At 43.0% G+C, this 71830-nt stretch overlaps 2 protein-coding genes, 1 non-coding gene and 1 pseudogene across 4 annotated transcripts in view; all 4 read right to left on the reverse strand.

Moving 5' to 3' along the window:
* Positions 1 to 3426: 3426 nt before the first annotated feature.
* Positions 3427 to 3592, reverse strand: LOC115068232. Its single transcript, XR_003847600.1, has one exon. It is a non-coding gene; the product is annotated as a U1 spliceosomal RNA (small nuclear RNA).
* A 21314-nt stretch (positions 3593 to 24906) lies between these two features.
* On the reverse strand, positions 24907 to 26248 carry LOC103724759 (annotated as a pseudogene).
* A 476-nt stretch (positions 26249 to 26724) lies between these two features.
* Mettl2a (methyltransferase like 2A) lies at positions 26725 to 41576 on the reverse strand. 2 transcript variants are annotated; one of them, XM_008821885.3, is made up of 9 exons: positions 41421 to 41576; positions 41194 to 41285; positions 38632 to 38840; positions 37213 to 37262; positions 35316 to 35376; positions 34016 to 34155; positions 31030 to 31136; positions 28754 to 28819; positions 26725 to 27439 (listed from the first exon to the last, which is right to left on the reverse strand). In XM_008821885.3, exons 1-9 carry the CDS (start codon positions 41528 to 41530, stop codon positions 27285 to 27287), a joined length of 990 nt encoding a protein of 329 aa, XP_008820107.1. In that variant the 5' UTR covers positions 41531 to 41576; the 3' UTR covers positions 26725 to 27284. The 2 variants fall into 2 exon arrangements, with proteins under 2 accessions (XP_008820107.1, XP_008820106.1); XM_008821884.3 differs by having other exon boundaries at positions 38632 to 38990.
* A 9847-nt stretch (positions 41577 to 51423) lies between these two features.
* The window catches only part of Efcab3 (EF-hand calcium binding domain 3), a 25833-nt gene continuing 5426 nt past the window's right edge, over positions 51424 to 71830 (reverse strand). The window contains exons 3-9 of the mRNA XM_017795304.1: positions 69396 to 69539; positions 66936 to 67007; positions 65807 to 65927; positions 62527 to 62708; positions 62009 to 62193; positions 55017 to 55139; positions 51424 to 51750 (exon numbers count right to left, since the gene is read on the reverse strand). Coding sequence (XP_017650793.1) covers positions 51424 to 51750; positions 55017 to 55139; positions 62009 to 62193; positions 62527 to 62708; positions 65807 to 65927; positions 66936 to 67007; positions 69396 to 69539 — 1154 coding nt within the window. The remainder of the gene's footprint in view (positions 51751 to 55016; positions 55140 to 62008; positions 62194 to 62526; positions 62709 to 65806; positions 65928 to 66935; positions 67008 to 69395; positions 69540 to 71830) is intronic.

Here is a 71830-nt window from a genome sequence, read left to right on the forward strand (position 1 = left end):
AGCACAAGCTGCTCTTGCAAAGAACCCAGGTTCAGGTCCCAGCACCCATACTGTGACTAACAACCATCTGAAACTCCAGTTCCATGGTATTCAATGCTCTCTTCTGGCCTTTTGGGGTATTGCATGACACAGGTACACTTACATATATGCAGGCAAAATACTCATACATATAAAGTTAAATAAATTTAAAAATAGGGTATAGGGGACTGGAGAGATGGCTCAGTGTTTAAGAGAAGTTACTGTTATTCCAGAGGACCTGAGTTCAGTTCCCGGAACCTATGATGGGTAGTTCACAGCAACCTGCAACTTCGGTTCCAGGGGAGCAAATGTCCTCTTCTGGCCTCTGTGGACACACACGCATACATGTCATACATACATACATAATTTTTAAAAGATTTTATTTGACTTAGCATGGTGGTGTAAGCCTTTAATCCCAGTACCCAGGAGGTAGAGACAGGCAGATCTGTATGAGTTGGAAGCCATCCTGGTCTACAGAGTTAGTTCTAGGCAAGCCAGTGCTACATAGTGAAATCCCATCTCAAAAAAAAAATAAAGTGGAGAGTGATAGAGGAAAACATCTGACATCAACCCAATTCTGGTCTCTGCACCTGCACACATTGGCAGGTGCCCCTCCTCACCATGTGTGCCACACACAAAGGGTAGGCCATATAGTCCCTATTATAACTACCAGCTTTGGGGCCTACAAGCAAAATAGCCAGAGATAAAACGTAAATGTGTGAGTAGAGCTGTGTTGCAATAAAACTTTATTTGTGGGCTGGAGAGATGGCTCAGCGGTTAAGAGCACTGACTGCTTTTGCAGAGGACCCAGGATCAGTTCCCAGCACCCACATGGCGGCTACAAACCTTCCTTAACTCCAGTTCCAGGGGTATCTGAAGCTCTCTTCTGACCTCCACGGGATTGCATGACACAGTGCTCTCACATACATGCAGGTAATACACTCATACACATAAAATAAAAATAATAAATAAGCAGAGTATGGGGCCGCATACCTGTGATCTCAGCACTCAAGGAGGGCAAAGCAGAAAGACTGAGAGTTCCAGCCAATGTGGGCTACAAAGTGAGACCCTGTTCAGGGGCTCTGAGAATTTATACGAAGATAATGGTTGATGGCAGAGGGGGAGACTTTTTCTTCAGTGGTGTAGCCACTGGTAAGGTGCCCATGCTCCTGTAAACAACTCTAATGCAACCCATTGGGTCACTACAAAAACATGAAAGTTGAAAGGAGATTAATTGGGAAGAGGAAGGGGATTAACAGGAATGAGTAAGGGACAAGAGAGGGTAAAGGGGTGAAGATGATGGAAATACACTATGTACGTGTATGGAAGTGTCACAAAGAAACCCATTATTATGTAAAATACATGCTAAAAACATTTTTAAAATGTTTTTAAACAAAGCTGCTAGCCTCAAACTTTAGTTTTAGCTTGCATCAGAATCATCTGGAAGAAGCCAGGCATGGTGGCCCACACTTGTAATCCCAGTACTTTGGAGGTGACTCCTGAGTTCAAGGTCATCTTCAGCTATATAGTCAGTTCAAGGACAATGTGGGCTACAGGAGGCCCTGTCTCAAAAAACAAACAAAATCACTTTGAGGACTTTTTCAAAAGCCAATCTCAGAGTTGAGGAGCATGGCTCAATAAGCAGAATGTTTACGATGTAAGCATGCGCACCTGATTTCTGATCTCCAGCACCCAGGAAAAGCCAGGCGTGGTGGCACACACCTGTAATCCCAGGCCTGGGGAGGCAGAGAAAGGAGGGGGGCTTGCTCAGGAGCTAGTCTAGCAGAATCTGCAAACTCCAGGTTCCCTGAGAGATCTATTTCAAAAAATAAGGCGGAGAAGTGACTGAAGCAGATACCTAACACCCCAACACATGCAAACACAACACACACACACACACACACACACACACACCCCACAAAAGCCAAGTGCAAGTGTTGGACAGCATCCCAGAGCCTCCAATTCAGCAAGGTGGACTCTGCATTTCCATCTTTTCAGGTATAGCTAAGAATGCGGTTCCAGAAACTACTTAATTTGGGGGTTTTGTTTTGATTTGATTTATCTTCCCATGTTAATGATGGAACCAGAGCCATGTGAATTCTAGACCAGCACCTTACAACTGATGTGTAATCACTGATGCAGCCTCAGCCCTGGAAGCCTCTCTGACTGTCACTGAAGTCCTTCCCAGCTCTTTTCTTCCTCTGCACACCCAAACTCCTTGTTCCTTCTGTGAACACAGTGCCTATCCTGTTCGATGATTCTAGGGCCTGGTCAATGTGAGGGTGTCCGGTCCTTTCCCTAGCAATTTACTCATGATTCATTCACAGAGCTCCAGGGGAGGAAGGTCATGGGTCATCATCCTTCTAGGAAGATAAAGAAACCATTCAAGTTCAAAGAGTTTGTGAGAGTAAAAGGACTGGATCCAGCCAGTCTCTGCAGTGTCAGCTTTCTGGAGCTCTGTGTAACCTAAGCCCAGCCCAGCCAGGAGTAAAGGGGAAAGGGACTTTGCCCCCTGCCTGCCCAGAAACATACCTGGAGAGGAGACAGTCCCTGCTCCAACTGGACCTTGAACCTGGACTGTCTCCCAAGAAAATACAAGGGGGGGTAAGAAGGGATTTGGTTTGTCTAATCTTGTTATTTTTTGCTTCTAAATGGATTATTTTACTTTGAGGTTTTTGTTTGTCTTGTTTTGGGGCCTTTTGAGATAATGTCTCATTATGTATGTAACACAGGTTAACCTCAAACTCGTGGCTTCAGCCTTCACAGTGCTGGGATTATACAGGTGAGCCACCATGCCTGGCTGCTTGAAGGGCTTAAATCCTGATAGCTGTCCAATGTGGAAACCACTATTTTTGGGTTACAAGGACCAAGAGGGCATTTGAAATGACCTTGGGTGCCTTTCTTAGATCAGGCAGAATCAGGTTTGGTCCTGATAGAAAAGAATAATGTTGAATCCTTTCCCATCTCAAGGACATGAGGCACAATTCCTGGGTCTGCCTCTCTCCCCTAGAACTAACTGCCATCTTCATGTGGTTTTCTTGTTTTGCTTATTTATTTAAGAGAGGGTCTCATTGGCCCAGGTTAGCCTAGGTAGCAAAAACTAGCCTTGAACTCCTGATCCTCCTGCCTCAGCTCTCTCAGTCGCCTCCCCCCCCCCCGCCCCCGGAGAACCACACAAAAAGAGCCAGGGGTGTAATCCACAAATCCTCTGGTGGGCCCAGAGGAGGCAGATGTTGCCTAGTGATGGGCAAGCTGCAAGATGCACATTACCTTCCAGAGTCTGTCTGATCCAGCCTTAGGTTGGAGTTTCTTTCGTTTGGGAAGTTTCAAAACCATCTCACTTAACTTTCTATGCCCCACTCTTTCCAAATTAACAGATAACGCCTTCCTTTCTGTCATTTTTTTCCAACAGGGAGAGAGCTGGTACACAGTTCCCTGCTACCACAAATTATGCAGTCCATTTTCCTGCATTTGGGAAAATTAAGGGGTCAACACACAGGAGAGCAATGGATGAGCCTCACCTTGTGAAAATGGCCTTTGTGATCACAGCATCACAACTGCCCAGGGTGAGTTGGCGTCTGTCACTCAATTTTAGTACAAAAGTTGTGACCCAGCAACCTAGAGCATGGAGAAGTCTGTCCAGAAAGAAGTGGTCTGAACGACAGTAGCTTAGAACTCTGATGTTCCCTGGCCCCAGCACCTTGTGACCCTGCCTGTCAGTCTGTTTTGCATCAATAGATTTTATGTTCTTCACTTTGCCAGATGAATGAGAGGAGAGCAGCTAAAGACTGATCTCTGACCTTGGCACATAAACAGCCTACAGACTGGACTTGACAGTTTATAAAGGACAGACCAGTGATTCTCCAGTGCCTTGTTTGCCTTAATTACAGTGAGCATTCAAAGGCCTTGGAGGAAGTCTTCCATTTGAAGTAAAAGCCCACAAGGCAGAAGTCAAGTTTCCACTTCATTCACTCATTCACTCATTCATTCATTCATTCAGTCACCAGCATTGACAGCCATCCATGCCCTATTTCTTATGCCCAAGCATAGTGCCCACCACTTTCAAGTAAGGTGGCTCTGAGAATTCCCAAAGCCTGCCACCCCCCAGCCCCCTCCCACCCCATCCTCCATGCACTATGGGAAAACAGCAGACAGCCACATGGTCAAAGGCATGAGCTTCAGTTCTAAGAAAGTTGAGCTTGAATCCTGTTTCTGCTATGTGACCTTTGGCACACTATTTAACCTCTCAGCCCTGTTTTCCTCTTGAGGTTGATAATACCAACCTCCAGAGGCTTCCATCAAGTGTAAGTGAGACCATCTGCCTCTCCCTCCCTCCTTCCTCCTGGCACTCTGCCAGTCTTGGGGAGCCACAGGATGACTCACACATAATCCCTGCCCCCAGTACTGCTGTGACCGGTTGCTAACAATGCTGTTTCTCCATCTATAAAATGGGTGGCCATGGTAATCCTCCAGAAAGAGCCTCAAAGTCAGCGGGCCACTCTACCTGAGAAAATGGGCCGGGACATTGCCTTACAGTGTGGAAAGGGGCGGGGACATTACCTCGCTGTGGCAGCCTCTGGTTTGCCAACACATATCCCTTCATCCCTGGGAGCTGCTGTCTTTAATAAATAGATACTTCAAAATTCATGCCGTATTTGTTCACACATGGAAGTCTAGTCAGTGTTAATCACACTGATTCGTGTTCTATTTCATGCTGTTCGGAAAGTTCAATGAGAGCTAGGAGGGCGGAAGTCATCCACAGAAGATCCCATCCTGTGCTCACCCCCAGCCTTGTCAAAGCTTTCCCTCCTCCCAGCCCTCTCCAGGCCACTCGCTGGCTCTGCTCCTGAGGATGCTCTGAAGCCTTCTAAGTGCCCTTTTGTAGTTATTGGGTTTTTTTTTGTTTTTTGGTTTTTTTTTTTTTTCGGTCTTTTTGAAACAGGGTTTCCCTGTAGTCCCAGCAGGCCTGGAACTCACTATGTAGACCAGGCTGGCCTTGAACCCATAGAGATCTGCCTGCCTCTGCCCCTGAAGTGCTGGGATTATTCAGATCTTAAACACACACAAAAATTAATTCCACCAGCTTTTCTTGGCCCTGGGCCCCAAGCTACCATGGCAGACTGACCCTCCCATGGCCTTCCTAATCCCCTGTCAGCAGAGCTTCAGGTTCTACTTTGCCTGAAGAAAGTCACCAGGCACCCACTACCAAGCAACCCGTCTGAAGTGTGGCCATCTCTTCCCTGAACCTCTCTTCTACCTTCTTCCCTTCTTCCCACCCCCATCAGGGATTGAACCTCAGTAAGCCCTTTACCACTAGGCTCTATCTCCAGTCCCCTCCCTCCTTCCCTCCCCTCTCTCTCGTTTTCTTTCTTCCTTCCTTCCTTCCTTCCTTCCTTCCTTCCTTCCTTTCTTTCTTTCTTTCTTTCTTTCTTCTTTCTTCTTTCTTTCTTTCTTTCTTTTTCTTTCTTTCCTTCTGTGTGCAGGCATGATCCTATGTATGCAGGCATGTTCCTATGTGTGCAGGTGTGCATTCACATGCCTGTGGAGGCTGGAAGTTAACCTCAGGTTTTGTTCTTAGGTGCTGTCTACCTTGTTTTTTTGAGACAGCGTCTCTCATTGGAGTCCTTGATGAGGCTGGGCTGGCAGGCCAGCAAGTCTCCAGGTCTGCTGGTCTCTGCTTCCTTATCACACCACCATGCCCAGCTTTTCACATGGGTTCTGGGGTCAAGCTCAGGTTCTCATGCTTGTGTGGCAGGCACTTCATAGCCTGTGCTATCTCCCCTACCATTTTTTTTTAGCAAAGACTTTTTAAAAAATATTTTATTATTTTTATTTTATGTGTATGAGTGTATCGTCTGCAGGTAGTAGAGTGCGCCCATGTTGTACAATGCCCTTGGAGGACAATGCTCGTGGAGGACAGAAGAGGCCGTTGGATGCCCTGGAACTGGAGTTATGGACAGTTGTTAGCTGCCATGTGGGTGCTGGGATCCGAACCCAGGTCTTCTGCAAGAACAACCAGTGTTCTTAACCACTAAGCCATGTCTCTAGCCCCCTTAGCAGACTTTTTAGTGAGCATTATATTTCACAAATACACTGGAGAATCACACCCTGCTGTTTGCACTGAATGCATTCCTGGTTCTGCACACTCCTTTGCAACTGGACCTGTGATGGCAGAACCTTTTATCCTCCCGTTATTATTTCCTATGACGTCTGATCATCTTCAAAATAAAGAAACAGCCCTCTTTTCTTCATATGACTTTTGGTGTCTAATTTCTACTGCCGGATGGACCTTCTTTCTTAGCTCTGGTTTACCATTCTTCCCTGTGGGCATCACAAGGCCATCCACCCCAATGATCTGTTCAGTTGTACCTTGTGAGACCCTTCACAGACATGATACACAGACTTTTGGTGCCTATGTTGTCAGCACGGTTGATTGCAGTTGATCATAGTAGTTGATCACAACTCATAGAAAACCCAGGGAAATTTCTCATCTGAAGTCTCACCATGTCCTCACTTTGACATTTCGAACACTTAGAGCTAGTCAAAAAGCCTCAGCTTATTATTATTATTATTATTATTATTATTATTATTACTACTATTGGTCTTTTTGAGACAGGGTCTCCCTGAGGCCACAGCTGATCTGGAACTCACTTTGTAGACCAGGTTGGCCTTGAACTCACAGAGATCCGCCTGTCTCTGCCTCTCAAGTTCTGGGACTAAAGGTGTGTGTCACTACCCCCGACCTAACCTCAGCCTCATTTTTTACTTTTTAAATTTTGAGACACGCTTTAAGTTGCCCATACTACATTTTATTTATTTTTACTTTTTATTTTATGCGTATGAATGTTTTGCATGCATGTATGTAACTACGCCATGTACATGCAAACCTGTAAAGGTCAGAAGATGGCAACTGGTTTCACAGTTGCTGGGAACTGAACCTGGGCCCTCTCAAAGAGCATCCAGTGTTCTTAACTGGCTGAGCCATTGCTCTAGTCCCTGAGCAAGTTAACTTTAAATTTACCCTGTGGCCTAGTCAAGCTTTGAACTTATGATGGCCCTGCTGGGATCTCCTAACTAGATTACATGTCTGTGCCACCAGGTTCTGCACCCTTTTTCTCACGCACACAGACACACAGACACACACACGTCGATCTTTTCTTTTTTAGATAGGGTCTCATTCGTAGCTCTAGCTGGCCTTAAACTCAGAGAGATCCTCTGCCTCCTGAGTGCTGGAATTAAAGGCATGCACCACCACACCTGGCCTATATTGGTCCTTTTGAGAAATCTTGCTTTGCAGTATTCATTGGTTTGGCACTTGCTAGTCCAGGCTGGTTCCAAACTCATAGCAATCCTCCTGCCTCACCCTCCCAAGTGCTAAGATTACAGGCATGTATTAGCACATTCAATTATAATTTATGTTCTTTTTTCCTCAACTTGTTCTTTTAGGAAAGAAATTAAACCTACAGAAAATTTGAAAAAAATATTAGGCTGTTTCGCTGAGCCCTCCTTGGGCCTCTGCTGAGGCCACCTGACTAGCTGGGACAGGTGCACCTTTCTGCTGTCATCAAACAAGCTTCTTCTTGCAGGAGATGGAGACTATTACAGAGTTCCAGAATTTGTCAAATGCAGAAATAAGTGTCTGTGAGATGCTTAACCCTAAGTGACACATCTTCAATGCAACCTCTACACATGGGATGAATGCATCGCTCAACTCTCACCGGAGAAGTTTCTTTATGAAGCAGATGGTGATTAATACAGAAACGCACGATTGACCAGTGTGCAGAGAACAAGAGGCCACAGAGTACTTATCCCTGACTAGGGCAGCTATTTCAAACTCTGCCTCCCAAGGCTCAGGGATCATTGAAGAAGAGGAGGTGGAAAGGCTGTAAGGACCAGAGGGGGTGGATGACCACAAGGAAACAGAGTCTCCAGGCAGCTGGTTGGTTACTCATATGAACTCACAGCAATGGTGGCAGCATGCACAAGTCCTATGCAAGCTCAAACCAGACAAAATCCCAGCATAGACATGGGAAAGTGGGTAAGAAATCCCAACCAACCTAAGGAATAATTAATTGATGGCTGCTGGGATGGGGAAAGATAGTGTCTTACAGGGATGGGACTCTTGGTAGGCCTAGTGGATAGTCCTACACTGAAGGACATTTGGGGACACAAATCAGACTCTATGAGCTGTTTTATATATATGAGAGTATATTAAGTTGTGGGGGGAGTATCGGGGGTAGGGTAGGGGATCTAAATACTATCAAACTATATTGTATGAGCATTGCAAAAATTCAATTAGAAATAAAATTTAAAAAGAAATGATTCAGATATATGAAATAAAATTAATGTTATACATAGTCATTCTAAATCACTATGCATCACCTTTGTCAGACTTTGACCAAAATTTGTTGATAAAGGAAGCAGGCATATTTAAAACAAGCATATTAAAATAGCCTCCACCTAGCTTTTTCAAGCTAGCATTTTGCAACACTCTCTTCCTCTCTCTTCATATGTATATATAGTATGTGTTCATATACAGGTACATACATACAAACATACAAACATGTACGTATGTACATGTTTATCATTGTTGAGCTGCTGAGACGTTTCAAACACCCACTCTTTCACCCTTAAAAGCAGCCCACTTTGCTCACCATACAATGTATCAATCACTGAAATGCAAGGTTTGCAAGACAGAGCTTGTTCTATAGGCAGCCAGATGTAAGGAGGGAGCCCCAAGTCTTAAATCCACCTTCCCGAAGATAAAGTTTAAGGGTCCTTTCGTAGAGAGAAGCAAGGCAGTCTGACAGAAGGAACAGGGCGATTTGAGGTTAGGGAAAGTGACAGTGGTCCATGGACTGTGCATGGGTGACCTTAACAGCTCCTCTTGGGATTGGCATCCAGGAAGGGCAGTGTCAGTGCTCTGAGGGCTGTGTGGGCCTGCTGAGGAAATGGGGTGCCCATCTGACGTGCTCACAGGCCCCACTGAAAGGGTTGTGTACTCAACTGGTTTGAGCTATTGCTAAGTTCCACATCCACTGTGACCCACAGCTCAGAGGTGCTGTCTACAGCTAGTGAGAGTCACCTCTAAAGTTGGTAACTGGACCCTATGTGGTGGTGCAGGCCTTTAATCCCAGTACTCAGGGGGCAGAGGCAGATGGATCTCTGAGACTGAGACCAGCTTGGTGTATGTAGTGAGTTCCAGGCCAGCAGGGACTACAAGGAGACCCTGTCTTCAAGAAAAAAAAAGTAACTAAGAAAGTGAAGCCAAAGGGTTTACTCAGTTTCCCTTGGAGTCAAAGGTGCAGAACTGTGTCTTTTGACCAGGACTCTCTCTTATTACACACAGGTCATATCACACACGAGAAACTGAACTATAGAGAATCTACTATACGGTATTACTTATTATCTAATACAATGTCCACCAATCCTCCCTCTCTCCCTCCCTTCCTTTTGCTGGGCATGGACCCAGGGCCTCATACATGCTAGGGAGGCATACTTCCACCAGCCATACCTCCAGCCCCATGGCTATTTTTCACTTCTGATTCCAGTTAAGGACTAGGATCTGATGACAAGCTGACTACTCTTCACCCATCCCAGGGATTGGTCCATCACTCAGTCCTCAGCAGCGGTGGGAGAAGTGGGTGTGGGTTGAGGAGGTAGGCCAGGAGATATCAACAAGGATAGTTTCCCCAGGGTTTCTGGGTCACAGCACTTTCCAATTTCCTCCCAGGTACAGCCATCCAGGCCTACAACTTTGAACATCAATGGTACTCTGAGGGCATCCATATTTTAAGCATCCAGGAGCATCCAGCACTGCCCTGTTTCTCACCTCCAGGCTAATGTAGCCCCTGCCTTTAAGACATTTCCATTTGGGGGTACATTTGGCACTCAGGGTGTCAGGACAGAAGTTCCAAAGAACAGCAGCACCATCATCTGCCTCTTTTCCTGACTCCCCATCATCACCGCCATCTCTGGAGTCTGCAGACTACGGGTGCTCTACACTGCTCCCACAGTGCATTCCCCAGCTCTGCTGCTCTTCAAATGTAACCAGGTCACTCTTAAAACCCTTCAACAGCTTCTCACTGTAATAAGTGTCTCAACTCAGAAGTCCAACCTTGTCCTTTCTCCCCAACTTGCTCAGGTGTGTTGGCCACCTACACTGGCCTCCCTTTAGCCTTGAATAGACATTCTCCACTTACGGGCCATTTGAGCTCAAGTTTCTATCTCAGCCTGCACTCTTCCACCCCACTGGAAATGGCTGCCCTGGCCTCAATCTCCTGGCACTGTACAGAGCCTGACACTCAGAACTGGATTCCTCCTAATTCAGAGTACTGGGAAAGAGCTCTGACCAGCCAGAAAGCAGGTCACAGGCAGAAACATGGCCACTAGGAACGCCACCCTTGATCCCTTGCTGGAGCCTGGGGAGAAGAAACTACTGGAGAAGGTGGGCTGGCGAAGGACCCCAGGCAAGGCACTGCATCTCTTCCCTGTCTTCACTGTGCTTGGCTTTTCGGAAGCACTTAATCTGTTGGGACTACCCTTTCATTTTTTCCAATAAAGGGTGGTATTTTTTTTTTTACATAAAAATGGCAATATATCATTACTATGAAAGTAAAAAGCACAGAAAATAGGAATGCTTGTTAAATGTGTATTAAGGCCCTGAGCTCCACACCCATCAAGAGAAGAACAAAAGGAAGAGAAAGGAGAAGAGAGGAGGGGAGATGGGAGGTAAGAGGGTCAGAGAAGAGGGGAGAAGAGGGGAGGGGAGAGAACGGGGCGGGGAAGAGGAGGGGAGAAAAAGAGAAAAGGAGAGGAAAAGGACCCCTCTTCTTTCCACAAGTCCCCCATCTGATCATAACCACTGTTGGTTTGGTCCTGGTGCCCCTCTCTCAGGACAGCCCTCAGGCTCGGCTCTTGTCCTATTGCTCTCCCCATGGATTCCCCAAGCCAGTGAACTCTCTGATCTCACCAAGAGCAGAGGCTTCAGCCACGGCTTCATGCTGGTGACTCCTTCACTGAAACCCTCCCTTGTCAGTTCTTAGCTTGCAGGCTGTGTCTCAGACCACGGCGTGTCCCCACATGATGTCTGTGGGTGGCTGGAACCACAGAGCTCACTATTCTTCTTCCAAGCCTTCAAATCTCTTCTTCTATTGGTTGAAGCCCTAATTAGACATCAGTTTCCCTGGTGGTTAAAGCTAGAAACCTCAAGGCTGTTCTTAAGTTTTTCTCACCTCCTGCCTCCCTTGTGCACCAGTCCTACCTGTTGTACTGGTTAGATGTGTCTCGCTCTGTCCCCGCCTTTCTGTGGCTCCTGCTGCTTAGCATCGTCCATCCTGTCCTGCTGGCCCTGGTGGAAGCTCTTCTTGGTGTCTTCTTTCTGATTTCTGCACACCCCACCCTCCTCCATCCTCTACCGTGCCATGCCTTTCTCTTTCCAGAGAGGTACATTTCTTTTCCTTTCCTTTTCTTCCCTCTCCCCCTTCCCTTCCCCTCCTCCTTTTTCTTTTTGGTGGTTGTTGTTGAGACAAGGTCTCTGTAGCCTAAGCTGAACCTGAGTGTGTGACAATTCTCTTGCTTTAGCCTCCTGAGTGCTGGGATTACAGCACAGTGTAAGGCAACAAGCTTGGCTAGAGGTCCCTTCCTTCCTTCCTTCCCCCTCCCTCCCTTTCTTTTAAATAATAAATCTGCCAGGCAAGGTGGTACATGCTTTTTTATATTTTTTATTATTTTTTTTATTTTATGTGTATGAGTGTATTGCCTGCCTGTAGGTAAGTGCACCCATGTTGCGCAATGCCTGTGGAGGACAGAAGAGGCTGTTGGAGACCCTGGAACTGGAGTTTCAGACAGTTGTTATCTGCCATGTGGATGCTGGGATTCGAAACTGGGTCTTCTGCAAGAACAACCAGTGTTCTTAACTGCTGAGTCACTTCTCTAGCCCTGAGGTCACTTTCTTAAACATCCAGTGAGTCTACATTTTCTTCTTTTCAGTTTCCTAAGTGAGCTTTTCTATCAGTGGGCTAAAATCCCTCTCCACTCCCCGACGCCCCCACCCTCACCCCATCTTCTCAGCTCAGCATCTGAGGCTTCCCTAGCCTATTAGGGAGGATCAGACTAAAGACATTTCTTTTTATAAAAAAATATTTATTATTTTTATTTTACGTGTATTCATGTATTACCTGCATGTAGGTAAGTGCACCTGTGTTGTGCAGTGCCTGCAGAGGACAGAAGAGACTGTTGGATTCCCTGGAACTGGAGTTATGGACAGTTGTTAGCTGCCATGTGGATGCTGGGATTTGAACCTGGGTCTTCTGCAAGAACAGTGTTCTTAACCGCTGATCTACCTCTCCAGCCCCAAGACATTTCTTTTTTTGAGACAGGATTTCATTTAGCCGAGGCTGCCCTCAAACTCATTATGTAGCCAAGGATGACTTTGGAGTTTGGATTCGTCTACCTCCACCTCCCAAGTGCTGGGATCACAAGCATACTCCAGATTTATGGGGTACTGGGGCTCGAACCCAGTGCTCCATGAATGCTGGGCAAGCACTCTTCCATTGAACAATATCCCTAGCTCCTAGAAGGCATTTCTAGTTATCATGAGATGTTTCTAGAACCACCCTATGCATTGTTCTATTGTACAAATGAGACCCCTGTCCAGGTGCTGCTCTGTCATGGGGACAGCTTTGAAAACTCCATTCCTTTGACCAAGCACTGTCACCTCTATCTCTGCCATTCAGAGAAATGCTCCATCCTCCACGAGCCTGCCTGAAAATTGTCTGCTAGGCAACAAACTCCCGAAGTCACTCTCTTTTGCACTCCAGGAAGATGCAATTTATAGTACCAAGAGGGCAAGAGATGGCAACTCACATTGGCAATGCCAGAATTTGGGAGACTATGGCAGGAGGATTGCCCAAGTTCAAGGCCAGCTTGGACTACATAGTGAGTTCCAGCCTGTGTTATAATGTGAGATTGTCTCAAAAACAAAACAAAAACAAAAAACAAAAAAACTCTCAAAACCCCCAAAAATGTGGGTTGGGGAAGAGGGCCCAGTCACATGGCAACCTGAATTTAGATTTCTAGCACCCCCACAAAAAGTCAGGCACAGCAGCATACACCTGTAATTTAGTACTGAAGAGGAGGAGAAAGGAGGATCCCTGGGGCTTGCTGGCCAGTCAGCCTAGCTAATCAGTGAGCTCCAGGTTCAGTGAGAGACCCTATCTCAAAAATTAAGGTACGGGGACCAGGGAGATGGCTCAGTGGGTAAAGGTACTTCCTGACAGGTTGGACAACCTGAGTTTTATCCCTGGGACCACATGGTTGAAAGAGAGAACCAACTCCCACAAGGTATCCTCTGATCACACACACACACATACACATATGTGCATGTGTGCCCCCTCATACACATGAATATGTACACACATACACATACACACACATGCACGCAAATCCAAGACAATGAATATGTACACACATACACATACACACACTCATGCACACAAATCCAAGACAAAACAAAACAAAATGAAAAAAACTCCCAATACAAAGAGACATGAAATTGAAATGATTTCCATAAGAATAAATATTAAAATCTGCCTTTGGCTCCATAGTACCCCAGAGGCCCTCATTCAAAGCTCCCCTGTTACCAGCAGTTCTCCCTGTCCCCACACCATACATACACATTATACGTTACACACCAGTTCTTTCCCACACGTATATGTTTCTGAGACAGCAGGAGTTTGGCAGAGAGGAGAGGGAGTGAAGGGTTCACCCTTACCAGCCCTGTTGTCTACTGGGAAGGAACACGTTGTGACCTGGGTGCTTTTACTTTAATAGGCCTCTCTCTCTGTTAACAACAACAACAACAACAACAAAAAATACACATATATTTTTTACAATTTTATTGATAGCAAAACAAATAGAGGGGCTGGAGAGATGATGGTGGTTAAGAGCTGAGGACCTAGGTTGGGTTCCCAGCACCCACATGGTGGCTAACAACTGTTTGTAACTCCAGTTCCAGGGGAATCTGACACCCTCTTCTGATCCCTGTGGGCATTGCAGGACATGGGTGCATCTACCTACATGCAGGCAATACATTCATATAAGTAAAATTAAAATAATGAATAAGATATTAAAAAAACAAATACAATGGAGAATCTGAGTGCAGCTCAGTGGTAGAGCACTTGCCTAACACGTGCAAGGCCTTGAGTTCAATTCCCAGCACTTCAAAAAAGAAAAACACCTCCTCCAAAACACCCCATAATCTATAATCTAGAGTTATTTTTTTTATTACTTTATGTGTAGGAGTGTATTACCTGCATGTATGTAAGTGCACCTGTGTCATGCAATGTCCATGGATGTCAGAAGAAGGCATTGGATCCCCTGGAACTGGAGTTTTGGGCAGTTGTTAGCAGCTATGTGGGGTGCTGGGAATCAAACCCAGGTCCTCTGCAAGAGCAGCCAGTGCTCTTAACCGCTGAGCTATCTCTCCAGCCCCCTAGTCTAGATTTATTAATGTATTTATTACCATCTCTTTTCTTTTCTTCTAGCTTTACTTGGTGCTGGGGATAGAGTACAGGGTCTCCCACATGGGAAGCAAATTCTCTACCACTGACTGATTCACCCCAAGTTTAAATTTTAAAATAAGTGAAAGCTAAACCAATTTCCAAAGTCTCTAAAAAGTATTTGGGCTCTGTTGCAAAAGGAGCTGCTGTCTCTCTGCCTGAAGGCAAAAACTGAAACTCTTTGAAAGGTGGGACTGAGCCCTGGTTATTCTCTCCAGGTCAAAGTTCCCAAGGGACGACCTCCACTACCAACTGCTAAACACCCGTACAATGGGGCTTGTCCGGGTTGGATTCTGAGTAATCCAGAGACTGGCAGTGTTCTCTGTATGACATGGGCCTCTCAGGCTATGGAATTTGTTGTATACTATTGTTGATGCCAGATTTCCAATTGAAGAAAAATCATAGGAATTCAGTAATCTGAGGAAAAACACACAGAGAACACAGGGTGATTTGGGAACTTTAATGAGGTTTGCACACTCATGAATTGTTTTAGACAGGTTGATTTTGAGGTTCTAGGGAGCCTTGGGGTACGGGAGGATATCCAGGAGGTATTTGGATAAACTAAAAGGCTCAAGAGAGGCAAGGGCTCGGACTCACATCTAGGAATCCCTAGTTACAGTGACGCTAAAAGATCTACTGCCTTGCTCCTGGGGCTGCAAACTGACCTCTGACCTCCTCTTTGGCAGTTGTTGTTGCCCCTTGCCCAGGTGTGCCCTTCCTAGATGCTCTGGAAGCCCCTTTTAGGCAGAGCCTGGGCTGCCATCTCCAGCCCCACTATCCCCACTGGGCTGTTCCACAGAACTTGATTTCCTGACATTCTCTAGGGACCCAGCTCCTAGACATCCTGAGCACTCATCCGTGCAATAAATACTGAGCGCCAGTTGCCATTCTAGGTGCTGAGGTTTAGCTAGAGCAAAGGATGCAGCCCGACTCAAGCAGCTTATGATGGTCTAGAGGGGACAACTGTGAACCTGTCAGAGGAGTGCAGCTGTCCAAGGAAGACAGAGCTGCAGTCACAGGACACAGGGAATGGAGAAGGTGGTCCCTGGTCAGAGGTCAGGAAGGATTCTTACAGTGGCCAGTTGTGGCGGTGGAGGGGTGCCCGCTCCAGGTGATGGGTACCCAGGAGCAAGTGGAGGCAATGCAGGCGGAACAGGGCAAAAGGAGCCTGATGGGTGGAGATACTCAACTAAGATGACCTCCTAGGTGACCATGTAACCATGACTCAGCAAATTGGTGAAAAGTGAACCGGTGGTAAAAGTCAAAAGTGTCAGCCTGGTGTGGTTGGTGCAGGCTTGTAATCTCAGCATTCAGGAAGTGGAGGCAGGAAGGTTAATAGTTCAAGGCCAGCCTGGGCCACATGAGATCCTGTCTCAAAAAGTAAAAAATAAATAAGAGCTGCTTTAAGAGAAGACAGCTCTTAGAAAGATGACGCAGTGGGGAAGAGCACTTCCTGTGTAAACATGAGGACCTGAGCTTGGATCCCAGCACCCACAAGAAGAAAACAAAAAAATCAACTAAGTGGCATCATCTCAGGCTGTAACCCCAGCCCTGTGGAAGGTGGAGACAGGATGATCACTGGGGCTTTCATGAAGCCAAGTTTCAGCCCTATTGCAACTACCAGGCCATGGCTAGAACCACAGTGGCTCCTGCCCTTCAAGGGGAGGACTCTGAGAATCCTGTCCTGCATGGTCCTGGCTGGCCAGGGTCAAAGGGTGCTCTCCATTTCTCCATCTGTTTTCATCAAAGCATTACATTTTGGATATATATTTCTTTGTGTGTATTTTTTTACAATTATTTATTATTTATGGGTCTTAAGGTCAGCTAATGGTGTGAGTACATGAACATGCATTCAGCAGGGCCTTTGTTTATTTAGATAAGAGATCTGGAGGCTGTCTCAGCTTGACAACCTTTCCTTGGCCCCACCTAGTAGCCTGGGCTCTGATGTATTAACCATCAACTTCTGATCTAAATTCAGTCTCACGGTAGCCTTTCTTCCTGGGGAGATCCCTTCCACCTTGTCACATTTGAGATCACAGATCAATAATGCTAACTTGAAAACAAGACTCTGGCTTCTTAGTTTAAGGGTCCCTAGGTGAACTAAGAACCCATGTTCTGGATGTGAGGGGGAATGAGAAACAGGCAACTATTCTCATTCATTCTTGACATATAATGCACTTGGGTAATACTCTTATAACATGCTAAAGGCACATGCATTTGGTATAAGAGCAAGCAATGGTCATAAGCTTATACTGACATGCATGGGGCTACAGAGCATGAGTCTGCCATGAGCCCCAGACCCTTGCACTGTCTGGAGGATGTTCCATGAGGGAGTGACCTTTCAGCCTTATTTGCTGTGCTTTTCTGGTCTGTGGGTGTTTAGAATTACCCCAAGGAACTCATATCCTAGTGAGTGCAATGGAGGGTCAGTCTTGGTCAGCCAATAAATACTGACAATAATGGTGAGCAAAGCTGCAAGGGGGTTGGAGGGCTTGTTGATAGTGGGCTACGTTGGGGCTTTCTCCAGCCTACTCACCCTTTTGAGGTGTTTCTCTAATATGCTATTTTTGATAAATGTTTAAACTAGGACTCCTTCTAATCAATATTCTCCTGCCTCAGCTTCCCAAATGCTGGGATTACAGGTAGGTACCCAGCTCTTTTAAGAGAGAGAGGGAGAGGGAGAGAGAGAGAGAGAGAGAGAGAGAGAGAGACCATGTAGCCCTAGGCTGCTCTCAATCTCACAGAAATCCACTGTCCACTGCCTCTGCTTTCAAGTGCTGGGACCAAGGTGCACCACACCTGGCCATTAAGGATATTTCAAAAAAACACATCCACTCCCAGGATAGGCTTACCACACCAGATTATTTATTTTTTGCAGTGCTGGGGATCAAACTCATGGTGTTATGCATGCAAGGCAAATCCCTACCACTGAACTATACCCCAGACTGGATTTTTTATATTTTAATTTTTAAAATTTTGTTTAGTATGTGTGTCATACATACTATTTTTATTTGTTTAGTATGTGGGCATATACAGGGGTCAGAAGACAACTTGTGGGAGTTGGTTCTCTCATTTTTACCATAGAAGTTCTGAGGACTGAACTCAGGTCATCAGGATTGGAGGCAAGCATCTTTACCCACTGAGCCATCTCACTGGTATTTTACATTTTAATGGTGAAATCCTAGTTCACAGAAAGGAAGGTAGAGAATGAATGAATGTGAGATTCGGGCTGATCTCAGGGTGAATATACTGGCTGTGGTGTCTCAGGGTCTCTCAGCGGAACATGTAATTAGACTGTGGCTGTTTGTCCCCAAATGTGGTCATGCAGTGTGTTCCACTGATTACAGCCAAGAGATGGTCCTAGTTATGAACCCCAACATTCACTGCAACAAAAAGCAGCAGATGGGGTGCTGTGTCACAGTTTTACCTGGGAATTCACCAAGCACTTCTACCCCATCTTGGCTGAGGCTTCCACATCACAACCTGCGGACCAAACAGAGCAGTATATACAAATCTGCAAGAACTTGGTGCAGTTGGGCTCTGAAAATAGCAGCTGCAGCACACACCAAAGAACAGGCCTTTGTGAACAGCATGAAAGAAACTGTTTGTCCTGCACTCATCTTTTACGCCACAGAGAACTCCTCAATGTTGCTAATATCTCCAAGCAAGGATAGGAATCAATTATATGAATGTGGGGTGGCTCACTAAGCTTTCTTTTTCCTGTTAAATTTCCAGGACCCTAATTTTCCAACCAAGTCTAGGGAAGAATGAAGCTCCATGAAAGGGGACAGGAGTCAAAGTGTTGTGGGAGGCCAGGTTCAGGATGTACCACGCAAGACCAGGAGATAAATCACCTTTGTACCACAGAACCCATGTCCGGAGAGCACTCAGGATATACCCTGACTGGGCATGCCTTTCAGGAACATGGCTTCACTCTAACAGCTCTACTGCACCTGCCTCAAATTAAAGAACATTGAATTTATCTCCCCAGCTGAATTGCCACTGCTTGACTTAGGAAGATAAGACATTTTCAGAAAAAACTTCTGTTAGACTCAGGTCTGAACCATACTACTTCCTGAGCAGGTTCATACCTGGAGATACCTTCTCAGCTCAACATAGGACCTTCTGACATACTATGGCCAGGGCTGGGGGCTTGGCTTAGTGGTAGAGTCTGTGTGCCCTTGTCCAGCACATGCAAAGCCCTGAGGTTCAGCCCTCAGCACTGGAAAAAATAAATAAAAATGATAAGATTCAGAACTAGATTGAATGGCACTCTCCCAAGCCCTCAGAGGACAGGTTGTTTACTGTGAAGAAAGGGAGCTATAAGTACAGAAGAGAAGCAGAGTAGATGTTCGTGTTGAATTGGAATAAAAGGTATTGATTCGAACCAAGTAGATACATATTAATATAGAGGTAAATGTGTATAACCATAGATATCCCTCGTGCCTTCCTTTTCTTTTGGAACATGCTCTCAAGTAGCCCACTCTGGTCTTGAACTTGCCATGTAGCCAAAGATGACCCTGACCTCCTGGTCTTCCTAAATCTACCTCTCAAGTGCTAGGATTACAGGCATGTACCACCATGCTCAGCTTATCCCACATGACTTAATGAGTGAGCTTTACATATTGAGGGTACCTGGAAATAAAACAAACAGCTACACACACACTTAGTGCTCAGCTCTTAGCATCTAAAAGAAATCAGAAGTACAAGATGAGCCTGGAACAACTACTTTTTTTTCCATGAGAGGTCTTGCTAGGTAGCCCATGCTGGCTTGGAACTTACTTACTTGGTCAAGGCTGGCCTGAAACTCACCATCTTCCTGCCTCAGTCTCTCTAGTGTTGGGATTATAGGTGTGAACTACCATGTCAGGTTTCAAACTGGCCTCTTGAGATGTCATTTTTATTTTGTTTTGTACTAGGGACTGAACCTAGATTCTCACACATGCTATGGTCATACATCCTTAGCCCTCTTTTTGCTCTGTGACAGTCTCACTAATTTCCTCAGGCTCACCTTAAACTTTTAGCAGTCCTTCTGCCTCAGCCTCTAGAGTGCTTGGATTACAGGTATCCCATTACATCTGACATGCCACTTTGAATGCTTCAAATACTAGCTGTAGCTGGATATGGTGGTGCACACCTGTAATCCCAGCATTTGGGAGGCTGAGGCATGGGGATAGTGAATTGGAGGCCAGCCTGAGCTACACAGTGAGTCCCTCTTTCAAAATAACCCTAATAATAATGGCAATGGATCATTGACTAAAACAAAGCTGAGTCCACACTAAAGTATGTATGAGGAAGAACAAAAAGCTTTTCCCTAGGGTCTGGGATGTATTGGTATAGTGCTTCGTAGTATGCTGGAAGCCCTGAGTTCCATCCCCAGCACTGCACAAAAAGGGTGTGGTGTCATAGTCCTGTAATACCATCACTCAGGAGCTGGAAGCAGGGCAATTAGATGGCTCAGGATCATCCCAGCTACATAGTGAATTCAATACCAGATGGGCATATATGAAATTGCCTTGGAAAAAAACCCCAAACCAGAAACGACACACACACACACACACACACACACACACACACAATTAAAAAAAAAATCAAAAGTGCCTACCAATAAGGAATAGTGAGATTAGAAATCACTGTTTGGGGGGCGAGGGAGAAGACAGCTCAGTCAGTAAAGTACTTGCCATGAAAGCATGAAGACCCAAGCTCAAACCCCCAGCACTCACATAAAAAAGCAGGGCACAGGCCTGTAAGCCTAGTGGTGGGGAAGTGGAGACAGGAGGATCTCTAGGGAGTGTTGGCCAGCTTGTCTAGATGAATTAGGGAGTTCAAGGTTCAGTGAGAGACTGTTTCCGAAGACATGAGATACCTGATGTTGACCTCTGGCCCCCACATGTGCACACACATGGACATGTACACATGCCCCCCCCCCGAAATTTGGCAGCTAGCAGAGTAATGAGTCATCCAAGAAACTAGTGATGTACTGAGACCATAGGGGAAATGTGTATTGAGAAGCAGATTGTCTCAAAGGCCTTCCCTACACAATACTTCGTAATAACAGTGCAGGGACCGAGCAGATGCCTCCTCAATTAAGTGACCTCCACTAATGGAAATTTTTCTAAAATTTGTTTTTATGCGTATTTTACCCGCATGCCAGTGTACCATGTGTGCAACGCCCATGGAGGCAAGAAGAGGATGTTGGATTCCCTGGAACTGGAGTTACAGATGATTGTTAGCTGCCATGTGGGTGCTGGGAACCAAACCCAGGTCCTCTGCAAAGCAGCTAGTGCTCTTAACCGCTGAGCCATCTCTCCAGTCCTGATGGAGATATTTTAAATTGTGTGTTTGTGTGTGTGTGCACGCACTTGTCAGTTCTTTTCTTTCTTCATGTGGGCCCTGGAGATTGAACTAAGGCTGTCAAACTTGGCAGAAAGTGCCTAACCTGCCTGCTGAGCCATCTTGTCAGTCCAAGTAATAGCTATTAAAAGGCACCTATGACCTGACAGAATACAATGGAACACAGTGCCACTTCTAGTCCTGTCTAAATAAGTAACCCAGCATAGAACTGGGAAAACGAACAGCAGACCCCAATCTTATCTAAAGGAATATTGACAACTGATTGCTGCTAAATGAGGAACAGCTGATCTTCCTAAAACAAGGATCTCTAGATAAGCTGACTAGATTCAGTGGATGGACAAGCACTGGAGAGTAGCTGGGGGCGCCGACAACATAGTGGATGGTAACGGATGACAGAGTATATGGGCTCCAGTTGGGGGGTCGGGGGAGGCTATGGGAGGGTGCCATTTGGGAAGTGGGTATACAGATGAATAAGATTGTTTAGGATGTTCTGTATGATATACACAAAAAAGTCAACAAAAATGACATATTTGAGGAAGCATATAAATTTACTTCATGTTAATTAGTAGAGGTGATAACATCTGTTAGTAGCATTAAAAATGAGTCTGTAGGAAACAGCACACACACACACATATATAATTTTTTGTCTTTTTGAGACAGGGTCTCCTTATAGCCCCAGCTGTCCTGGAACTCACTATGTAGACCAGGCTGGCCTCAAACTCACAATCTACCTGCATCTGCCTCCCAAGTGCTGGGATTAAAGGCGTGCGCCACCACACCTGGCAAGAAACAGCATATTTTAAAAATGAAATGTAGATCTTTTTTAAAGGTTAAAAACTCAATCTTATGTCTTACAGGGTCTATACTAAGTTCAATATTGTATAACTTTATTAATTCAACTATGAACCTAAAAATTTACAGCCACTTTTGAGATGTATCCTTGCTCTGGAAATTGTTATTGAATATGTTAATGAACATTCTCATTCAAGCCACCACACCTCATCTCTTCTGACTATTTTGGCTTGAGGTCTATTTTGTCAGATATAAGTATAGCTACACCAGCTGGTTTCCTAGTTCAGTTGCCTGGAATACTTTTTCTATCTTTTTACGCAAAGGTGGTATCTATCATGGATGGTGAGACATATTTCTTAGAGGCAACAAAAAAGGTGACTCCTGTTTTCTGAAAAAAATCTCCTAGTCTATATGTTTTTATTGAGAATTGAGATCATTGATATTCAAAGTTATTGAAAATTGTCTCTTTTTCTTTCATTTTGTTGATTTTGTAGTGTTTTCTTAGACTTCTTTTGAGGAACTATTCTGATATTTTTATCCACTGTGACCACTGGAGTGTGTTTATACTTCTCTTCAATCTAAAGTATTCCTTCCGGTGTCCTCTTAATCTAATTTAGTGGTATAAAGTATTTTAAACGGCTTCTACCATGATAAGTGTTCTGCTCTTTAATTTTAATAGCTAGTATTTCTGGGATAGCAGTTGTGTTCATTCAGAATGTGGAAAATATCTTTCCAGTTCCTTCCAGTGTTAAAGGTTTATGTCAGATACTCAGGTGCTATTCTGATGGACCTGCTTTAAGTGATTTTTCTTTCCCCCTCAAGTATAATAGACATTGTTTTTTGGTCTTTTTTGAGACAGGGTCTCCTTTTAGCCCCAGCTGTCCTGGAACTCACTATGTAGACCAGGCTGGCCTTGAACTCACAAAGATCCACCTGCCTCTGCCTCCCAAGTGCTGGGATTAAAGGCATGAGCCACCACGCCCGGCTATAATAGACATTTTTGCTGGGTAGAGTATTCTGGGCTGGCATCTATTGTCGTTTAGAACTGGAAATACCTTGGACCAGGCTCTTCTGGTTTTCATAGTTTGCATTGCAAAGTCTCCTGTAATTCAGATAGGCTTTCCTTCATGTGTGACTTGTTGTTTTTCTTTTGCTGCTTTCAGTATTCTCTCTTTGCTCTGTATAGTTAGTGTTTTTACTACTATGTGCCGTGGAGAGTTTGTTTTCTGGTCCTGTCTATTTGGTGTTCTATGTGCTTCTTGTATTTGTATGGGCATGTCTTTCCTTAATTTTGGGAAATTCTCTTCTACAATCCTGTTTAAGATCTGGTCAACACCATTGACCTGAAATTCTTTTCCTTCCTCAATGCCCGTGTTGCATCGATTTGGTCTCTTCATGGTCCCACATCTCTTGTATATTCCATTCCTGTGCTTTCAAAAATTCCGAGAACACAGCAGACAGCAGGGATAGCAGAGTATAAGGGCTCTAGTGTGGGGAGGGAGGCTATGGGAGGGTGCCATCTGGGAAGTGGGTGTATAGTCGAATAAGATGGTTTGGGATGTATGGTTTTAAAAATGTATTATATTTGAGGAGGAGGCATGGCAATTTACATCATGCTAATTAGTAGAAGTGATAAACATTACCACTGAAATCTATCAGATGACTTCATACACATACACAGGCACTAAGGATCCAAGTGCAATCGATTATGACGAGTAATAATCAAATGCATACAGATTAGAGATGCATGCGCCAACATCTCAGTGTTAGTAGCAAAAACAATGAATCTTTCTGTAAGAAACAATATATTTTAAAATGAAATGGAGATGTTTTTTAAAGGTTAAAAACTCATTCAATTTTATGTCTTACAGGGCTTATACTGAGTTCAAAATTGTATAAGTGTATTAATTCAACTATGAACCTAGAAACTTACAGCCACTTGCTCTGGAGTGTGTTACTGAATATGTTAAAGCTGTAATGAAATACTTCTTCTAATCATGTGGTTATTAAAAGAAAAATTAACCTGAACCAACTCATCAAGAACACCAATAAAGCTGATGTGACAGTTTACAAAGCAGCCGATGACACTTAAAATGTCCAGGAAGCAGGCTTGAAGAACTGTTCTAGGCTGTAGACCAGGCACAACTACTTAACTGAATACATTGGGGATTTTGTGTTAAGAATGTCGGAAAGCCTGGTCTCTAGATGGCTGTAATGTCACCATGTGTTTGCACCTGTGAGATTATCTGTGGTAAAGGTGTCCTCAGTTGCACAAACTACATAGTAAAATATATGGAGCTGAGATATCCCATGATTCAACCTTCTGTAGTAAAGAAAATAAAATTTACTGTTACTGCAAAAACTGTGTCTGGGCAGCACTGGGGATGATTCTAGTCTTGCACATGGTTGGCACTCTACCATTGAGCCCTGAGCTGGATCACCAGACCTTTTATGTCTAAGTTGCCCAGCAAGCCTTGACCTCAACTCTATAGCCCAGAAGGCAATCCTGATGTAGTCAAACCTTTTAGAGGAAGTAAATGACACTGGTTTGTGCAACCAGGTCTAGTCATTTTAATATTCTTGCACTATACTTTTCTACAAGTTTGGAATGATTTAAAGTACAAACCCAGTCTTTTTTTTTTTTTTTTTGGGACAGGGACTCACTATGCAGCCCTGCTTGGTCTGGAATTATCTGAACCGGCCTGACTCAAAGATCTGTCTGCCTCTGTGCCCTCAGTACTGGGATTAAAGATGTTTTGTCATCATACTTGGCCGAATTTAAAAAAAAGATAACTTTGATTCAATCTTTATGTCTCTACCTCCCAAATGCTGGGATTACAAGTGTGTGCCACACCAACCTACCCCTGAACTTTTTGCTTTTCCATAATCCCCATTTTCTGAAAACTTATTAAGAAAAAAAAAATGCTTGTCATATTTTTACATGTATATGTAAAAGTGACTCAGTTTCAACTGAAAATCCAAAAGGTAGGTGTGAAGAACTGAAAATTCCTTATTTGCCAAAATTAAGAATACACCCTGTAGCTACAGGCTTTATCAAAAGGGAAGATGCAAGAGTGATGATTGTATGGATTCTGATCACACTGACAAGTGACAGCTAAAATTAAGTTTTTTCAATTGCTATTACACCAAACATTTAAGGGCATAATAAAAATGAGACAAATTTGCTGTAAGGGAAGGCTCTTTTTAATTTAGACAGACTGGAAGGGGAAATGGGGAAATGCTTAAAATTCAAGGGACCCAGAATTATCCAAAAAGAATATCCTGTCTTTTGAGACAGCATGGCATTGAACTTGAGATTCTCCTGCATCAGCCTTGAGTGCTGGGGATTACTCATGCACACCATACCAGCTGGATACATTTTGAAGTTCTAAAGAAAGCACCCCAAAACAGGTATTTCTTCTCATTTTGCTTCCCCTATGACTCAGTGAGACCTTATGCATTAACCACAACTTCCTGACCCAGATCCTGGAATTCCCCGAATTGCAATGCATTTTATAGTCAAATGACATTGCATATTAATGTACAGTACTTTCAAATGGGAACTTTTTTGGGGGGGCTAGTAATTGAGACAAGATTTCAGTACATAGCCTACGCTGGCCTTGGACTTAAGATCTTGAGTTCTCAGCCTAACACGTGCTGGAATTTAGGGCATATGCCACCATTGCCTTTGGTTTACCTTGTTTTGCCTGTTGGGGATCGAACTCCAGGGCCTTGTGCATGTTTAAGCATGTCTCTATCACTGGGCTATACTCTCAGCCAATGCTTCTTTTGAGACTTTCACTATGCCTCAGCTTTTCTTTTTGTCTTTTCTTTAGTTTTTGAAACCAGGACATTTATTTTATGACTGGCTGCTAAAATCCTCAAGATGAACAGCTGCCCTCTTGGATTTCAGTGTCGTTCCTTCGCAGAATCCATGTCTGAATCTGACAGACACTTTTCAGGTGCCTCATCTGCCCTGTCCCAGTAGCGTTTTGTCTCTTAGCCTTGGCATTCCAGTTATACTTTCTTTTGCATTTGGCAGGGTAGCCATATTTGCCACAGGTCGTCTTCTGAAGGTGGTAGGCCTTAGAGTCACAGTGGTGGCACAAAGTGTACATCTTACTGCGACGCTTTCCAAACGATGATGTTCCCTTTGTCATCTTGCTTCTACTGTTGAGGCCAAAGAGCATGCCTCAGTTTTTCAACTGCTGGGATTACAGGTGTGAGTCATACATCACACTTTTGACATTCCTTGTTTTTAAATTCTTAACTCCTAAACAGAGTATGTTGGTATATATCTTTAACCCTAGGCCTTGGGAGGTGAAGGCAGGAGGATCAGAAATTCAAGGTCATTCACAACTACAGAGTTCCTATGTGTAAAACTCTAGTCATTAAAATCTTGAATTATTGGGTGCTGGAGAGATGGCTGTAGAGGATCCAGGTTCAGTTCCCAGCACCCACATGGCAGCCAACAACCATCTGTAACTCTAGTTCCAGGGGACCTGGCACCCTCTTCTGACCTCTGTGGGCACTCTATAACAAGGGTATGCTTACATACATGCAGGCAATATTCATACACATTAAAAAAAACTTTTTAAAATTTAATTACAAGCTGGTTATGGTGGTGCACACCTGTAGTCCCAACACTTGGGAGGCAGAGGTAGGTGGATCTCTGTGAGTTCCAAGGCCAGCCTGGTCTACACAGTGAGTTCCAGGACAGCAGGGGCTACAGGAAGACCCTGCTTCAAAAAGACCAAAAAAAAAAAAAAAATTAATTGCTGTTGAGTGTGGTGTCACACACCATTAATTTCAGCACTCTGGAGGCAGAGGCAGGTGAATTGCTTTGAGGATCAAAGTGTCTAGTCTAGAACTCACTAATCTACATGGTGAGTTCCAGGCCAGCTGGGGCTATAGGGAGACCCTGTCTCAGGAAACAAAAACAATAAAAAAAAAAAAAAAGTTATTATTTAGAAAATGGCAAAACAAAGAACTCAAAGAATTTGGGGGTTGCTGAGATAGTTCAGTGGATAGACATTTGCTGCTAAGTCTGATGATCTGAGTTCAACTCTTGGGTCCTATATGATAGGAGAGAACCAACTCCTGAAATTGTCCTCTGATCTCCTAAGATTCACCATGGTATTGTCCCCTTCCTGCCAAATAAATAATTAAATGTAAAAAATAAAATAAAAAAATTTGAGAAAGTATATATTGATAAAAATTTTTCCTAGGCTTAAGGTTTGAGTCTTTTTGAATTCTTAAACCATTCAACATCAATAAGCCACCATTTCTGGATGCTTTCTTTTTTAAAATGTGTTTTTACGTGTATGAGTATTTTGCTTACATGTATATGTGTACCGTATGCATGCGATGCCCAGGAAGGCCAGAATAGGGCGTTGGATCCCTTGGAACATGCCATGTGAGTACTGGGACGTGGACCATGGTCCTCATAAGAGCAGCCAGTGCTCTTAACTACTGAGCCATCTCTCCAGCCCTATGGATGCCTTTTTACAAAAGTACCAAAAGATGATGAACTTGTGTTGGGTGAGAAGTAGGCGCCTCTCAACTGGTGCTAGGCACGAGAGGCTTGCGGTATTTGCACTGAATCCAGACTCGGTACATTGTCAGTTGTTTCCCTCGGTTCACTTGCAACCGGCGATCTACCAGGTTCTGCACCTTTTCCAGTCCCGCAGTAGTGAAAAGTATGTCCAGTTCATCTGGTTTGGAAAGAGAAGATGTTTATAGATTTTATCCTAAAGAAGACACATAGAATGCATAGGGAGATCTAAGTCAGCAGTGGAGAAATTTTTTTTATTTTTTTGTTTTATGGTATGAGTGTTTTGTATGCGTGTATGTAAGTGCACCAAGTACATGCGATGCCCATGAAGATTAGAAAAGGGCATCAGATCACCTGGAACTGGAGTTACAGATGGCTGTTAGCTTCCATGTCAATGCTAGGAACCTGGGTACTCTGAAAGAGCAGACAATGCTAAGCCATCTCTCCAGCCCCCACCTCCCTCATTTATTTTGTTGTTTTGAGACAGGCTCTCCCTGTGGCCCCAGCTGGCCTAGAACTTGTAGACTAGGCACAGAAACCCACCTGCTTCTGCCTCCCAAGTACTGGGATTAAAAGCACGCACCACCATGCCAGCTAGCAATGAATGGGGAATTTCACGTCTGTGGTACATATGCTTGTGGAGATCAGATCCTTAGGTGTAGTTCCTTAGGTGCTATTTTTTTTTTTTTGTATTTAAAGACAGATGGCCTCTTACTGGCTTGGAACTTATAAAGTAGGCTAGGCTGGCTTATCAGCAAGCCCCAGGTATCCTCTAGATTACAAGTGTATGCCACCATGCCCATAGGCCAGAGTTTTTTTTAAAAAAAAAAAGCCTCTATATGGCTCTATGAACACTTAAATGTCTATGCAAAAAACATGCCTTTAAAAAAAAGTTGAGGCAGGAGGATTATTAATTCCAAGGTTAGTCTGGGGCACACAGGAAGACTTTCAACCAAAACAACCCCGAATCCAGAAATTATGTGCAAAAACTGACATATGTGCATGTTAAGACAATGTTTTAGGGGTCAGCTTTCAATGCTGGGAGGCCAAAGGCTCAAAGTATACAACTCAATAAAAGGCCCTAGAATATTCGTGACGTGCTGGTGGCGGGAGAAGCCTGTGGACCAGAAAGTGACAGCAGGCCCAGGGGAAACAACTCATCTGCCTGACCCAGGTATAACCTAAGCACAGCCACGTGCAGAGGGTGAATCAGGCCAGACTGGTAATAAGTCTTACAAAAAGGTCAGGTTCCCATTTTGGACAAAGTGACAAAGGAAAAGCAAAGCAGTTGACTGAGAGTTAGCACAAACCAGGACTGTCTGGAAATAGTGACCAGTTCAGGGTGGCTAAAGGGCAGTGTGTGAGAGAGGTAGGATCTTTGGAGGAAGACAGCCTGCAAAGCAGGAGGGAATGGGCAACTTTCCTTCTGAAAGTATGTCTACTTGGTCTGGTGTACCGACCATCTTTTCCATACCTTGTGTGAAGAAGTAAACTCTGGTGCCATCACCTCTCACGTAGAAATTTCCTGATAGACACTGACCTACAGGGTAATATGGAAAAATAAAACCGAAGATATATTATTTTGAACTTCATCGATCATCCATTGTGCATCAGGCTGGGTGTAGTGGTCTACCTCTGTAATCCCAGTACTTGGGAGGTTGAGGCAGGAGGACCACCTCAACACTACCTCCAATAACAACAAATTGGATGTGCATGTTGGTGACATTTGATACTTATAGGAATGTGCGATTTCCTACAAAAGAACAACAGGAAAAACTGTTCTTCAGAAAAGAGCAACTCCATGGGAAAAATCAAACTTTAATCAGATAATACATGTCACCTAGACTGTGTTTTTTAAAAAAAATCTGTATTGTTTTTATGAGTGTATTGCCTGCATGTGTGTAAGTGCACCTGTGTTGTGCAGTGCCCGCGGAGATCTTAAGAGGGTGTTGAATCCCTTGAAACTGGAGTTATGGACAGTTGTTAGCTGCCATGTAGATGGAATAGAACTTGGGTCCTCTGCAAGAGCAGTCAGTGCTCTCAACTGCTGAGCCATCTTTCCAGACCCTAGACTGTGTTCTAGACTGGACTTGTACCACCACCACCACCAAACACAATCAATACAACAGTTTAACTAAACTTGCTCATCTCGCGTGACAACTCATACTGTCTTCACTGTGGACAGCTCTTCCTTTCTGCTCCTCTCTCTGGTCTTAAAATCTTTATGATTCTCCCACATGTTCCTTAATGTCTATGTATCATACACATTTCCTCCCAGTGAACGTTACTCGTATCAGGATTAAAATAATCACCTACACACTGCTTTTCTCACTCAGTAATACAGAAATCTCTCCAAAACCAGTTTCAGGGGGCTACTTTACTACCTTAGACAGCAAGCACAGTCCCCTATCTACAGACATTCGATTGTTTCTAAGGTTTTGTTTATACCTAGTTTTCTATGTTCCAAAGACTGTTGGACTGAATAACAAGCAATATTAGAATGCTTTAAAAAGGCCACAGCAATTTGCATTATTATAAGGAATGGAGGCATATAGCTCTTTCTTTGAATTGGGTGGCAACAGTGCTAAGAATTATCCTTTCATTTTTATTTCCCTGAAGTTGTTTATTGGTCATTTAGGTATGCTCTTCTGTGAATTGTTTGTTTGGGTGGGTCGTGGATCTTTTCCTTATCGAGTTCATGACAGTCCCTTGAAGAACAGATATCAATTAAGACTTTATCTGTTAAGACACACTGAAAATGACTTCTCAACCTGCCATCTGTTGCCTAACTTACTTTTATTTATGGTGATGAGGGTGTTGCATATGCCAGGAAAGTGCACTGCCACTTGGGTAAGCTCCCAGCGCTCTTCTAACTTAAAAAAAAATTCTAACAGTCTTGGGTACTGAACCCATGGACTTCAACATTCTAGGCAAGTGTTCTGCCACTGAGCTATGTATCCTACCTAACTCCCCTACATCTACCTTTTACTTTTTTTTTTAACTTTTGAGATGGGGCCTGAAACTCATGAATATCCTGCCTTAGCTGTTCAAATGCTGGGATGTTGGGATTATAGACCTGTATCACCAGGCCTGATTACCTAATCTAATTTGTTTTTCTTGGTTTGTTTCTTTTTTTCTTTTGGAGACAGAGTATCAATCCCTATACCAGGCTGTCCTGGAACTTGCTATGTAGCTGAGGATGACCTCAAACTTTTGCTCCCCCTGCTTCAGCCTCTCAAGTGCTGAGACTATAAGCATCACCATATCCAGCTGCAACATTTAAAATTATTTATGTAATCAAAAGACTTTCTAAAAATATGGTTATGTTAAGACTGTAAACTAGATAATAAAAATCTTAGGTCAGTTGGGAGACCCTGTCTCAAAGACAAAACAAAAAACCAAACAAACCAAATCTTGTATTTTCTTAAAAAATAGACCACCTTTCTTTTGCCAGAATTAAATGCATGTCTAGTCTGATGGCAAAACCATTTTGATTATAGTGCCAAACACCTTTCAAAAATGTAATTACTTTTTTGAGATAGGGTCTCATGCAGCCCAGACTGGCTTGCATCTTGCTATAGCTGAGCATGACTGAACTACAGCTCCTCCTGCCTCTACTTCCCAAGTGCTAGAATTACAGGCACACATCACACCTGTTATGCAACTCAAGGGATCAAATCCAGGGCTTTGTGCATGTTTAGGCAGGCACTCTACCAACTAAGATACATCCCCCATACCCCCTGAAAATACCATTTTTAAACCGAAGCTGAGCCATGTCATAGCGGCCATAGTCTCGAAGAAGCATCACCCCTCCAGGCTTCAGGAGTCTGCTTAGCCTGTTGATAGCTCCCTGCATTCTGTGGGACAACAGGGAATGAAGATTAAGTCTCCTTCTGGTCAAAGTTCTTCTCCCCCAGAGCACAACCCCAGAAGTCAATGGGCTTCCTAAATGACACACTGACACTAGAAGCACAGTTAAGAAGAGGCCTGTGTTCGGCCATAGGGCTCTACAGTGGTGAAAGTTCCAAGTCCTAAATCTGGTTCACTTCTTCCCAGTGATTGCCACCCTTCCCCCAGGTTCCTGTGGTTCTCTGGGAAGCCTGACCATACAGTGTAGGAACTACTAGTGACTCATCTATCCCACCAGACCTGAGCTCTATCTGTTGATAGACTGTCTTTCTGTTGAACTGTCCTATAGAATTTATAGTTGTCGAGTGTGGTGGCACATGCCTACATTCTCAGCTCTTGGAAGGCTGAGGCAGGAGGACCGTGAGTTTGAGGACAACTCAGGCCACTCAGTGAGATCTACGCAAAAAGAAAAGGTCCTAAAAAAAACCATACAAAGAACTCTCTGTTTACGTGGTGACATAAGCAGCATGCAGATGAGTACTAAGGGAAGATGCTTTACATCTGATACTGGACTCTCCCTCAAAGGCCCATGTGTTACCAGCTTGGCCTCTTCCTGGCACTACTGGAAGGTAGTTAAAATTCAAGGGGTGGGACCCAGTGGGAGATCTTTAGGTCACTGAGAAGGGTGGTGTGTGAGGTGCCTTGGAAGGGGACTGTGGGATTCTGTTCCCTTTCTCCTTTTACCCTCTGGCCAGAAGAGTGATTTGGCTTTGGCCATGATGTGCCACCATGCTGAAGCCTAAAAGCCAGCCAATCATGGACTAAAACCTACAAAACTATAAGCCAAAATAAATCCTTTCTCTTTCTAAGTTGATAGAGGGCTCATGCAGTATGGTAAAGGATAAGCATTCATAGCTCTTGAAGCATACACGCTACCAAAAACACCTCAGTCTCACCATATTCCTGTGAAGTAAGAGGGAAAATGGGCTAGGGGTCACTCAAAGCTCCTGCCCTGTGGAGCAGCACTGGGTCCTTGGCATCTTCAGTCATGTGACCTAGCAGACCCCCACATGTCTTGTCCTTTAACATCACATCAGTATCTGTTGGCTCTGATATTAATGGAGTGAGTAGATGTTTGAGGTCTCACAATCCCCTGGCCCGTGTCCTGACTCACTGGAATCAGGCAGTGTCAAAGGTGTCTCTGGCATCAGTTGATGGTGCTTAAATCTATCAGACACCATTTTATTTTAAAAAGATTTTATCTGTATTTGTGTATGAGTATCTTGCTTGCATGTATGTAAGTGCACCATGAACATGTCTACGTGACCGAGGAGGCCAGGAGAGGGCGTCTGATTCCCTGGAACTGGAGTTAAGGATAGGTGTTATATGCCATAAGCTAGGAACCAAATATGGGCTCTCTGGAAGAGTAGCCAGTACTCTTAACTGCTGAGCCATTTCTTCAGCCCATCAGACATAACTTTGCTTCCTTGAGAATAGTTTCAAAGGACTACCAGCTGCCTGAGGCACACAAGTTTTGTTTTTAGAGATAGGGGTTTTGCTATGTTGCCCAGGCTACCCTTGAATTCCTGAGCTAAAGGGATCCTTCTGCTTCAACTTCCTGTGTTACTGAGATTACAGGCACATAATCTTGTTTTCTTGGTTTAGGGGCTGAACCCAGGCATGCTAGGCACACATTCTACACTGAGCTATATATGGTCCCTACTTGTATATGCTAAACAAACACTCTGCCCCTGAACTATTATCACTAGCCCCCCTGCACATGAAGCTTTTTTTTTCCTTTCTTTTTTGTCTTTTTGAGACAAGGACTCCATGTAGCCCCAGCTGTCCTGGAACTCACTGTGTAGACCAGGCTGGCCTTGAACTCACAAAGATCTGTCTGCCTCTGCCTCCCAAGTGCTGGGGTTAAAGGCATGCACCACCACGTCCGGCGAAGCTTTTTAATTCTAAAGATTTATAGATTATGTACATGGGCATTCCTGCCTACATGTATGTATGTGCACCACATGCATGCCTGGTGCTCACAGAGTTTGGAAGGTGTGGGGTGCAGTAGAACTGGAGTTACAGATGATTGTGAGTCCCTATGTCAGTGCTGGGAGCTGAATGTAGGTCTGCAAAGGTCTCTTAACTGCTGAGCCTTCTCTCTAGCCTTTAAAATTTTTTTTATTACATTCATTTATTTAATTGTGTGTGGGTGTGCACATACTACAGAGCATGTTGAGAAAGTCAGAGGACAACTTGGGGGAGCGTTCTTGCCTTCCACCATTTGAGCCCCAGGGATCTAACTCAGGTTGTAAGTGCCTTTGTCTGCTGAGCCATCTTGCTGGCCATACATGAAGGCATTAAATGGTATCATGTACAATAGAACATCTGAATTCCCATTTCCTTTTTTTTTTTCTTTTTCTGGAGCTGAGGACTGAACCCAGGGCCTTGCGCTTGCTAGGCAAGCGTTCTACCACTGAGCTATGACTTTATGGACTTCTGTACTTGTTTTTCCAGAGAACACATTGGTTGAGCTTCACTGTGAATTTTGTGGTGTTAATGCCCTTATCTTATTTCGAGCATTTAAAAGGCCAATAATGAGATGGCCACCTTAACTCCGAAGCGGTGTGCTCTGAGTTTACTAAGAGGCAATCTCCCTACACACTCCTCATAGACTGATCCCCACAACAGTGAAAGAAGAGACCAGTCCACAGCCAGCAGGTAGAGAGGTTAAAGGCTGAAACAGAAGGTGGGTCTCAAGGCTTCAGTTGTGTGGCTTCTTCACATCTATTAAACATAATGAAAGCCCTTTTATTTAGGGCTCAATCCTAATTCAGTATTTGATCAAAGCTTTGTTAGGCTACTAGTTAAGGGACCTAAAACTTACTTGTCTGGGACAATTGCTGAAAGAACAAATATGAGAACGATGACATCAAGACTATCCCACGGCACCGGGTAACTCTGATCTTCATCACAAAGATTATGAACAAAGGCAAAACATCGAGAAGGATCATATTCTGAGTTTGTCTGCAGATAGGTGGAGAAACAAATGGATCAGCAAATGTGAATGCAGCATAGAGAAGCTTGCCTTGCTTTACATGCTGCTGTTACTCCAATCAGGGAGACTCATTTCTAGTCGCCACAACATGAGGTTTTCCAGGGAGGTTCAGAGGGCAAGGATCAGAACCACCACCAGGCATGGTGGCATAGGACTATAATCTCAGCACTGGGGAGGTGAAGGCAGGAGGACCAGGAGTTCAAGGCTAGCTAGCCTCCAGGAGACCTTGTCTCAAAAAAGAATTAGAACTATCCAGGGAAGACCCTATAGAATATAACTTGAGCTTTTAAAAGGGAACATTCCTATAGGGTATGGTGACACACATCTGTAAACCCAGCACTTAGGAGTTGGGAAATTATGAATTCAAGGCCAGCCTAAGCTACATAGTGAGACCCTTTGCCTTGTTTGCATGCATGCATAAGGCCTGGATTTGATTACCATCACCATCTCTCCCCCGCCCCAAACAAGGCAAAATAAACAACAAAAAGCCCCACTCCTGATTCCTCTACCTTTATTCCTTTTGCAGACAGAATCTCTATGTAGCACAGGCTGGCCTGCAACTTCAGATTCTCTTGCTTTTAGCATTCCAGGTTCTGGGATTGGAGGTGTGTGTCACCAGACCTGGTCTTACTTTCATTCTTTATTCTGATGTACTTTCTGCGCTTCCTCATCCAAGTCAGATCTGGGGATTGGAGAATGATTAGGAAAGTTAAGTGACCAATAAGGAAACAAACTTCGTAAGCAGAAAAACTAAATATGTATCAAAAGCATGACTGACACTTAGCTATAGAATATTATGCGGAATATAGAATTCTCCGGGAAAATCCTTATCTCTAGACGTAATGTCATAAAACTAAAGTTAAGCCTCAATATTCATCTGGTTTGGAGCTGTTCAGAAATGGGGAACATGAGACCTTGTCTCAAAAAATAAATAAAAGTTTGGAGAGGTTCAGAACCCTGCACAAGTTCTAGTTAGTGCCAGATTCAGTATCACGCCTGGCTCTTTTACTAATGGCAGTTTCACTAATGTTTGAACTTTAGGCCACAATAACAGTTAATGAACTTGGTTTTTGGGAGACTTCCTTTTCCTTTGGTTAATGAAAATACTGATAGGAGCTACTGTACTTACCCGGACCAATTCAATGGCCAAGGAAGAAAAATCACAGCAGTAAATGAAGACGCCTGGATTACTGAAATAGAAAAATAAAACCAAAAAATCAGAATAATTAGGCTAAAAACTGGATTATTTGAATAAACTGCACATGTTAATCACAACATAGCTCCAGTGATTAAAAGCACCTGCTACACAATCAGGAAGACAAGAGTTCAGATCCCAGCACTGGTGCAATTCTTGGGGCTAAGGTGCACTATCATTTGAAGTGGATTACTGAGAATGTGACTTCAAGAACAGAACAATCTTCTTTTCTTTACTCAAAGCTATATGATTTACAAGATTCTTTCGTAAGCTTCTAACAAAATGCTTATTTTTTTGCTTTTTCTTTTTTCAGAGGCAGGATTCCAAAGTATTGGTATCAGATTGGTCTTCAACTTGCTAATGTAGCCCAGGATGACCTTGAACTTCAGTTCCTCCTTCTATTTCCAGAATATAGGGATTGCAGGTATGTGCTACCACACTCAGCTTTATGAAGTGCTGGGGACTGACTGAACCCAGGGCTTAGTGAATGCTAGGCAAGCACTTACCAACTGAGCTATATCTCCAGCCTAATAAAAAGATACTAAAAACACTTTCATTTCCATATGTTGTATGTGTGTGTTCGTGCGTGTGTTCCCCGAACATTCACGTGCCTCTCACTGTATATGTGCAAGTCAGAGGATAACTTCTAGGAGCCTATTCTCTCCTTCTACCACGTGGATTCTGGGAATCAAACTTAGGTTGTCAAACATGGAGGCAAGCACCTTTACCTGCTGAACCATCTTGCTAGCCAGAAATATCTATTGTTTATTTATTTTTTTTGATTTGTTTTTACTTTGTATTTTGCCTGCAATAAAGCACCTGTGCATGCAGTGCCCATAGGGGCCAGAAGACAGCATCAGATCTCCATGGAACTGGGGTTACGGACAGTTGAGAGCTACCTTGTGGGTGCTAGGAACTGAACCCAGGTACTCTGCAAGGGCAACCAGTACTCTTTAACTGCTGAGCTATCTCTCCAGCCCCAGAAATACCTATTGAGGCTACTATGTCATTAACTGTTGAGTGGGGTCTTAGGTAGCATCAGAAAGGACAGCACCCAAAGATCAGATTAGAGAGCTCCAACTTTTAGTCTCCCTACCAACCTCCTAGAAAGGGGCTGGGAGGTATGGGAAAGAAAGGCACACCTCACTCCATGGGACTGATACTGAACTTGGGGACTTTTAGACCTTACCCCATGTATCTCCTTTTCATCTGGCCTTTCATCTGTACCCTTAATAATACCCTTCATAATGAACAGTGAAGTCACCTTCTCTAGGAAATCATTAAACCCTTATATAGCATATAGGACAAATGTGTGGGGCCTGTATTTGCAATCAGAATCTGAAGTGGGGAGATAGCTTATAGAACTGAGCCTCTAATTTCTGGATTTATGAACTTCAGGGAGATAGTATCAGAAATGAATTGCAGGACACCTGAATTACAGGCGCTGGAGATTTGGTCAACGTGGGGAAAACTTCACATTTCCAGTGTCAAGACAATTCTGTGTTCAAATACACAGAAGCAGTGTTTCCATCAGAATTGGAGACAACTTCATGGAGGCCAGGCGCCCCACCTTTACTACAGAGGTAATAAATGATAGCCAACTGCGAATTAATTGTTCATCACCCAGCTCATGAGAGAAATGGAAGATGAACATGCTCTGGGCATTTCAGAGGAAGTTGTATCAGCATTGTAATAGGTGCTTAATCTCACTAATGTCCCTGACATTAAACTAAAATAACCTCTAAATGGATAACATAGCCATCTAAATTCCTCATAGTCCATGTTTCTTGACAGCAAACTTCCATTTTTCTCTTCTTGACAACATACTTACTTGTTAGTTTGTAAAATTGGAAAGACCGTGTTTCCTACACCACAACCAACCTGTAGACAGAAATGAACTATTAGTCACAGAAGCTATTAATACTGCTTATTAATTTTTTTTCATTTATTTTTGTGTATGAGTGTTTTGCCCACATGTATGTAAGTGCACCATGAGTATGCCTGGTGCCTGCAGAGTCCAGAAGAGAAGTTGGATTCCCTGGAACTGGAGTTACTGATGGTTATTAGCAGCCATATGGGTGCTGGAACCAAACCCTGGTCCTCTGAACCCATGATATTCCTGATTCCTTCTAGACTCTTAATTAAAGAAGCATGGTAAAAGACAAGAACATGGACTTTCACTGGCAGAAGGAAGCTGGTCAGCTGTTACCTTCTGAGTTCTAGCAAATGGCCCTGTAAATAGAGTATTTTCCTACTGAGCCTCATTATACCATTATTCAAAGAACAGATAGAGTTGGGGCAGAGGACTCGGGTTCAATTCCCAGCACCCACATGGTGGCTATGAATCATCCTTAATTCCAGTTCCAGGGGAATCCAAAGCCCTCGTCTGATCTCTGAAGCATTGCACAACTCACATACATGTAGGCAATATACTCATACACATAAAATGAAAATAATAAATAAAATATGAAAAAAAAACAGTTGAAAAATTTGCGAAAAGGTGGATCATAGTAACCCCATCCTAAATATAGTTCCTGTGTGTAGTAATAAAAACAGCCAGCATTAGGCCAGATGTGGTGGCTCACACCTTTAATCTCAGCACTTGGGAGGCAGAGGCAGGTGGATCTCTATGAGTTCCAGGCTGGCCTGGTCTACATGGTGTGTTCCAGGCCAGCTGGGGCTACAGGGAGACCCTGTCTCAAAAATACCAAAACAAACAAACAAACAAACGCCAGCATTTACTGAGGGCTTACTATGTGGCAGACATACTTATTAGCCATTTTACCTACATTGCATCAAAGTTCCTTAGAACTAGGAGGCTCCCAATACCCATGGGGCTCATGTAATACCACACAAGAGACACTAGGGGTGCAGCTAAGTGGTAGAACACTTGTCTAATCTGTGGAAGGCCTTGGGTTCAATCCTCAGCCAACATCGTGCGCGCGCGCGCGCGCGCACACACACACACACACACACACACACACACACACACACACACTGATAGCATGGGACTCAATTCTAACTTTAACTTACTCTAAAATTAGCTTCTAGTGAAGCTGGTAGACCCCTATTTGTGAATTTCCCTTATATCCATCTATATACTTTCCCAGCCCCATTTGAGGTCAGTATGAGGGTCAAATTTGGTCAGTTTCATCAGCTAGAAGACACTGAGTTAGGCCTTTCTAGTCTGTCTTGCTTGTGCAATGTGATAGTTCTACTAACTCCATTACTAGAAATAAAAAAGCTTTACCTCAAGAATTCGGTAAGTGGCCGAGGATCCAGGAAACGCATCAGCACAAATTTCCAGGTGACTGAGCTTCTGAGTTACATTCTCTTCCACAGGAGGCATGTGGGCTTTACATCTGAGGCTGCCACAAGAACACTTGCGCTGTTTTTCTGTGGCCAGACCAGGTCCTTTCTCACTGCCTCCGCATTCAGAGATTTCGTTCTTCTTGTTGTCTGTGGACAAATCCTTCAGGGAACTTTGGCTTTGGCTAGGTGCCAGTTCGGGGAATTCGGTAAAAAGCCAGTGTCTATCCTTGAAAAACCCATTTTCATGAATTTTGTAGAATTCATTCCAGTATTTATGGGCATTGACCTCATAATCAACTGCAAATATTTAAGAATTTTAGGAATCAGTCTCAAATATTTTATTTATATCTAATGTCAATTATCCTGCTTCATCAAATGTCATTTCACACTATAAGTATCCTTAAATACAGCTACAGTCCTGGAGCTCAAGGCCCTTCTGACCTAATTTAGCCGTTACCTACCATCAAACGTTGATGTTACCTATTTCTCATGCCAGCAAACTTGACCTTCTTGAATCATTAGACAGAGACTTAGCTATCTATCATTCTCTCTCATCTTTTTTTAATGCTTGTTAAATTTTAAAAAATTAGTTTTTATTTTATGAGTTGTTTTGCCCATATGTAAATGCACCACATGCCTGTGGAGGCCAGAAGAGAGCATCAGATCCCCTAGAACTGGAGTTACAGATGGTTGTCAGTTGCTATGTGGGTACTGGGAATCAAACTTGGGTCCTGTGCAAAAGTAGCCAATGCTCTTAACTGCCGAGTCAGCTCTCTAGCCCAAGTCCAGGATGGGAAACTATAAAATTAAGCAAATCCCTAGCACCCAGCACATACATTTACACATAAAATTAGGCAAAATTCTGTCTAGTTATGTCTAGTTTCAAGATTCTACTTGTCAGGGCCACACAGACCTTTTGATATTGTGTGTAGTTATCTTTCCCCTCTAAAATCTTGTATTTTTTAAAAGTGTCTTGAGTTCTTTGGCTGTTCATGTAAATCCAATAGTTACTGCCCAAGCAGCACTTGGATAGGTAGCTAGCTTTATGGTTCTTTAGGGCGTGAGGTCAGTCATGAATTCATTATTATTAATAAATACTAAAAATGGAAACGGCAAAAGGAATCTGGACAGTGCAAAACTGCTTTCTGATGAGAAGAGTTTTGATGAATCATAGGAGAGACTAAATAAGAGAGATTATCTTTCTGCTTTTTGGCCAACATAAAGGCCCTGACTTGTGCTGATGAAAGAATAAACCTAAGGAATGGGATTTTAGTTTCACCACTGACTACTTACTTAGTTTTTGGACAAAGCACTTAATGTCCTGTGGTTCAAGTTTAATTTTTTTGGAGACAAGGTCTCCCTATGTTGCCCAGGATGGTCTGTGAGTGATCCTTCTGTCTCAGCCTTCCATGCAGCTGAGTCTACAGGTATGTAACACTGCACTTGGCTAAAGGTTTCTTTAACTGTAAGAAGGCTATTGGGCTATATGATTTTCAAAATCCCTTTCAACTCTATTTTGCTGTATCTAGTCTTTGTCAAACTATACAGGGTGAATATTCTGAAAACAGAATATATATACACACACGTGTGTGTGTAAAAGGTCTTACACTGTCCAGATTGGCTTGGAGCTTTATGTAGCCAGAGATAATTCTGAACTCCTGATCCTCATACCTCCACTTCCTAAGTGCTGAGATTACAGGTGTGCGCCATCAGGTCTGGCCTGTAACTGTAATCTTGTTAACAAAAAGACTTTCAGTATCATTCTTAAATCTCTAGCTTTATTCCCAAGTGTCTCTTAGGAATAGGACCAACCAGTCTTAGTTTTAGTCTCAGGGATATTGTACAATGAATCATCTTTGTCTTCAAAAAGGCCTTTTTTCTTTGACCAGCTCATCTCCAGGCCATTTCCCCTGTCTCTAGCAGGAGCCCTATATCTCCAATCCCATCATCCAAGGAAAAAAGACAGCACCACCAGTCAATAACACTCTCCTCTAACAATATTTAGGATTTGATCACGTCAATCTAAGCTTCAATGGCAACTCTTGAGCAGAATGTAAACCATGTAGAAAGTAGATTACACAATTGCACAGTTGCCACAGACCAGCCATATCAATATAGGACTAGTCTACACGATTTTATTTATTTATTTTTGGTCTTTTTGAGACAGGGTCTCCCTGTAGCCCCAGCTGTCCTTGAACTCACAGAGATCCGCCTGCCTCTGCCTCCCGAGTGCTGGGATCAAAGGCGTGCGCCACCACACCCGGCAGTCTACACAACTTTAAATGTAGACATTAGAAAAGAATAAAAACAAGAGCTATCCACCCCCAAATGCATCCGCGAAAACCCGTACAATTCAGCCCCAAGTTTCACCAAGATTTTCTTAGGAAACAGCCCCTTGCCGGGGTGTTTCCCCCCGACCCCCACCCCGTTCTATTGCCGGCCAGTAACCAAGGCTCCCGGGGAGGCACGTCCTGCAGTCCGCAGGCTTCGGATACCGCACCTTGCTTCTCCGGGCACACCCGCTGGGCGCTGTTCTCCTGCACTTTCCTCTCAGCAGCTGCGGCCTGCTCCTCCGACCACTCCACATTGTCCCTGGGAAAACCAAACGGGCAGCTTAGGGGCCTCATGCCCGGGTGAGTCACGGGCTCGCGGCGCCGGTCCCGGGAGGCGAGCGCAGGGGCGGAGCCGGCGCTCCGGGATGGCGGGCGCCTCGGGCCGCGCACTTACCAGGCGTTGTGGTGGAAGACGCGCGCCGGGTCTCTCAGAAACCGGCTCCCGAACTGCTGTCTCTTGCCGTCGAGGGTAGCTAGCACGCCTTCAGCGTAGGAGTCCGCCATGACACCGGAGACGGAAGCCCAGCGAGGACTTCCTGGGGGCTTCCCCGCCTCCCGGAAGGCGCCGCATCAGGGCGGGAAAAGCCGGAGGCCAGTGGGGCGCGGCGGGGCTGGCGCGGAGTGTTGCCGCTGTTCTCCCGGGCGCTGCTGATGGGCGTGTAGGCTAGGAGGAAAGTGAGGGACCCTTCCGCTGAGCCCCAAGTCAGTGCTGGAATCCCAACGTCCGGGACCTCCAGGTTACCCCAGGCTGTAAAGAGATGAAAAGCCGTTCACAGACAGGAGACGAGGGTCCCTAGACCCGTGGTGCTGACGGCGGGGAGGACGGGGAGGCCACGGGTGGATGTGCTGGACTCCTGAAAAATGGTCACTTAAAAAAAATTTTATATTCCCTTTTTGAATAGCCAGGCGTAATTGGCACAATAAAGATTGTAGTGCTTATGCATACACAGTTTGTAATATATAAAAGTGTATCTGTTTTATACATGTGTGTGCATATGTAATTTTTAAGGAAATAGCTGACTGTAGCGTATAGTGAGTGGTAATACATTTTCAGTCTTTTATTTCTATTTCCAAATCATTACAAATTGGTTCTTTTTTGTTTGGTTGTTTTGAGACAGGGTCTCTATCTAGCCCAGGCTGATCTGGAATTCGCTTTGTAGCCCAGGCTGGCCTTGAACTCAGGATGATCTTAATATCTCAGATTCTTGAATGTTGACATTACAGGAATGAGCCTCTATGCTTGGTGAAATTTATTCTTTTAAATAACTTATTTTAGAAGTTTTTGTACAAAGTTTTTGTATATATTGTAGGTTGAGCATATTCCTGCCATACCTTCTTCCCCTCCCTCCTCTTGTTCCTCCATACACACATTGCCTTTGTCTTCCTAGACTGTTTTACACCCATGAACAGATTCTTAACAGAATCCAGAGGAAAGTATGCTGTCAACAAGGTTGTTTGAGCAGACTTCTGCGTGATGCCTACCACTTGGAAGTGAAGGAGAGTTATTTAGTGCAGTTCTAGATAGAGTACACTGGTATTCCATTACAGATTCTACAGGTAAAAACAGGGATAATAGACTACTGAGCCTACCCAAGAAATGGGAGCAAGCTCTAAGCCTTCCTAACCACAGAGACAGACGCAAGTCAATAGAGTCAAGAACATGGATTTTTAAATTACATTTGTTCATTACATGGATTTTAAATTTTCCATTTGTTCATTGTGTGTATACAGTGAAGATATGGAGATCAGAGAACAATTTGAGGGGGTTGGTCTCTCCTACCATGTGGGTCCTGGAGATCAGGCTTGCCAACAGCGCCTTTATCTGCCTGCAGGTTGTGCACTGGGCCAGGTTTTCTGCTTTTGTGAGCTGTCACCTATACTGTCACCTATGCTGGAGTAGACTTTGGTGATGCAGCTGTCTTTGAGTCATTTTTGCTCTTGTAAATAACCCCTTATCCATATTCTTGTGAAAAGCCCCAATAAAGACCTATTGGTTCACCAGGTTGGATTATGGTGGTATTCTTACTTTGGTGTCGTTGGTTCCCTATCTGGGGTGAGTGGATGTTTGTTCATGTCTTCCCAGGAATAGTGTCACACAACAGCCATTTATAATCTGTAACAGTTGGGGCTTTATTTTTTTAAAGTTGTGCAGAGTGTCTTACTGTGTAGCTTAGGCTAACCTCAAATTCTGGATCTTCCTGCCTTATTCCTGCCAATGCTGGATTATAAGCATGTGCCTCCAAATGTTTTAACATATTCAATACAGTTTACACAACTATCTTTTGTTGGCCCATACAACTTATTTTTCTTCATCTTTTGAAACACCTAACAGTTTTGGGTAGAAGTTTGGAAGACAGGACTGCAAGGCTTCTGTGCTGTCAGACTACTCTGAGAATGTTTTCAGAGGTGCTAAGGGTCCCTCTGGTGGCGAGGGGGGGAAACTGTTTTGCTCTGGATGGCATGGGTTCAAGGCTTGTAAAGGTTAAGAGCGCTCATTCTGGATATTGCCTTGGGTGGTAGCCCAGGACAGGGCAGTTAATTATTTCACGCTTTTCTTTCAGTTCCAGGGAGTGTGATTCTGGGCTGTTTAAGCATGTGCTATGGAACAAAAGCACTGGGAAAGGATCTTGGTGTCTTAATTGATTCTTTTAAAATTTCACAGAACCTAGACAGCCTTTTACAGTCCAAGATAATTGTATAAATGGATTTAACAACTTCAGTGAAAAAACCTATTTTGTGTGTTTTTTTTTGGGGGGGGGTGTTGGGACTCAAACTCTGTGCTTGTATGCTAGCCAGTATTCTTCTACTGAGTTACTTCCTCAGCCTTTGTTTTTTTCCAATCTTAATTTTTAAAACGTCTGTCTATCTATATCTATCATCTATCATCTATCTATCTTATCTATCATCTATCTATCATCTATCTCTTATCTATCATCCATCTATCTAACCTATCTCTATGCATGTGTGTGCATGTGCCTGCACACGCGTGCCCCTGTGGTTCTGCATGCATACAGAGGTCAGATGACAATTTGCAGGAGTTGGTTCTGTCCTGTTATGTAAGCTCTGGGGATTGAACTCAGGTTGCCAGGCTTGGTGGCAATCACTTTTACTTGCTGAGCCAAACAAGCCATGGCCTCTTGTTTGTTTTTTGAGACAAGGTCTTGCTATAGGCCAGGCTGCCCTGGAACTTGAGATTCTCTATTGTCTCCTGAGTGTTGGACTTATAGGCATGTGTTACCACTCCCAGCTGTTTTTTTTTCCTGTTAAAAACCAAATAATGTAGGTGCTGGAGAGATGGCTGAGTGGTTTGAACACTGGTTGCTCTTGCAGAGGACCTGGGTTCGGGTCGCAGAACCTACATGGCTAACAACTGTCTGTAACTCAGATTCCAGGGGATCTGACATCTTCTTCTGGCTTCTGTGGGCATTTTATACACATGATACACCTACATACACATAGGCAAAACACTCATACACATAAATAAAAAAAGTATGTAGAATATTTAAAACATATGACAAGAAAATGTTTTATCCCACAATTTAATCCATACAATGCTTTGTTTTATATCTTCCTAGTTTTTCCATTAATTTATTTACATAAATAACTTTGAATTGGGGGTCTGGCTTGAGGTGGTCTGTGTTGCCCAGACTGACCTGGAACTTGAGATCCTCCTGCATCAGTCTCCTGAATGCTAGAATTTCAGGTGTGCACCACCATGCCTGGCTAAATAAGTAAATTAAAATATTTTAGGGGGCTGGAGAGATGGCTTAGAGGTTAAGAACACTGCTGTTCTTGCAGGGGGCTTGAGTTTGGTTCCCAGCACCCATATGGGGAAGATTATTTAATTGTTTGAAATGTCCATTAACTGGAGTTCCAGGGGATCCAATGCCTTCTGGGTTCTGTGGGCATTGCACACATGCGGTGCACTTAAATCTGTGCAGGCAAAACATACATATCAAAAAAATGTTTTAGAACAAATGATTTTGTGCTACTTTATCATTCATTCATTCATTCATTCATTTTTTTTGCCAAGGTCTCTGTGTGTAGCCTAGATGGCCTCAAACTCAGTGTCTGCCCGCCTTAGTCTCCTGAGTGCTGGGGTTATAGGCATACACCACCAAGTCTGTGCCCCCAGCCACCTTTTAAAGACTTCTGGCTTGGGGCTGCAGAGATGGCTCAGCGGTTAAGAACACTGGTTGTTCTGCAGAAGACCTGGGTTTGAATCCCAGCACCCACATGGCAGCTGACAACTGTCTGTAACTCCAGTCCCAGGGGATCTGACAGCCTCTTCTGACTTCCACGGGCAGGGCTGCAAGACATGGGTGCATGCAGGCAATACACGTATACACATAAAATAATAAACAGAAAAAGACTTCTGGCTAATTCTTTTAAACTTAACAATAACTTGGGGAAAATTATTTCATTGTTTGAAATGTTCTTTTGCAACATCATTGTAATGACTTTCTGGTATTGTTTTGGATAGCTGTATCATGACTTACTGACATTTATACTTTAAGTTTCTTACTATTAGCCTGGCTGGGTGTGGTGGTGTCCTAGTTTGTTTCTTCATTGCTGTGACAAAACACTCTGACCAGTACCAACTTGGGGAGGAAAGGGTTTATTTGTCTTACATCTCCCAGGTCGCAGTTCATCAGGGAGCCCAAGGTAGGAACTCAGGGCAGGAACCTGGAGGCAGGAGCTGGAGCACAGGCCATGGAGGAACGCTGCTTACTGGCTTGCTCCCCAGGCCCCTGCTCAGCCTGCTTTCTTATGCAACACAGGCCCACCTGCCCAGGGGTGGCACCACCAACAGTGGGCTGGGCCCTCCCACATCACTCATCAAGAAGATGCCCTTCAGACTTGGCCACAGGCCAGTCCAATAGAAGCAATTCCCCAATTGAGGCTCCCTCAACCCAGGTGTGTCAAGTTGACACAAAAGCTATCCAGCACAGGTGGCATACTCCTTTAATTCCAACACCAAGGAAGCAGAGGCAGGGGAATCTCTGTGAGTCTGAGGCCAGCTTGGTCTACATAGTAAGACCGTCTCAAAAAAAAAAAAAATCATCTGGCTATGGTGCAGTGCACTTTTAGTCCATCTGCTTAGGAGGCTTAAGTAGGGAGATTACGTGAGCCTGGAGTTCAAGGCCAGGCAAGGTACTAGAGTGAGACCCCATCTATTAAGAAAAAATTGCATCAGGCATGGTGGTGCACACCTTTAGTCCCAGTACTGGGGAGGCAGAGGCATGTGGATCTTTGTGAGATTGAGGTCAGCCTGGTCTACATAGTGAGTTCCAGGCCAGATGGGGCTAAAAGAAAAAAAAATTCAACATGATAAATATTTTCATAACTTTTTTTGTATATTCATGATTATTTTTAGGATTAATTTCTAAAAGTAGCCTTGTGGATATTTCATCTGAATTGAAAAATTACCTCTTGAATATGGGAGGAAAACTGGTCAGACTTGGGAGAGAAAGCCAGGAAACTCTAAGAGGTTGAGGAAAACTTAGAAAACTCACAAGCCACTCCTTTAGGTTATATAACCCCTGGACAATTCCTAGGAGAGGAAGTGAAGCTGCCTTTCTGAAAGTTGGGCGGGGAGCCCCAGGAATGTAGCTTTTGTGAGTCATGCTGGGGTGGGCTTTTCAGCGATGCAGCTGCCTGATACTTCTGTAAGGAATTCCTCACTCATGCTCCTGTAAGTAGCCCCAATAAACTCATTGGTTCATCAAGCAAGAATTGGGTGGTATATTTTCTTTGGTCATTGCTTTATGTGGGCTGAATAGATGTTTGTTCTCATGTGCCCAGCAAAAGACACAGGCATTGCTGAGTCAATAGTTATAATTAGATTGGTTACTAAGCTCTGTGAACTCAGGACATTCTATCTGTTACAGATCTAGATCCTAGAACAGGGTCTGGTGCACAGTATGCAACTAAACAAATTGGTGAATACCTGTTCTTACATTGTATTCTAGCAGAGAGGTGTCAGTTTATACTACCAACTGTAGTGTGTGACAATGTAATAGGAAGAGTGAATTGCTATACATTTTATGTCTAGAACAGAGCTACTTAAATATACCCTGTCTTGTCACCTCATTGATAAGGAAATATTCCAATCATTTTAATATTTTGGGTGTTATCTTTTGAGACAGAGTCTCATGTAGTTCAGGCTGGCCTCACATTTGTGCAGAGGATGACTTTGAATTCCTGATTCTTTTGTCTCTACTTCCCTAGTGTTGGGTTTACAAACATGTATCACCATGCTTATATCCTAATGGCATCCAAATTATCTTCCCAGATGTTCTGTTACACATATAGCTATATAAAAATATTTTGTGAAGGGAACTGGAGAGATGGCTCAGTAGTTAAGAACACTGGCTGCTCTTGCAGAGAACCCAGATTCAGTTCCCAGCACTCACATGGTGGCTAACAACCACATATATAACTCCAGTTCCAGTGGGTCCCTCACCTCCATGGGTACCAGGCATACACATAGTACACATACATTTTTTTTTATATTTTATTATTTTTATTTTATGTGTATGTGTGTATTGCCTGCATGTAGGTAAGCGCACCTGTGTCATGCAGTGCTCACAGAATGCGGTCACCGCCAGTGGCGGCTGCTCCTCCGTTCTCGTGGGTGCCACTCCTTCGTTCTCATGGGCATTGAGGCTCCTCCGCTCGCCTGGTGCTGAGGCAGCTCTTCTGCTTGCCCTGTGCTGCCTCCTGTCGTTGCCGCTTCTGCCCCCAGGGCTGGTGAGGAGACTGTGTCAGCAGACCCGCATTCAGACACAGGAGACCAGGTTCAGTGACACAAGTCTGCTTTATTGCAGGAAGGCACAAGCTTATATAGGGGTAGTGGTCCAATCACAGCACAGCAGGTAGGATACCTTATTAGCATAACAGGTTTAGCATCCTATCACTGTACAGCAAGTAGGATACCTTATTAGCATAACAGGCTTAGTGTCCTATTAGCGTAACAGACTTAATGTCCTATCACAGAATAGCGGGTAGGATGCCTCATTAGCATACTGGGTTTCAGATTACAGAGCCTGGATTCCTGGAAACCACGTGACCCTAACTGCTGCAATATCTAAGTGTTGCAATTTTGGATTCCAAGGGTGGTGATTAGGGAGTGGAGAACTCTAGGCATCAGTCTCATGATCTGCCAATAGGAGCAAATGTCACAAGGCATTCCTTGTGGCTCCAGTGGTCTGGCTGTTGCCTCGGGCCTGCTGTATGGCTGTCAATAAGACTTTCACCCTAGGCTCAAGACTGTTTCCCATAACAGAGGACAGAAGAGGCTGTTGGATCCCCTGGGTCTGGAGTTACAGACAATTCTTAGCTGCCATGTGGGTGCTGGGAGTCAAACCCAGGTCTTCTGCAAGAACAGCCAGTGTTCTTAACTGCTGAGCCATCTCTCCAGCCCATACACATACATTAAAAGAAATTATTGTGTATTTTATGTATATGAGTGTTTTGCCTGCATGTATGTAAGTGCATGCATGTTGTGCAATACCTGTGGAGGCCAAAAAAGGGCATCAGATCCCTGGAACTGGAGTTATCAATGGTTGTTAGTCACCATGTGGATGGTTATGGATGGTTGTTAGCCACCATGTGGGTGCTAGAAACCAAACCCAGGCCCTCCACAAGAGCAGCTAGTGCTCTTAACCACTGAGCCATCTCTCCAGCCCTCAAAATAAAGAAATCTTTAAAAAATACTTTGTCAAAATCATTATTCTTGTCTTTTAGTTAGAAAAGTTACTTATTAATATTTCCCCCAAATTATAACTTTATAAAGAGTAGCAAGTATATTTATTTTTAATTTTAAAATTACATCAGAGTTTGTGTGTGTGTGTGTGTGTGTGTGTGTGTGTGTGTGTGTGTGTGTTGCACTGAAGGTCAGAAGACAATTTGTAGGAGTCAGTTTTGTCCTTCCACTGTGTGGGTTCTTGGGGACTGGACTCAGTCATCAAATTTACTGGTAGGCACTTTACCCACAGAGCCATCTTACTGGATCCTATATTTTTTGAGACAAAGTATGGCTGTATTGTCTAGGATGGCCTTAGAATTCCTCACTGAGCTATGCCACCAGCTAGACCTTTAAATATTCAAGGTATTACAAAATTACTCTAGGGTAGTTTCGGCAATAGCTTTGGGGTCTTTGCTGCCTTCATTGCCTTTCTTGGCATTTTACATGGTGGCATATGCTGATAACCACAGAAATTGGGAGTCTGAGTCAAGAGAATCATGAGTTTGAGGAGAGCCTGTCTCAAGAAATAACAACAAGCTGGGCATGGTGTTGCATGCCTTTAATCCCAGCACTTGGGAGGCAGAGGCAGACCAATCTCTGTGTGATTAAGGCCAGCCTGATCTACATGGTGAATTCCAGGCCAGCTGTGGCTACAGATAGACTCTGCCTCAAAAACAAAAACAAACAAAAAAACCACCCCTCCAAAATCCCCAAACTTTTCTTACATTATAGTCTGGTGTTTTTATCAATGTTGAGCATAGCCTTTTGCTTTCCTAGTCTTTTGAGGTAGGGTAGACAGGGTCTCTTATGTAGCACAGACTGTCTTTGAACTCTTCCAATACTCCTGCCTCAGTATTCCAATTAGTTGGAATTACAGGTGTGTGCTACCATGCCTGGTTTCCTTTCTCTTTTCTAGATCAAGTTTTCTTCTAGAATAATGACTTAAAAATACTAAAATAATTTGTTCTGAACAGTTATTGGGATGGACTTAGCAACATACCTTCTAAACCAGTCTCTCAGGAAATTCTTGGAAATAGTTGCTATCATCCCTTACAATTTCTGATGAGAATCTCAGCATAAGAACTGGGAGTGAGGGTACACACCTGTAACCCTAGCACTTGGGGATTGTGGTAAGTTCAAGAGTAGTGATAGTGAGATTCATGTCAGTCAAGGTTACATGGTAAGGTGGGGAGAGGGGAAAGAGGGAGAGGGGAGAGGGGAGAGGGAGAGGGAGAGGGAGAGAGGCTATGAATGAATTACTAGGGCTTTGGGTATAGCTCAGTTGGCAGAGGGCTTGCCTAGTATGTATGAAGCTCTGGGTTTGACCCCCAATACTGCATTAATCTCAACACTCCTGGCACTGGGGAGGCAGAGACAGGAAGATCAGAAAGTTCAAGGTCATTGTTACCTATTTATCAAGTCTGAGGCTATCCTGGGTTACATGAGTCCCTATCTCTCTCTCTCTCTCTCTCTCTCTCTCTCTCTCTCTCTCTCACACACACACACACACACACACACACACAGAGGATAATTTGCATGGGAGATAAAGTACTTTTGTCATCCTGATAGTAATAAAAAGGTTAGTGCAGATTTAGTTTGTAGAATCCAAAAGTTATGTGTTTCCTTGTGATAAACTGTCAAAAACCAAAGAATGCCCTAAGAACTACAAGAGTGGAACTAGGAAAGATAAAAATGATACACAACTAAAAAATTTTAAGATAGTAAATTCTATATAATTAAATTTTAGCACAATAAAAATTATGTTCCAGGTTGAGGATATAGCTCTGTGGGTAAAGGGCTTGCTGTGCAAGCATGAGGACCTGAGTTCTGATTGCAAGCACTGACATAAAAATTTGAGTGTGGAGGTGTGTGTCTGTAAATACAGCACTGGGGTCAGGGCAGAGGCAGGCAGATTCTGGGGGCTCTCTGGGTGTCAGTCTAGTCAAAACAACAAGCCCTAGCTCCAGTAAGAGACTCAAAAAATAAAGTGAGGAAGTTATTGGGAATATCCTGACATCAACCTCTGGCCTCCACACAAGCACACGTGTACACATGCACACATACCACATGCACACACAAACAAAATTATGATATTCCCATAAATTTGCAATATAGTTATATATGCCCTTTAATTAGATGCACAAGTAACAACAACAAATATAATGGATGAGCTCAGCTATTTGCAAGAGTCATCCAAATGATAAATTCTGCAGGGGCACAGCTAAGGAGCCCTAGGAATCCCCAAATTTAATCAAGGTTCCCTGTGGGGAGTGCTGATGATACTCCATAAAACTGCCTCTGGCCTCTTTCACAAACATTAAAAAACCCAGTCCTATTTACAGTCACCCCAGACTCACTGCTTAGAGGACCTTTGGGAGCTCAGGCTAGTGATTTTTCCTTTTTGCTTAGTCCTTGGCTGTTTTAAGCCAAGTGTTGTTAGAGCAACTGGCTCTAACAACAGGGTGACCACTTTGAACTAGTATAGATTTGGGAAAGAGAAACCTTTTTATGATTTATACCTTTTTACTGGTCAGAATCCAAAAGATGTCAAAATTTTCACCTGCTAAGAATGTACCAGACAAAAGCAAGCAACCCTAATTTTGATAACTGAACATTCTCGATGAGTTGTTTAGAAAACGTAGAAATTTCACTGTCGAAATCCTTTGAAGCCTTTCCGTTTTCTTTTCCTTCCTGACTCTAGGTCATATTCACTGAGATTTGATGAGGAAGAGAATCCAGAGTTGCTGGAGGAATTCCTGTTCACGTAGGCATCATGTAAGCGTAAGTCCTTAGGAGAAAGTAATTCTTGGCAAACATTCCAGGACCATGTGTAAATAGAAAAGGTGTCATAAAAGGACTCATTCTTAGTGTCTATTCCAATCAAATCCCCTCGGACCTTTCTCCAGAGATTCAGCATTTCTTTCCGGTGTTCAAGGGCAATTCCTAAATTATAGGTATCTGTAGCTTTCTTTACCTGCAACAAGAGAGTAGACATTTACTTACTTAACTATCTTTGATTTATGGATCATAATTATGAATGACTTGAGTTACATGTATGAAAATTACTGAGTCTACACCTGGAGTAGCATGGGAACAGACTAGGAGTTGATGGAAATCAAAACATATTACTTGAAAACAACGAAATAATTTTTTATTTGGAGATAGGGTCTCACTATTTATCCCTTGCTGTCCTGGAACTTACTATGTAGATCAGGCTGGCCTCAAACTCACAGAGATCTGCCTGCCTCTGCCTCCTGAGTGCTGAAAATACTAATGTCATAAAAAATTTTAAAATGTAATGTACTAAGACAGGGAGAAGTGTGGGACAGAGTTAGGATGTAGAGTTGGGAACTGATTCAGCCTAGGACAGGAAGAACTACATGGGAGTGCTGAGCTAAACAAATCCTTCAGGAGATGAGCAAAGTGAGGGAGATGTCAGTGGTGGTGGGCCAAACCTTTAATCCTCGTACTCTGGAGGCAGAAGCAGGTGGATTTCTGTGAGATGGAGGCCAGCTTGGTCTACATAGCAAATTTCAGGTCAGTCGGGGCTTTGACCTTTCTCAAAACCAAAAACCCAAAAAATGAAATTGAAGAAGAGGGGTAATATGAAGGGTTTTCAGGTAGTGGAGGCTGCACATAAATTCTCAAAGACAATAAAACATCCTGCAGTTAACAGACATGTTTGAGCACCTGGGTGTTGCTAGAGTGTTACATGCAAAGTGAGAGGAAAAGGTTGGTGGTGGAGTGACCTTGCCAGCTAGTGTTCAATGCGGTTGAGGAGAGACCTTCACAGGAATCATGCTGTAGGAGCTAGTTTCTGCGGAAAGTAAAATGAATCTTTCAGTTGTGTAGAGTCAAAAATAAAATAGAAAACCCTGGCACTACTAGAAGGGCTGGCTCACTAACCCAGGCTGTCCTTGAATGTACTATGTAGCCCAGGCTGCTCTCCAACTTGTAACCCTCCTGGCTCAGCCCAAGCAGCCTGGCTTTGCCCTTGAAGCAGGACAAAGGCATGCTTGCCTCTTCATGTTAAGTCATTAGCAGCTGGAAGGGAACAGCTGCATAAGTAAGAATACCAGATTGGAGGCTGCTATGCAGGCAGGTCCTATGGAAGGCCTCACCCCAGGCAGAGGTAACAGGGTTAAAGAAAACAGATTTGGAATCATTCCAGAATGAGTGAGGCTAGATTTGGTGATTAGTGGATGTAAGAAGTGAAGAAAAAAGGAATGTTGAGGACATCTTCCGACCTTCTGACTTCAGTTATTGAGTAAATGGTGGAATCAACAGTTGAGACACAGGAGTCTCATGGGAGGGCCAGTTGATGTAGAAGATGAGTTGGCCTAGGGCGTGTTGAGTTTGATGTGTTATGAGACCTAGCACAGAAGTAGAAATGTTTATCAGGTGACCACTGAGACAAGGCAGAAGTACAGGAAAGAAGCCGAGGCAAGGGACCAATGTAAGAGTTAACAGTAGATAGATGGATGTGGAGAAACAAAGGTAGACTGAAATAGCCCATATAATCTAGTTTCCTTCACTTGAGATCCTCAGTGCTCTTCTATGACTGGATTATAGAGAGACTACACTATTTTCAAGCTTCTTAGCCCTTGGGCCAGCTGCTGCTTTGGGGCTGGAGGCTGCTGTCCATGGGCAGCCTTATTCACTTGAGTGCATATGTGATAACAATGAGACATAAGTCAGCTGCTCACTCCATTGTGTTTTGGGGTACGTGGTACTGAACTCCTAAAGTTCCATGTATCCTGCTGCATTGCTACTGTCCACTTCCTTCTCCTCGACCTTCACCCTCACCCCAAGCTTGCTTAGAGGAGGAACTGTGCTGTGCTCTCTATGATCTCTCCTAATCTCAGAGCTCATGGGTAAACTGAACAGATGAGTGGGTGAGGGTGCACAATGAGAAGACAGTAGTGTGAGTGGAGAATGAGACATAGTCCTGGGGGATTCAGGAACGAGGAAAGGCACGGACCAGAACTACAAGACCTGAGGGTGTAATCTGTAAAGGCCAAGGAAGTAAAAGTGTCAAGAGCTTGATGAGTAGTGTCCGATGCAGAAGGAGGCGGTGTAGAGTCAATGTGTCCTGGTCCTTCTCCATGAGGCTGCTAAGAAGTCACTTGAAAAAATAGGCAGTACAGAGTTGGGGTTAAAAGTGTGTACTCTGGAGCTACTTTGTCTATGTTTTCATGGGTATGTGCACATGTGTGTAAGTGTGTACTGGAGGTTAATCTCAGGTAGCTACCTCAGCTGTTATTCCTTAGGCGCCATTCCCTTTTCTTGTTGTTTTGTTTTCGGAGACTGGGTCTCACTGTGTAGCCCTGGGTGGCCTTGTTTTAGGGTCTCTCCTTGGCCTAAAACTCTCTAAGTAGGCGAGGCTGGCTGGCAGGGAAGCCCCAGGGATCCACTTGTCTCTATCTCCTAGCTCTAGGATTATAAATATGTGCTGCCATACTAGGACTTTAAAATATTATTCCTTTATTTACTTATTACTCAGGTCCTTGAGCTTGCAAGGCAAGCACTTTACTGAATGAGCTATCTCCCAGCCCCAAGCTTATAGACATTGATATATTACCTACTAGCTGTGTGCTTTTGGGCAAATCACTTAACTTTTCTGTGCATATTTGTAAAATTCCCAGGAATGACAACAATGCCTTGCTTCAAAAGGTTGTAGTGATAGTTAAATGGATGGGTGCTGGCAGCACTTGTGGAGATCCTTGGGAGCACAGTGCTAGGCACTTAGGGGGCTCCTTCCACTTCAGTGTTCTAGCGGCTGCATAATGCTAGCTTTCATCCATCACTCCCTGAGGACTGCTCATGGGACTGTGGGATTACTACCTTAATTTGTTTGCTATTTCCAAAGTGAAATAAATGACACTCCCAGAAATGACGTTGGGCACTGCTACATAGGTGATTAGTAGGATGAATCATAGCACTTAACCTTTGAATCCATTTGATAAGGAGTAAGAAATATTGGCATTCCAGTGATAAAATGAGAACCTCTCTTGTCTGTTGGCTTTTGAGAACAGGTTCTCATGTTAGCTCAGGCCGGCCTGGAACGCTGATCCTCCTGCCTCTACCTGAGTGCTGGGATTACAGGTGTGTGCACCGTGTCCAGCTCATCTTGTCTCATTTTAAAGTGGAAATTTTTGTCTGTTTTTGCAGACAAGTCTTCCCAGCAGAAAGTCCTTTTATCAGTGCAGTCTGGGAAGGCATTCAACAGTGAGTACTCACGTGCTGTTTAATAGCAGCTGCATCTGATACTGTCCAGTGTTGCTTTCTCTTGAATAGTTGGTCAATGGCTAAGATTTCATCAGAATAGCCTGAGGCAGACTTGATAGACTTTATATTCATTGCCTTTATGCACATTAAAAAAAGAGTAATACATTTTAGTTTGAATTATACAACAAAGACATATTATACATATGTGTGAATTGTTATAGTGAAACTCATTTGTATGCTAATTTTAAAAACTGATTCAAAAAAGACAAACAAGAAAAAAATATTAGTTTGAAGTCGAATGTGTTTTGCATGCCTGTAAATGTCAGCCCTCAGGATACTCAGAAAAGAGGACTGCTCTGAGTTCAAGGCCATCCTGGGCTACATAGTGTTTTAGGCCTGTCTGGGCTACAAAGTGAAACCTGTCTCACAAAAACAAAAACAGATTATTATGAGAGGATTTGTATATGACTTATAAAGTTGTTGCTAAACCATTTGTCAGTCATTTTGGAACACCTAGCGTGGTGCATATGTACACAGGCATTTAGTAAATCCTCTGTAATAATAACGAAATCTACTTATAGGAGAAACACTGACCAGATGGTTTATGTGTGGAGTGGATAGGGAGGGTAGCGAGGAGCCAATTCCACCCTGACCCAGTCTTCCTAAGCTATTGCAAAGAGCTGAAAGAGAAGATACTGTCCACAGTCTCTGTTGCTGCCCAACTTTCCACAGGAAGCAGCCTCTGTTTTTCCTGTTGTTGGGCCGTTGAACAATGCTAGGGGAAATTATGTAAATATACTGCTCATTTTCTTTGAACTTGTTTATTACCTAATCTTATCCATACTGCTTGACATTCCTTTTCTTCATTTACTGTTAACACTCAGAGTGGCTACTGGAAAGTCAGACCTCAGCTGCTGATCTGGTCTCTTTAAAGCTATCTAGCATGGATTCTCTTAACTCTTCTTCCCATCTTGTGATTTCTTCATCATTTAACCAATTTCAAAAACAGATTTATTTATTTATTTTTAAATATTTTATGTGTATGAGTGTTATGCCTGCATGTAACTAAGTGCACCGTGTTGTACAATGCCCATGGAGGACAGAAGAGGCTGTCGGATCTCCTCGAGCTGGAGTTATGGACAGTTGTTAGCTGCCATGTGGGTACTGGGATTCGAACCTGGGTCTTCTGCAAGATCAGTTAATGTTCTTAACCGCTGAGCCATCTCTCCAGCTCAAAACTGATTTTAATTAAGAGTGTGTGTGTGTGTGTATGTGCGCGCGTGTCTGTCTGTCTGTCTATGTCTGTGTGTCTGTGTGGGTATGTGCATGTGAGTTTGGGCACTCAAGGAGGCCAGAAGAGGGTGTTGAATTCCCTGGAGCTGGAGTTACAGGTAGTTGTGAGCCTCCCAATATGGGTTCTGGAATAGAACTCGGGTCCTCTAGAAAAGCAGGAAGCACTCTTACCCACTGAGCCATCTCTCTAGCCCCCTTTAGCCCATTTTTTCCCTCCTGTATATGTTAGTTTTTTCCTGATTTCCATAGCCCAAAGTCTCCCTTTTATTCTTTATATAGTCTGCCCTGGGATCTTTAAGCATTTTTAACAATTACATTTATTTATTTAATTTATTTTGTGTGGTTGTGTGTGTGTGTACATGAATGCATTTGGAGGTCAGAGGACAACTTGCAGGAGATGGTTCTCGCCTTTCACCATGTGGGACCTGGGGATCAAACTCAGTTGTGAGGCTTTGTGGCAAGCACATTTACCTGCAAACACCAGCCCAGCCCTGGGATCTAACACTTTACTTTTCCTTTCTCCAGGGCCAGCCTCCTGTGACCTGTGACCTGCACAGTTACACAGGGCTTCACACTTAGGAGGGCTCTGCATTTGGTCTAATGTTCTGCTGTTGTTGTGTTGACTTTTTATGGGATCTTCCTAGATAATTCAGCCTGGCTTTGGGTTCTCAAGCCTCATGTTTCAGTAACCTGAGTGCTGGGATTACAGATGTGAGCTACCCACCTATCTTATACTGAAATGTGTGATTTTTGTGTGTTTTCTTTTGGTGCCTTACTCATCCTAAGCATGCAGTCTATCACTCAGCTCTGCCCCAGACCCTTGAATAGTTTTGAAGGGGCTTCACATTTTCATCTCGTACTGGGTCCTGCAGATTACGCAGCCAGTTCTGCCATCTTCTCATACATTCAATTTTTTTTGTAGTTTTTTTTCCTGATATTTGGCTGCATGATGGAATTTGTGATTTGTGATTTGGAATTTGTAGCCTGAGCATCTTTTTTTTTATTTTAAAAATTTTTAAAAATGTGTGTGTGCAAGATGTGTGTGTGTGGACATGTGTGTTCATGAGTGTGTCATGGTATGTGTGTAGAAGTCAGAGGACACTATGTGGCAATGATTCTCTCCTGCCTTTATGTGGGTTCTGGGAATCCAACTCAGGGAGTCAGGCTTGTGCAGCAAGTGTTTTACCTGTTGAGCTGTCTTTCCAGCCCTTAAAAGAGTTTGTTTTGTATTTTGGTATGGGCTATGTTAGTCTTGGGATTTGGAAATATTTGTATTTATGTCTGCAGACTTCTCAAGGTTGTGATGGTTTGAAACTAACTTTAGGATAACTGCAGCTTGGAGAGTTTCTCTAGTGTGGAAACTGTGAGTTCTAACTGCATATCTATGCATTCCTTAATCTCAAGCTTGTTTTTTTTTTTTTTAAAGAAAATATTTTATTATTTTTATTTTGTGTGTATGAGTGTATGCCTGCCATGTATGTAAGTGAACCTGTGTCATGGCTTCGGAGGTCAGAAGAGGGCGTTGGATTCCCTGGAACTGGAGTTATGGATGGTTGTTAGCGGCCATGTGGGTGCTGGGAATCGAACCCAGGTCCTCTGCAAGAGCAGCAGTGCTCTTAACCACTGAGCTATCTTTCCAGCTCCTAATCTCAAGTTTTAAATTTCTCACAGAATACTTAATTCTCCATTGACAGGTTTTTGGCAGGTCAGTCTTGGGCCTTTCATTGAATTTTTTTTTTTCAATCTTTTTGAGACAGGGTCTCCCTGTAGCCCCAGCTGTCCTGGAACTCTCTATGTAGACCAGGCTGGCCTTGAACTCACAGAGATCTGCCTGCCTCTGCCTCCTGAGTGCTGGGATTGAATTTTTTTTTTTTTTCAAACTCTTTCACTCAGAGGGCAAAACTCTCAGATTCTGTTTTTTTTTTTTTTTTTTAAACCAGTCTTAGTGACAGCTCCTTAACTCCAGGGATCTACTCCTCTTCACCCAGAATCATCAGCCCAAACCTGGTCCCAAAATCTGTCTATGTGATCTTCCTGCCTCCCTTTTCTGGTTATTCCCAGGGCTATGTTGCGAGCTCAATGTTAGAGTTTTAGGTTTTCTCTTGCTTTTTGAAACACAGGAATTTTGCTTGCTTCTGAGGACATTTTTGAATGTTTGCTATTTTGTTTCATCTAGCATTTTTTTTTTTCGGTCTTTTTGAAGCAGGGTTTCCCTGTAGCCCCAGCTGGCCTGGAACTCACTATAGACCAGGCTGGCCTTGAACTCACAGAGATCTGCCTGCTTCTGCCTCCCAAGTGCTGGGACTACAGGCATGTGCCACCACACCTGGCTGATCTAGTATTTTTATGAGGCATTTAAGAGTCTCCATGTGGGAACTGTAATAGGGAGTAGATAGATGATGGGTGTGTCCATTACCTGTGTTATTTTTATTCTGAACTTGAAAATCTCATTTCTTAGTTCCAATGAACATTTATAAATACATAGCATATTATATTAGATGTTGCAGTATATTAGATTGGACATAATATACCATGTAGTATATTACATCTCATGTGATATGCATCTATATATACATATAAAATTATAAAAGTAAATATATTTTTTATTTTTTTTGTTTTTCTTAGAGCGTCTCTCTCTCTCTCTCTCTCTCTCTGTGGCATATACATGTGTGCATGTGGGTGTGCTTGTTTATGCACGTGCATGTGGAGGCCAGAAGTGGACTTCAGATGTCTTCATCAATTGCTCTCCACCAAGTTTTTAAATTACTTAATTATTAATTTAAATGTTTAAATTTTTTATATTTAAAAAAGTTAAAATTTATTTTTATTTTATGTGTATGAGTGTTATGCCTGCCCTGCATGTATGTAAGTGCACCCATGTCATGCAATACCTGCAGAGGCCAGAATATAGTGTAAGATCCCCTGGAACTGGAGTTAGAGATGATTATTAGCTGTCATGTGGGTGCTGGGAATAGAACCCAGGTCCTCTGCAAGAGTAGCCAGTGCTCTTAACCATTAAGCCACCTCTCCAGACCCTATTTTATTTATTTTTAAACTTTATTTATTTTTTTATGTGTATGAGTGTTATGCCTGCATGTATATAAGTGCAACCATGTTGTGAAGTACTCATGGAGGCCAGAAAAGGGCATTGGATCCCCTGGAACTGGAGTTACGGATGGTTGTTAGCTGTCATGTGGATGCTGGGATTCGAATCTGAGTCTTCTGCAAGAGCAGCCAGTGCTCTTAATAAATGAGTCATCTCTCTAGCCCGTTTACCATGTTTTTTGAGACAGGCTCTCTCACTGAGCATGGGCTCAGCTAGATTGACAGGCCTCAGGATCTGCCTGTGTCTGCCTTCCCCAACCTCCAATGCTGTGGTTACAGGCATGTGCCACCACTCCATCTTGTATGTGGGTCCTGGGGATCTGAACTGAGGTCCTCATGCTTGCTCAGTAAGTACTTTACCACACTGAATCATCTTCCCAGCCCTAAATATAAGCTCTATGGCATATTAGATATAGAATATTATTGTATTTATGAACATTATCATATTTATAAGTATACATATAATACAGTAGGTGTAGATTAAAATGTGCATATATGTATATATATAATAAATGTCAATACATTAGATATAACATGTAGTAGATAGTAACAAATGTTATGGAAAAGTTAGGGAAGAGAGTAGGTTAATTAGAAGCTATTACTTTATTAAAATATATATTTAAAAAGTAATTTATTACTGGGTGTGGCAGCATATGCTGTAATCCTAGCACTTGGGGGCCTGAGACAGGAGGGTCACTGAATTCAAAGCCAGCCTGAGTTAAGTGTGAGACTCTCTCTTAAAAAGAAGTCAACCCAACTATTGTGCTGCACTCTCATGTAACATAAAATTACCACATGAAGTGAACAATTCAGTGACAGTTTTAATCCACTGACTTGTGGGGATTATGATTTTAATAGGACTGTTATAGGAGACTCCTGATGTGACAGATGAGCAAAGACCTGACAGAGGTGAGGAAGAGAGGTATCCAGATATTTGGAGAAGGGCAAAGTATGAGGATGAGATGGGAATGTGTGAAGTGTGTCAGGTGACAGTAAAGAGGCCTTGTAGGTGGAGCAAGGAGGGTTAGCAGAGGGAGATGAGCTGTTTGCTAGGAATAAGTGTCTAGATTGGTGATGTTCACTAAAGCTTCCCACAACGATGGAAATGTTCTGTGTTTCTGTGTGTTTTGTATGATATGTATGATAGCTTCAGTCACAGATGGCTATTCTAACACCTGAGCTGTGTGTAGTATAATGAGGGAACTGGATTTGTAATTTTATGTAAATTTTTATCAATTTCAATTAATTTTAAATTTTTCCCAAAGATTTATTTATTTTTATTTATATGTATATGTGGGTACCTGCATGAATTTTTGTGCACCACATGTGTGTGAGTGGTCATGGAGGCTAGAAGAGGGCGTCAGATTCCCTGGAATTGGAGTTACAGGCAGTTGTGAGATGTCAGATGTGGGTACAGGGAGTTGAACCTAGGTCCTCTGCAAGAACAGCAAGTGCTTTCAACTCCTGAGCCATCTCTGCAGCTTCAATCAATTTCAATTTTAACAGCCACTAGTGGCTGTAATTGTCTCACTCTAGCTGAGACAGACCTGGAATTCAATATGTAGCCCAGCTGGCCTTGAATCTTGGCTGTCTTTCTGTTTTACCCTCCTGAATGCTGGAATTACCAGTGTGAGCCACCATGGCTGGTTTATTATTTTTCTTAAATTCCCTATTCCATCTCCAAGCCTAGATTTGTCACTTTTGGTAATTTGACCCATTCGTTGAAATAGTTATACCTGGGCTTACAGTTAGGAACATGACTATGGACTCTTATTTGAAATATGATGGCTAAAGATGATTTGTCATGTGTTGTAAAGGTTGTAGCTCAGCTGGTAAGTGCTTGCCTTGCATGCATGAGGGCCTGGGTTTGATCCCCATCACCATATTAACTGGGGATAGTGGTGCATTTCTATAATTCCAGTACTCAGGAGGTAGAGGTAGGAAGATTAGAAGTTTGAGGTCATCCTTGGCTAAATAGCAAGTTTGAGGCCAGCCTGGGCAACCTGAGATCTTGTCTCAAAAAACCCCCCCAAAACCCAAAAATACAAACAAACAACCCCCCCCCCCAAAAAAAAAACCAATAGGCCGGGCATGGTGGTGCACGCCTTTAATCCCAGCACTCAGGAGGCAGAGGCAGGTGGATCTCTGTGAGTTCAAGGCCAGCCTGGTCTACACAGTAAGTTCCAGGACAGCAGGGACTACAGGGAAACCCTGTCTCAAAAAGACCAAAAAACAAACACACAAACAAAAAACCCTAAAACCACAAACCAAGAAAACAAACAAATAAAATTTGAAAAAGAGAAAATAAGCCAAGCGTGGTGGTGCACACTCAGGAGGCAGAGGCAGGCTGATCTCTGTGAATTCAAGACCAGCCCGGTCTACATAGTGAGTTCCAGACCAGCCAGAGCTACATAGTGAGACCTTGTCTCAAGCTAACCAAACAAAACCCAAACAAAACAGAAATGAAAAACACCCCAGAATAATGACAACAAATACAACCCCCAATTCACCCTGACACTTGTCATGAAAAATGTGCTGTTCTGTGGTGTTGGATACCTACAAATAGAAGTATTTGAATTCACTGGTATGACATATCTAAATCTCACCTGTGTTTTCCAATCTCTCTTATTGAAAAAATAGTCCTCAAAGAAATGCAGAGGCTCCTTTCTCCTTAGCATTTCGAATTTCTGTATATCTTTGAATGGCTTTCCCATCACCACCCCATCCACAGCAGGAAGCAATGGAAAGACAGGTATTTTTGAGTATGGGCTACCTGTAGGGAGATTGCATCCTAGAAAGATGAAAACAAAAATGGCATCACAGTACTGTAAGAGGTCCCCATAAAGACAAGCGGGCAGAGCCTAGTTTGCTTTTCATCTGATCCCCTTGGTGGCCCTGGCCCTCTGCCTTGGTCTCCCGCTCCCATTCCCCACGCATCTGCAGACCCTTGGCTTCACCTAGATGTCTGAGGGCTCAGGCTGAGGGTACTTTCAAATGGCATCTGTGTGACAGAGTAGCTGCTCAGAAGAGCCTCAGATTTTGCTCTTGCCTCTAGTATTTACTCTGACCAGGCCTGTACAAATAAATTCTTTATAACTGTGGAGAGGGGGAAAATGGCTCTTACTCTTGAGCTCTTCAAGGAACTTAAATAAATCCTTCTCTTTCATTATTGAAATCCGGGCAGAATTAGCAAAGGCATCCATGCTTGAGCGTGGAGGTGTGCATATATCTGGCTTAAACCTTCTTTTTCCATAGGGACTCCACAGTATTTCTGAATTGCTTTCCTGGAATTTTTTTCGGAAATAGCTTAAGAAGAAAAAAAAAAGTAATTCAGAAATGGATATAAATAACTGTAGGATAGAAAGAAAAAAAATCAAACACGAGTTAGATTCTGAATAAGTTTACTTTAAATCTATTTTAAACTATTCATTAGAAGATAACAGAAGGTACTGTTATTACATTTTCCCAAATTAAAGCCTTATTTATACTTTCACTCTTTCCACTTTGTCGGACACTGAACAGTTTTGTCTTTTCTAATCCTTGTTAGACTACTGATTTAAAGAAAAAAAAATAAAAAGAGAAAGCCAACTTTGTAAACACCTCCAGAGTTTAATTTTATAATAAAACTGTTTGAATAATTAGACCTTTCCATTAATAAAGATAAAATAAATGTAATCTTTTACCTTATTTTGCTCAATTAAAAGATCAAAATGGTAAAAACAATATGAAATTTAACATTTTAATACTGATGTTGTACACTGTTTTACTTAATATTTTGGAAAGTAACTGCCTCAGATGTCAACTCAGAAAACACTTTTTTGTTGCTAATGTAATTGGTTTTTGTAATGGCAACCAGCAAATAAAGGGATGCTTATTATTCAAAAAAATCCCTCCTCTACCTTCATCTCTTTGTCTCTGTGTATCTCACTCTCACTCTTGCTCTCCTTCCTTTGATGACCCAGTATCATGAGGATTACTTAGTGTCTGGGGTGAGGGATTATTTACAAGAGTCTAGGTTCCTTACCAGTGGCCACAAGACTGAAGAAGAAAATCTCCCCCTCCTCCTGTGACCATTAAGTGCTTAAATATACTCAGGGATGGGGGGCCTTCCAGACCCTAGCTACCATTATCTGCCTATAGGTCCTGGAAGTGGGGTGCTCAGGGCCCCTATTTTGTGCAGGTCTCGTGCTGGTGATTTTGACTGCTGTGGGATCAAGAGTATAACAGTGGTGCTGTGTTCCACTCTTCCAGATTTTGCATTCTTTTTTAAAAATTAGTTAATTAATTTTTTTAATGTGTGTATGACTGTTATGCCTACATGTATGTAAGTGAATCTGTGTTGGGCAGTGCCCTTGGAGGACACCCCTGGAACTGGAGCTCTGGACAGTTGTTAGCTGCCATGTGGGTGCTGGGATTCAAACTTTGGTCCTCTGCAAGAGTAGCCAGTGTTCTTACCCATTGAGCCATCTCTCCAACCCCCCTTTAGTTTCCTTCTTCTTCAACAAGATCTCTTGGTCTTATGTAGAATATACTTATAAGATCTTTGATAAACACTTAAGGTAGTATCAGTTAAAATACAAACATTAATAATGCTTATACTGTATTACTTTGTATTGGGTTTAAAAAATTTTGTTTCAGAGACGGTCTCATTTTGTAGCCTTGGTTGACCTTGAACTCATGGTGATCCTCCTCCTTCAGACTCCATAGTGGTGGGATCACAGGCATGAACCACCATGCATGGCTAGAGAGTTATAATTATTTATATCATTTAAATTTTTTCTAGTACTGAGGATCCAATCCAGGACTTCATGCAGGCTACTAATCACTACCACTCAGCTGTATACTCATCCCTATTTTCTCTTTCTTCCTTTTTCTTTCTTTCTCTTTCTTTTTAAAATTTTATTTATTATTTTTATTTTATGTGTGTGTGTGTGTATTGCCTGCATGTAGGTAAGTGCACCCGTGTTGTGCAATGCCTGCAGAGGTCAGAAGAGACTGTCGGAGCCCCTGGGACTGGAGTTACAGTTGTCAGCTGCCATGTGGGTGCTGGGATTTGAACCCAGGTCTTCTTTCTTCTTTCTTTCCCTTTAAGTTTATGGCTTTATTTATTTATTTTTTGAGAGCTAGGGCTTGAACCAAGGCTTTGTGCATACTAGGAAAGCACTCTTAGATACTGAGATGCATCCCTAGCTGTTATTTTGTTGTTGTTAAACTGATTCCTTTATCATATATAATTACATTGTTTTTTGACATTATTACACTAATTTGTGTGTGTGTGTGCGTGTGTGTGTGTGTGTGTGTGTGTGTATCAGTACATGCATACCACAGCATAGTGTAGACAATGCACAGGATTTCAGTCTTTCTCATGTGGATTCCAGGGAACATTCAGTTGTCAGGCTTGGCAATAAGCACCTTACCTACTGAGCCATCTTGCTAGCCTAGTTTGTTTTGGTTTTTATTTTCTACTCTAAAGCCTACAGCCTGTTTTATCTAAGTATAGTGACTCCTGATCACTTTTCCATTTGTACGGTCTTTTTGTGTTTTAAGAATATTCTTATTTGAGGAGGTAGAAATTGGCTAGGCAGTTAGGAAAAAAAGACCCTAAAGAAAAGTAGCCAGTTTCTTGGCTAAAAGTCAAAATATCCTTGGGCCTCTTAGCAACATACTCTGTTCCAGAGGCCAAAAAGGTAAAAAATATTTGGGAGCTTGTATCTAATCCTTAAAAGATTTTAGGGTTACCTCTTCAGAGGGGGGAATGTTAGAATAGCCAAAAGCCTCATAAAAATAAATAAATAAGTCAAAGAAGAAGAAAGAGTACATGAAGTTATCAGAAAGACGTGATGGGGAGATATGGGAGGAGTTGGAAGGGAGGGAGTGGTCATGGATTTGATCAAAACACCTTATATGCATGTATGAAATTCTCAATAAATTATTTATTTATAAAAGAATATTCTTATTTGTTTCTGTGTGTGTGAATATATATATATATATATATATGTATGTGGTGGGGTGGAGGGGGGTTGCCCTTGCAGGCCAGAAGAGGGTCCTTTGGCGCTGGAGTTACAGGTGATTTTCTTTTCTCTCTTTCCATTAGGTGTGGGAGTGTCTTGTATTCTACACTGGCTTTTGAAGACCACTTAAAATGATCCCTGTGAAAGTCTTAGTCTGGGATTCTCTGTCCTTGAGTAGGGATGGCTGAAGTTTTTTGGATGTCTTATGCCCACAATGGGGCCTCAAGATAGTGTGAAGTCAGCCTTGTGATTTCAGAGCCAGGCAGGAATGTTTTGGCATGGAACCCTTTGCCCTGATCCTTTGCTTTGGATCAGATTCTGGAGTAGGATGCTAGTGACATCCTCATACATGCTTCTGAGAAGGCTGTTCTCACCTCTGTCCTTGTCACTCACCTTACCATCTCTACTATGGTTTTTTTGGGTAGGGCTGACATCTCTATGAGTTGTGATAGGATTTCAAATAGTAGGATCCCTGGGTTGTTAGTTAAATCCAAACATATTTTCTTTTCTGGAACTATAGAGGGAACAAAAGAGCTAGATTTTAGAATGTTTTCTGAGCAAACTATTAAAAATCTGAGAATTTATAATAATTAAACCAAGGACTAGTAATACAGTAAAACATTAAAAATTATTATATTTGGTAGAAAGGCCATTTTGATTCCCGAGTAGACAGAATAATTATTGTTCATTGACGTCTAAGTAGATAGTAATACTTTTAACATCTGCATGAATTATATATCAAAGACTATTGTCTTGTTCTTTTAGGCAAAGGTATTAATAAACATGTCTAGTTTGCAGAAACTCCATTTACTATCAGTGTCTGCAAGCATTAAATTTTTCTGTATCCTAAGGACAGTCCACAGCTTAAGAACAGGTATGTTTTCAAAACTATATATGGTATTGGAGTTTGGAATGTGTTTATCCTAAAGAACATGACGTGAATGTTGGTTAGATTTTCCAAGGCAGTGTGTTAAGTTCAGAAACAGACCACTCCAGTGCTAATGGCAGTTTCGAGTATGCTTACATAGCATTTACAGTCAGAGGCAAAAACATGCTCTCTAACCTCCATGGACTCTCCAGCCCTCACACTGAGGGGTGAGGCCTCATCAGTGGGTGGTAGGAATTTTTCCAAGAACAATAAATTAACTAAGATCTGAAAAAGAAAGTTTTTTTTTTTCTTTTGTAAAGGGAATGTCTTTGAGAGTAGGCATGTGCTTGGGGAAGAGTTAAAGCACCATAAAAGGAGAACCAAATTTTCTTCACCCTTTGCATTCTCTCTGGAGACAAAGGGGGTCTCCTGCAAGAGGCCAGTAGCTTCTTGATATGTTTAAACTGCAATTCTAAAACTGTATCAATTTGCTTAACAAATATTAGTTCGGAGAAGCAATACAGAGAAAAATCACATACTAGACTTGACCTTCTTGATTTGTCTCCTAATTGGAAGCCTAAGTGAGTAAGTAATGTTTTCTTCGTAGCAGGAGGGGCTACTCAACTGCCTTATTTTCAGTGACTCTCTACTCACCCACAGCCTTGAGGAAGAGTTTCTGATCTGTTAGCACCTTTATAAAGTCTGAGAAGTTTATTTTACCATCCTCTGCAACAGAAATCCAAGCTCAGAATGAGTATAAGTGAAAAATTATTTATTTATATTTATTAAAATAAGGTCTTATTATATGTAGTCTAGCAAACTTGCAATACTTCTCCCTCAGCCTCCAGTTTTCTGGGATTACAGAAATGTCCCAACATGCCCAGCTAAGATGTATTTTAATTATTTAAGGTGTACTAGGTCTAAAAGTGATAGTACTTTGAACCACTTAATACTAAAATTAGAGTATTTAGGGTTGGAGAGATGCTTAGGTAAGCACTGGTTTCTTTCCTCCTCCTCCCCCTCCCCCTCCTCCTCCTCCTCCATTATTTTTGTGATAGTGTCTCCCTATGTAGCTCAGGCTGGCCTTAAATTTACAATTCTCCTATTTTAGGTCACCCAAGTGCTTGCACAAGTCTTCTTAAAGTGATCATAGCATGGTTATACTAGCCTCCTGTAGCCAACAGAGGCAATGGCAAGGTGTAAGCATTCAACAAAAGCTCTTAGCCTATTTCCTTGGTGAGAGATTGCCATTCTCACCAGGGAGTCACCCTCTTGTCCCTCGCCAAACCCAAACCTATCATTCCTCTCATGTCCAAGCTGCACCCAATTTCCTCTAAAGAACATCGAGTACTATTAGAGGGGTGTGTGTGTGTGTGGTGTGTGTGCACGCGCGCACGCGTGCATGTGTGTGTGAGCTTGTGCATAAAATACATAAAAGACATAACACATTTAGGCAGAGTTAGTGGAAACAAGTGATACCTTATTAGCTGATGACCTTGAATCACATGTGGAATTGACTGACTGTGCACTGGTAGTTGGGTGATGTAAGAGAAAACAGTACGTTGAATATGTTTTCCACACAACATATCAGCTTGAACTACTAATCATTAGATCAGTATTTTCAATAAAAATATGTACTGGTCAGGCATGGTGGCATATGCCACAGCACTTGGGAGGTAGAGGCAGAAGAATCAGGAGTTTAAGGCTAGCCTAAGCTACATAGTACATTAGAGGCCAGCCTGGGATATATGAGACCATGTTTCAAAAAACCAAATCAAACCAACAGCAATAAAATCTCCCAAATGGAAAAACAACAACAAGTCCCTGTCCTAGATACTTTAAAATGTTTTAAATATTTACTATTTATTATTTTTATTTTATGTGTATGCATGTTTGCCTGCATGTAGGTAAGTGCACCCGTGTTGTGAAATGCCCACGGAGGGCAGAAGAGGCCATCCGATCCCCTGGAACTGCAGTTATGGACAGTTGTTAGCTGCCATGTAGGTGCTGGGATTCGAACCTGGGCCTTCTGCAAGAACGAGTGTTCTTAACTGCTGAGCCATGTCTCCAGCCCCCTAAAATGTTTTAAAAATATTTTATTTGGCCAGGCATGGTGGCACACGCCTTTAATCCCAGCACTTGGGAGGCAGAGGCAGGCAGGTCTCTGTGAGTTCAAAGCCAGCCTGGTCTACATAGTGAGTTCTAGGACAGCAGGGGCTACAGGGAGACCCTGTCTCAAAAGATCCACCCCCCAAATTTGATTTATATTAGTTTTTGTGTATGAGTGCATTGCCTGCATATATGTAAGTGCACCCATGTCATGTAATGCCCTGGGAGGTCAGAAGAGGGCCTCAGAATCTCCTGGAAGTGGAGTTATGGATGGCTGTTAGCTGCCATGTGGGTGCTGGGAATCAAACCTGGGTCCTCTGTAAGAGCAGCAGTGCTCTTAACTGCCTAGCCACCTCTCCAGCCCCTCGTTGATATTCTTAAAAGGAAATACACACAAATACAATAGTTCCCTCTGTCCATGGAGGATCTAGAAGTTACATTCCAAGACCTCCAATGGATTCCTTAAAACCTTGGATAGAGCTGAGATTGGTGGCTCACACCTCTAATCCCAGCATTTGGGAGGCTGAGTCAGGAAACTCATCAGTGAGTTTCATGCCAATATTGAGCTCCAGGACAGCCTGGATCACAGATTGAGAACCTGGCTCAACAAATAAACAACCCCAAGCCACCTTCTCACAAACCTCAGATAGCACTGAACCCAGCATCTACTATGCTTTTCTGATATACCTGTGATTAAGCATAATTGATAAATTAGACATAGTGAGAGGTTAACAACAACCATAAATAGAACACTTTAATAATATACTTGATAAAAGTTATATGACTGTGGTCTTTTTCTTTTGAAAAAGTTAAGACAATATTTTTGGACTACGGTTGACCATGGAAATAAAATGTGACTAAGGGGAGCTACCCCCTACTTTTGTTTACCAGGTAGAATTTCAGTAAATAAGGGTGAGTTATTTCTATTTGTAGGAGAAATAATAGAAAAAAGAGAAAAATAGATATTCATTAAAGTATTTATGAGTAAATAAGTCAAATACTCACGGTCAAGATCAGCACATTTTAACTCATTATAGATATCATACTTGGTTAGATTCATCCCCAATTTAGCTAAGGTGCACATCAATCCATGTGAATCAATACAACCAGTTTTATCCTTGGTGAAGTAGTTGTAGGCATCTTGGAAGGCTGAGGAAATCAAATTATGTTAGTCATGACAGCTATTCATGAAGAAACACACCAGGAATGGTGGTTTATGTCTGATATCCCAACATTCAGGAACCTGAGTCAGGTGGATTGTCTGGTAAATTTGAAGCTAGCTTGGGCTACATTGTGAGTTCTAGACCAGCCTCACCTACATAATATGTTTGAGACCAGCCTAGACTACATGTGAGCCTGTCTCAGGAAAACAAAGCAAAATAGAAATGGATATCTAATTTCCCCTTTTATTACCACTACTTGGCCATTTGTTTCTAGTTTGCATTGTAATTTTGATTATTTTAAATTTTTTCATTATTTTTATGATGCTGGGGATTGAACCTAGGGTTTCACACATGCTAGATTAGTATAGACTCATAAATGTTTATTTAATATTTTGGGTTATAATCTGTTTACTTTCGTTCAAATTATTTTTTAAAAAGTAGTGGAAAACAGGGGAGATGACTCAGTGGGTAAGAGCCCTTGCTGTGCGAGCATAAGGACCTGAGTTCAGAGCCTCACCACCCACACAAAATGTGTCCATAACTCTGTGGGCACCTGTAAACTCACTGTTTGGTGAGGGGCAGAGTCAGGAGGATCACTGGGGCTTGCTGGCCAGCCAATATAACTGAAAAAGCTGTGAGATCTACGGTCAATGAGAGACCTGTCTCAAAAAATAAGGAGAAGAGGGATAGAGCAGGACATCTTCCTCTGGTAGGTATACACACACACACACACACACACACACACACACACACACACACACACACACACAGAGTATAGGTACTAGGAGACAGACAGAGGGAGAAGTCTCTGGAAATTCCAGTCTGATTGTTTCAGTTTTATGAGGGAAGTAGGGAGCAAGATCTCATTTGGGAGTGAGGATAGGAAATGTTGGTGATTTTGTGGTATTCAAAACATCATGTAGAACGAACCTCTCATAGGAAAGTTGTGAGGATTAGACTCTGTAATAACCACATTTTCTAGTATCTGTACTTGTTGTTTTAATATCCTCATCCTTAACTGCTCCCATAGGGTCAGTTCCCAGTGGTAGTAAATAACTATCTTATGCGTATGCCTTGTGTGTATTTGTACTTGTGTGTGTGCAGTGCATGTGTACGTGTGCCTGTGGAGACCAGATGGTACTTTTGGATGTTATTCAGTAGGAGCTGTCCACCTTGTTTTTTGGACAGGGTCTCTCACTGGTCTGCTGATTAGGCTAGATTAGCTGGCCGGTGAGCTCCAGGGATTTGTCTTTCCCTGCCTTCCCAGCCTGAGGATTACAAGTGCCCACCACTATTTCTGTTGTTAGCTGATGTGGGTGCTGGGATTCAAACTTGGGTCTTCTGTAAGAACAGCCAGTGCTCTTAACCACTGAGCCATCTCTCCAGCCCCCTGGGTTAATTCCAAATTTGGAGGGTAAAACATTAGTGCCCCTAGAACCCAAACCCAATCATGCTTAACTTTTTAAATCTCCTGAATATTTTTTGTTTTATTTATTTAATTAATTTATTTTTTGAGACACACTTTTAAGTATACAGCCCTCTTTCTCTCTCTTTTTGAGACAGGGTCTCACTGTGTACCCCTGACTAGCCAGGAACTCACTATGTAGACCAGGTTGGCTTTGAATTCACAAAAATATGCCTGCCTTTGTTACTTCCTGAGGCCTGGGATTAAAAGCACATGCTACCACCATACCTGGCTTCTTTTCTCCTTAACAAAAGTTATTACGTTTATTTACTTATTCATTTTTTGTGTGTTTATGTGTGCATACACATGATATCAAACATGAGTTTGGAGATCAGAGGACAACTTGAGGGAGTCAATTTTCTCCTTCTACCACGTGGATCCTGGGGATCAAACTCAGGTCATCAGGCTTGGTAGCAAGCACCTTTGTCTGCTGAGCCGTCTTCTTGGCTCCTCCTCCTCTGTGAGTGTGTGTTTATGTATGTGTGTGTGAGAATGTGGGGTATGTGTATATGGTATATGCTCTCTGTGTGGTGGGATATGTACATCTGTGCACACAGAGGACAGAGGAGAACTTCAAGAGTCCTGCTCTATCACTCTCTACCTTATTCTTAGCTCTGTGAGACAGGATCTTTCCTTGAACCTGGATCTAGGCTGGCAGCCAGCAAAGCTCCAGAAATCTTCATATCTCTATCCCCTATCTGTCCCCCAGTATTGAGTTACAGGCACACACAGCTTTGTATGTGGGTACTGGGATCTGAACTCTAGTCTTCATGCTTGCACAGCAAGTGCTCTTACCCACTGAGCCATCTCTC

The sequence above is a fragment of the Nannospalax galili genome, unplaced genomic scaffold (genome assembly GCF_000622305.1).
Source record: "Nannospalax galili isolate Female #2095 unplaced genomic scaffold, S.galili_v1.0 scaffold1128, whole genome shotgun sequence".
NCBI lineage: Eukaryota > Metazoa > Chordata > Mammalia > Rodentia > Spalacidae > Nannospalax > Nannospalax galili.

Bases quoted from the DNA above. Each gene is read 5' to 3' on its own strand.
- Mettl2a (XM_008821884.3), bottom strand. From the start codon at position 41,530: ATGGCGGACTCCTACGCTGAAGGCGTGCTAGCTACCCTCGACGGCAAG. The intron at 31,137-34,015 runs GTAAGTTTTAGG...GTTGTCCCACAG, and splicing joins TCAGCAATTGTCCCAGACAA to AATGCAGGGAGCTATCAACA. The intron at 27,440-28,753 runs GTATGGAAAAGA...TTTCCAAACCAG, and splicing joins AGTTTACTTCTTCACACAAG to ATGAACTGGACATACTTTTC.